Source organism: Marmota flaviventris, chromosome X, assembly GCF_047511675.1.
Source record: "Marmota flaviventris isolate mMarFla1 chromosome X, mMarFla1.hap1, whole genome shotgun sequence".
Classification (NCBI taxonomy): domain Eukaryota; kingdom Metazoa; phylum Chordata; class Mammalia; order Rodentia; family Sciuridae; genus Marmota; species Marmota flaviventris.
The window spans coordinates 64,920,707-64,992,795 of record NC_092518.1 but is presented as its reverse complement, the minus strand read 5'-3'; the positions used below and the strand labels follow the sequence as shown (position 1 = coordinate 64,992,795).

Below are 72,089 nucleotides of genomic sequence, written 5' to 3'. Positions count from 1 at the left end.
ATCTTTAAAAACGGTTATTCAACCCATATTTGCCAAGACCCTATTTAATGTTAGACACTGTACTACATATTTCATTGAGCATAAATGGTCATTGGTAAGAGTATACAACTTGGATTTCCAAGTCAGATTCTACTCCTAACTCTGTATTTTGTTATATAATTTTTCCACTATGAACCTTAGGTTTTTAACTGAAAAATCAGGGGTTTGATAAAACCGAACTAAATTGCATCAAAATGATTCAGGGCACTTGGTAAAGTACAAATTCTTTGGCTCAACTCAGGAGATTATGATTCATTGATTTGGGGAAGGGAAATCTTTAATATTTATATTGCAATGTTGGGGATCAAACCTAGGACTTTGCTTGTGGTAGGCAAACATTCTACCACTGAACTACACCCCCAGCCTAAGATTAATGTTAAATAAGTATCCCTAGATGATTAAGGTGTGGGCTGCAGGCTATACTTCCAGAAATACTCTACCAGAAAATTCCAGGATTCCTTTAACACTGAAATCATTTGAATCAATTCTATCCACTGTCAGTCCATAGTTTCTGAAATTTCCACATCAACCATTTCTTTTCCTTAGAATTCTGTTTGTTTTGCACTCTGTTACCACCATTTATATGTTAATATCTACTAGCAGATATTATTCTATCAGATTAAAGGCACTGGAGACATTCAACAGAGAGATAATGAGGAAGTTCTGTAGTATACATGGCAGTACTAGGCAAAGGCCATCTGGAAACAGAAAAGAAAGGGAAAATGGGAAGGCACAGGTTATAATAAAAATTGATTAAGCCTTTCCCCCTCCACCCCACCCTGGATGTGAGAACTATGAAAAGTTACTGAAAACCCAACTCATTTGATATTCTTCTCTTGAAAAAAAAACTTTAAAAATAATGTATGTACATGACACTGTAAAACAGTCTATGAATTAAGTGCAGAATTGAATTTTTAGGGAACCAGAAATAGGAATATTTTGGAAGATCACAATTCTAATCTAGTTTCCAATACAATGAGATTCATGGGAGTTTTCCACAAGATTTTTAATTATAATGTTGAATAATCTGTATTAACTATACATATTAATGGGGCTCAGTTTGACATTTTAGTACACACATATAGCACACACTGATCAAACCCAGCCTTCCTTTTTCACCTTCCCCCACTTTCCAACCTCTAGTAATCACTATTCTACATTTAGTTCATTTTTTTTTAAATTCACATATGAGGGAGAATATCTGGTACTTGTCTATAGGTCTGGCTTATTTCACTTAACATAATGTCCTCTGATTCCATGCATTTTGCTGAAAATGACAAAATTTCATTCATCTTTATGGCTGAATAATATTCCATTGTGTGTGTGTGTGTGTGTGTGTGTATATCTTTTTCTCTATAAGTTCATCTGTTGATGGAAGCCTAGGTTGATTCCATATCCTAGCTATTATAAATAATGCCTCAGTAAACATGGGCATCTGTCTCTCTCTTTGACATGCTGATTTCACTTCCTTTGGATATATACCTAGAAGTGGCATTTCTGGATCATATGGTAGATCTATTTTTTTTTATTGTTCTTTGAGGAACATCTGTAGTGTTCTCCAGAATGGCTGAATTAATTTACATTCCCATCCATCAACAATGTATGAGAATTCTTTTTTCTCCAAATCCTCACCACCATTTGTTATTTGTTGTTTTGTTGTTTGTTTGTTTTATAATAGCCATTCTTACTGTGGTAAAACAGTGTCATGTTGTTTTGGTTTGCATTTCCCTGATGGCTAATGATAATGAGCATTTTTTTTAACGTATATGTTGATCATTTGTACCTTTTCTTTTAGGAAATGCCTCTTGAAATCATTTGCCCATTGTAAAAATGCCTTTGTTGAGTTAGCTAAGCCAAGAAAGTCTGGCTCTTATTTAGATAAATGACTATTAATATTTTAACTTAAATAAGAGTTAATAGTGTTAATAGCTTTGACATGTGTTAATTTTTTTTTCTCTATATTTGCAGGGTCACTCTGCTCCTCTTCAAACAATGTCACCTAATTTTCTTTCTCATAGTGCTGGTTGGCTAGGAATATGAATGTGTGGGTGTGGGGGAATTGAATGAAAGAAAAAGAAGGAAAGAAGGAAGCAAGCAAGCAACAGAAAAAATTTAATGGTAACAGGGCTAAAAGTGTGGTTGTTTTAATTAATGTGAATTCCTCTATTTCTCAGTTGGAAGGTAATTGCTATTTACTTGCCAGGCATATCAGAGAAATAACTTTATCTACTTTAAGAGGAACTGATATACAAGAAGGGGAGGGGTGATAGGCAAGGTTTTGTTAGAGTTTGAAAATTTGTGGAAGGAAATGAGGTAGGCTGCATCTGTTAGTAACAGAGGAATGAAAGGAGGTGGGGTGAGATTTGGGTGTGCTTCAGTTTAGTAAGCCTTTGTGGATGGAGGTGATGAACTTTAACCCTCTCCTTAGAGAATTATTACTATTCTCATTTGATGAATGAGGCTTCTAAAGACTGCTAATAAGTGCCAGCGATAAGATTCAAACTTACTTCAGTCTTACTCCAAAAGCATTGCTCTTTTGTTTTTATAACATGTTTTTTTAATTCTTTTTAATTTGAGCTTAAACATCCTTGGAAAAAATATTTGGGGCACAGAGCCTAGATTTGTGGCTTTATAATAATTTTTAAGAGCTACAAGTCAGCCATGAATTCTATCACTACTCCACTTCAGACCTGAAAATGGATTCACTACATTACAACCTGTAGAACATTGATTCATAAATATCAATCCACAAAACAATTCACATACGCACACACACACACACACACATGCACACACACACAATATAGATATAGATATATCCAGTACAGCTAGTTTTTCTACAAGGCTAATGTATTCCATTTTAAAACTATCTTTTTTATTTGCTCTTTTTAGATATACATGACAGTAGAGGATATTTTGACATATGTACATGGAGTATAATGGTATGGAGTTTCATTGGTTGAATATTCATACATAAACATAGGAAAGGTTTTCTTCTTGGGAGGTTGGGAGATTAAAATATTCATTTTAAAAATGAAATAATGGTGATAGATGGAGTAATTGTTTGGTGATTTGCTTTAATGTATTTTGCAAAATATAACCTTATGTAAGCCACTCCTGCATTTTCTGGAATGTGAAATCCAAGTTTGGGATATTCTTGCTGTGATGACCTACTCTAATTTGCCTGAGTATATTCTAAGAATATAAGAACACTTAATTGATAAGGAAACCAAAAGCAAACATGATACCACTTTCATTTCCTCTCCATAAACTGTTAAGGGTAGTTACACATTGCATATGAAGGTGCCAATTATGGTAGAAAACATTAAACTGTGAAATGCATGCCCTGCAAGTTTTGATTGCACTGCCTAACTACACTGTTACTTTAACATCTGAAATAATTATGTGCTTTTCCAATCGGTGAAGCCTTAGAGGATAGGAATATCTTTACCTCTACACATTATAGTATAGAAAAGAACTTCAGCAACATTCCTGACTATACAGATGTTAAAGTTAATTTTATATAACCACAGACCTTTAAAACTAGGAAGGTCCTTAGAAATCATAATCTTGTAACCTGAGTTTACACTTGTATAAATTAAGGCCCCAAAGACAAGTATTTGGGTTTTCTAAAGAAAAATAATAAACCTTGTGTTTGTTTTAATAACTGTTCCCTGTGAAAAGGAGTTTTTTGTTTGTTTTGGTGGTGCTGGGGATTGAACCCAAGGACTTGTGTATGTTAGGCAAGCACTCTACCAACTGAGCCATATCTCCAGACCTAAAGAGTAACTTTTTTTTTAAAGGAAGTACTTTCACCTGATTTATCCAGATAAATATGTTTTATAATACTGTATTCCATAAAACTGATGAAAGTGTCCATGTTAACCTAGATACACACAGGCCTAGGAAAATAGATAGAATGGGACCTAAGGAAATGTAACTCCAGGATCAGAAATTCAATAACCCACTTCAGTGACATCTATCTTAATTTTATTTTAACCCATGTCCCTTTAATAAACAGAAGTAAGCAATCTCACATTCTTTAATAGAATTTAATCTTTAAAAATCAAGTAACTATGACTACTGAAAATAAATTAAAAAATAGAAATTTTAGAAAAATATTTTAAAATTGAAAGTAAAATTAAATGAACATATAAATATAAATATAGCTAATTTTGAATATGTATTATCAATATGGTAACTTCTTAGCACATAGCTAATACCTGGCACTCATTGGTGCTCAAAATATTTATTTATGGATGAATGAATAATAAATAAAACAGCAACAGAAAAACTAGATTAGAAAGGGCTGAGAAATAAATAGGGAAGTAAAGAAGTGGTGACAGTCTTATTAAGCTAATTCTGTAGTTATTATCTTTGCATTCCTAGGGCCTAACATAAAGCATATTACATTATACTTATTCAATATTAATTAAATTTATTAATGTAATTATTAAGACTAGTGAATTTCTACAACTTCTTCTATCCTAACTAATGTTAGAGCAAAATTATGTAACTCTAATATGAAGTCTAATGCTTTGCCTACTTTTCATATCCAGAAAGAGAAAAAAAAAAACAGCTTTAAAAAGAGTGCTTGCCTAGCATGTGTGATGCACTGGGTTCGATCCTCAGCACTATATGAAGTAAAATAAAGACATTGTGTCCACCTATAGCTAAAAAATAAATATTTTTTTTAAATCCTATGCAGTATGCTATGGTTTAAAACTTATACATATTCAGCTTTTTCTAAATACTTTTCTAAAATGCTTACACTTTTCTTTTTCTTTTTTAAAATTTATTTCTTACATACATGACAATAGTGGAGTGCATTACATTCACGATTATCCATTCACATCACAATTTTTGTAACTCTGTATATAAAGTATGTTCACACCAAATTATGCCATTATACATGAGCTCTCTTATTTTTTGCATATAATTCTTAATACACCTTTATACCACCATTTATCATATCTCTGTTTGTATATAAGGTATGTTGATACCAAATTCACATCTTCATACATGTATTTTGTATAATAATGACCCTCTCCTTCCACCATCCTAGCTATTCTCCTTCTCCCTCCCTTCCCCTCCCACCCGTTTCCTATCTAGAGGTCATTTTCCTCCCATGCTCTCCCTCCCTACCCCACTTTGAGTCACCCCCCTTATATCAGAGAAAACATTCGGCATTTGTTTTTATGGGATTGGCTAACTTCACTTAGCATAATCTTCTCTAATGCCATCCATTTCCCTGCAAATGCCATGATCTTATTCTTTTTTAGTGCTGAGTAATATTCCATTGTGTATATATACCACATTTTTTTTTATCCATTCATCTATTAAAGGACATCTAGGTTGCCTCCACAGTTTAGCTATTGTGAATTGTGCTGCTATAAACATTGATGTGGTTGTGTCCCTGTAGTATGCTGTTTTTAGGTCCTTTGGGTATAGTCCAAGAAGAGGAATAGATGGGTCAAACGGAGGTTCCATTCCCAGTTTTCCAAGGAATCTCCATACTGCTTTCCAAATTGGCTGCAACAATTTGCAGTCCCACCAGTAGTCCCCGCATCCTCGCCAACACTTGTTGTTGTTTGTTTTCATAATGGCTGCCATTCTTACTGGGGTGAGATGGTATCTTAGAGTAGTTTTGATTTGTAAAAAATGCTTACACTTTTCTAAATGCGTTGTAAAAATACTTTTTCTTGCTAGGTGCAGTGACACACACCTTTAACCCAAGTGGCTCCTGAAGCTGAGGCAGGAGGATCACAACTTTAAAGCTAGCTTCAGCAATTTAGCTAGGCTCTGAGCAACCTAGGGAGAACCTGTCTTAAAATTAAAAAAAATAATAATAATAATAATAATAAGGGCCGGGGATATGGCTCAGTGATTAACAGCCCCTGGTTCAATCCCTGATGCCAAACTAAAAGTCAATCAATTAATCAATCTTCCTCTTTTTTCAACAGTTCTAATGATTTTCACTACCTCCCAGCTTCTTAAACACACATTTCTTCTCTCATGTCTTTATGACCACCTTTTTAGAGGAATTGGTCTTTTCAATGGAAATCAAAAAACAATCAATGATACAGGTTGCAATGAGGTTAATCAGCATATAAGAATATTTTAAAGGGCTTAAGGCTTGGGTTCACCCTCCTCTGACTATATTTGTTGTCCAAAATCTGTCTTTAAGTGAGAACTAATTCATCATCTCTACTTAGTAAAATCCAAATATACTTTCAGGGCTATGGTCTACATGTTACTACTTTGAACTAAACTATTTCATTAGATTGTTTGTTAGTAAATGATTGTCTCACAACTCATAGCCTGTAATGAAGTATTGGAAATCTCAATTGTCAATCGGACATAAAGAGATGAGGGAAGAGAAAAGTGTGTTTAAGAAGCTGGTAGGGGCTGGGGATGTGGCTCAAGCGGTAGCGCGCTCGCCTGGCATGCGTGCGGCCCGGGTTCGATCCTCAGCACCACATACAAACAAAGATGTTGTGTCCGCCAATAACTAAAAAATAAGTATTAAAATTCTCTGTCTCTCTCTCCCTCTTTCACTCTCTCTTTAAAAAAAAAGAAGCTGGTAGGGAGTGAAAATCATTTATGGCAGAAGTAGTGGTGGGAATTTCTCTGCCCATACCTTGCCAGATGCCCTCCTCAAGTCCTGAATGAAACGTTTATTGTAGGATAGAGGAAGAGAAAAACAGGTAGTATTTTGTGCCCATTCCGACGATACTCAGAAAAAAAACAGGAGCTAAAATATTCCTTGATCCCCAACTTAGGTCCAGCATTTATTGATTTTTTAGTGGCTTTTAGAAGTCTCTGGCTAGGTCCCATGGGAGCAATAATTAAACTTGATAGATTGACAAAGAGTTGGTGAATTTCTGTTTTGGGATATACCTTTGAGAAAGTACATTCTTTCCTTCTATTTGGATTTATGTTTAATATTGGTAGATATGATTATGATGCTCTTTCTGGCCTAATGCCCCAGAACACATTTTCTCTCAGGTGTGGGCTTCAGTGAAACCATGCTTAGACAGATTTGCAATATAACTAAATATGACAACTTAAAGCCAAGGCAAGGGGCTCATTAGGTATACAAAAATCAAGTATAACCTATTGAGATACTATTTTTTCTTCATCCAGAGGTATGCCTATTTCAAGTAACCAAGTTTTTTAAAAAATTTTGTTCTTAGTGTTAGAAGGACTATTTAAGAAAGAATATATCAGTTACTCTATAATAAGTCCTGTGCTACCTTTCACAGACAGGTTAATGAGGATGCTGTTATACCAAAGTCTTATTTGACTGAAAGTAAAAAATGTTGTGATAATTGAGATTTCCAATACCACTATGGTATCAGTTATATAACATCAACTGGATGTAACTACAATACAACTGAATTTTGAATTCGGACACTGACTATCAAGAGTTAATGTAAAGCTGGGCTTGGTGGCTCATGCCTGTAATTTCAGCAGCTCAGGAGCCTGAGGCAGGAGGATTGCAAATTCAAATCCAGCCTCGGCAACTTAGGCCCTAAGGAACTCAACAAAACCCTGCATCTAAATAAAATATATGAAAAGACCTGGGGATGTGGCTCAGTGGTTAAGTGCCCCTGGGTTCAATTCCCAGTACGCCAAAAAAAAAAAGGAGTTAATGTAGATCCCCCAAGGCAAGACTTTCACAGGGATGCCAATACTTCAGATGTCAGCTGCAACTTTCAGATGCCTGGTTACAAATTCAGGACTTTTCATAACATCATCAGGTTAGAAATTTGCTGGAATAACTTCCAGAGCTCATGAAACTGTTATGATTCCCATTTTATCATAAAGGATACAGATGAACAGTCAGATGAAAAGATACATGGCGTGAGGTCTGGGAGTGCCCTGAGTACAGAAGCTTCTCTCCTAGCAGAATCAGAGTGTGCCAATCTCCCACTGTTGTAATATCTTCAAAAACTCGAAAGCTACTTTGAGTCTCCATGTTCAAGGTTTTAGCCACCTGTCCTTCTGCAGGCATGATTGATTAAACCATTGTCCACGTGATTGAACTCAAGCTCTAGCCTCTCTTCTGTTGGGAGGTGCAATTGACCCTCACTCAATCACTTGGGTATACCAGCCCCAAATTTTTAAAATTTTGGTACCAGGGATTGAACCCAAGTGTGATCAACCACTGAGCTATACCCCCATTTATTTTTTGAGACCGGGTCTTGCTAAGTTGCTTAGGACCTTGCTAAATTGCTGAGGCTAGCTTTGAATTTATAATTCTCCTGCCTCAACCTCCTGAGCCACTGGGATTATAAGTATGTGCCACTGTGCCTAGCAAATCACTTCTTCAACATAAATGCATTTAAATCACTGAAGAAATTCCAAGGGTTTCAGAGTTCTCTACAAGGAGTCCAGGAGCAAAGACAAAATATGTTCTTTAGTATACCACATAATACAATGAGGGACACATAAAGGAAAAAAAGTCAAATATATTTCTTCTTAGATGATTTTGATAGCACCTAAAAATCAGGTAAGGCCTAGTTCAATACCATCAATCTGAACTGTTATTGTGTACTATAAATCATAAGATATCAATTTATATAGTATTCCATGAAGAAAATGCTGGATAACAGATTTCAACTTATTTACACCCATTTTCTCTTCATTCATTCAACATACATTTTTTGAGTATTTACTGTGTTGTGGGTTGTGGACTAACCATCACAGACACAAAATTGAACAAATCTAGTATTCAAATTGAGGCAGACATACAATAAATAAACAAAAATTTATAAATTATAAGTACTCAGGGAAAAATTCAAGGAGAACTTGCATCTGTAGTGGTGGAGAGTTCTTTTTAGCTAGAGTGATCAACATTGAGAACTGAACGACTTTGAAAATTGAAGGAAGAGACAAGATAGCTGTTGAGGTGGAAGGAAGAGATATTCTAAAGACATTTTAAAGCAATTTAATTTCTTAAAGTAATTAAATTTGAGGCCAGTGCTGCACCTGAGCTGATTCATTGATGTGTTGTCAGAAAAGGGAGTGTTGCTTTCTCTCTGGAAACAGTATGAAGAAAGTATAGGCACCTCTGATATCCACCTCTTTGGTTCTCCATCTTGCTGACATTAACCCTTGTCCATACAGTGCCAGGACACCTTTGCCATGACTTTTAAGATGCTGTTCCATTTGCTTGTAGATGTTTGTGTCATTGGGTGTGTTAAATAACCCAAGGTGGAAGAGAAGGTGCTGCACCATTTCAGGGAAGTAGAGATTGTACAAAATGAGATGAGTATACAAAGGACGGCTGGGGTTTGTGGTATAGATGAAATGTTTCGGACAAATGACATCCCTATAACCCTTGAATCCCTAGAAAAAAAGAGAATACACATTGTTCCTCCATATGTATTTTCCACTTCTTCAATAAAAAAAAAAAAAAAGATTGTTCAATTCTTAATTTAACAAGTGCCCACCTGGAATAATGACTGCAAATTCTTTACTTCCTGGCAGCTTGGTGGGGCCATGTCATCAATTTCAAGCCAGTGAGTTGCATGCAGGAGGATATTACCAATATCCAGTCATCAACTTTAGGGAAGATACATACCTGCACTCCCCCATTTCAATAACATTAATGTGATAAGATATCACTAAAAGAAAAATTTAGACAAGTTAAATTTAAATTTAATTGAGCAAAGGATGGTTCATAAATTGGGTCACCCTCAGAACAAGAATAAGAAGAGATTTAGAAACCTCTTCCAAGCTGTGTGAGAATCAAGGTTTTATAGGTTACATGCAGAATCAAATTAAGAAATCATTTGATTGCCTGCTTGCAACTTAAACTAAGGCATTTGCCTTATTTGGGTGAAACGTCCCTAGTTGGTTGTTAGTTGTCAGTTTCTAATCATTAAGTTTCATTTTGCTATTTCCATTGGCCTTCAGTTGCTTATGTAAGAACTAAGAATCCAATATGCTGGAGTTATGTGAACCTACTGACCTTACAATTAAACTTTTTCAAAACAATATCTTGTACCATTTAGGTGCAAAGAAAGCAACCAAGGAAAAAGGTACACTCATACATTGCTGGTGAGACTGCAAATTGGTGCAGCCAATATGGAAAGCAGTTTGGAGATTCCTCAGAAAACCTGGAACAGAACTACCATTTGACCCAGCTATCCCACTCCTTGATATATACCCAAAGGACTTAAAATCAACATACTACAATGATGTGGCCACATCAATGTTTATAGCAGCTCAGTTCACAATAACTAAACAATGGAACCAATGTAGGTGCCCTTCAACAGATGAATGGAGAAAGAAACTGTGGTATTTATACACAATGGAATATTTCTCAACCATAAAGTAAAATGAAATTATGTCATTTGCTGGTAAATGGGTAGGACTGGAAAATATAATGCTAAGTGAAATAAGCCAATTCCCAAACACCAAAGGCCAAATGTTTTCTCTGATATGCAGATGCTAATTCACAATAAGGGGAGGGTAGGAAAGAACAGAAGTATTTTGGATTAGACAAAGAGAAATGAAGGAAAGGAAGGGAGGGGTGTGGGGATATGAAGGATAGTAGAATGAATTGGGCATTACTATCCTATGTGCATATATGATTACACATTGGTTGTACATCATGTAAAATTCCACATCATGTCCAACCGGAAGAATGAGAAGTTATACTCTATATATGTATAATATGTCGAAATACATTCTACTATCACATAAAACTAATTAGAATAAAAATACATATTTAAAAAATATTGGTGTTATAAGACAAGAGCCTGGATCTTTTAACATCATGAAAAATAAAAGCTACCATACTGGCTTAGACTTCTACATGAAAAAGAAAAAAATGTGTTTCTATATAGTTTAAGTCACAATTCTATTAACAACAGCTGAACTCATAGTCTAACTATTCTTTTCTTATCAGGACAGATACAAAATATGAATATGTGCTGTGCCTGAGGGAGGTAAAATTTAGAGAACTTTAGCCACCTAACTCTAAGTAATAGTCACAGAGTTCACATAACTATGGCATAGATTTCAAAAATATTAAAGGATATACATTTACATAGACACATTCTAATACTATTCTCAGTATTGTTTTGTGAATAAAATTTTTAACTAAAATGAAAAGGCAGTTTGTCACCATTGATATTTTTACATTTAGTGGAACTGAATTTATTAGAGTCAATTCCTTCCCATAAAAATCTATAATAAATTTGGACCCAGTAATCACTGAACAGAATTCAGTGCTAGTCTCCATCACTCCTGTGAAGTAGAAAAGGGTTCACCTAAAGGAAATAGAGTCATGTTAATGAATATTTGTATCTGAGTTGGAACTTGTTCAGATTGATCAAAAGGGAATTTTACTTGTTGGAATTTAGTGTTTGACATCATTGTAGAGCATTTAAAATCAGTTTTTTATTTCTCATTACCTTTTGACCATACACTGAATGGTTCATAGAAATAGCACTATAACTTACTAAAATATTTACAAATAAAATTAGATAATGTTTGAATATATTTTAATCTAGGATACAGGAGTCAAAGCTTGCATACAACAGAGAAAGTTTGTCATGCACTGATATTGTCTGGAGTTGAATACTAGGACTTTATTATATTAATTGCTCCTCTTTGAATATGTTTGAACTTTTCCATAGTAGAATGTACTGTGTATCATTTTTCTTTAAATATGTGTCAGTGAAAAAGTTAAACTTGTGAGATTAGACAATTTTAAAGTCAGTATTAAATGTTTTACTTTATGCAAAGGTGGTGTGGTCAGTTTTTAGTAAGACTACGTCCTTTATGCTTTCAATCCTTGAGTACATAACTTGTACTATCATTTCTTTGAACTATTTTTATTTTTGTCTTCTTATTTTATTAGCACATGAATAGTATGAATGCTATCAGTCTTCTTATAATTTTCAGATATTCAATATGTTTTAGAAAAGCTCCCCCAAATCTCATCATTATAGGCCGGAATCAAATTTTAGGAGTTCCGCTGGGTGGGGTGGTGCATGCCTGTAATCCCAGCAGCTTGGGAGGCTGAGATGGGAGGATCACGAGTTCCAAGCCAGCCTCAGCAACAGCAAGGTGCTATGCAACTTAGTGATATCCTGTCTCTAAATAAAATACAAAATAGGGCTGGGGATGTGGTTCAGTGGTTGAGTGCCCCTGAGTTCAATCCCAGGTTTTCAAAAATCAAAAACAAAAATTTAGAAGTTCCTATAAAAGAAGACACTGGAGGTGGGCCTAATGACCATCCTTTCCATGGAACAGTTGCATTATTTTCTTTGAAGAGATAAAAGAAGGCATATGTAAGGCTAAGGATGCATCAGAAGATGTGCATAGAGAGTTAGATGAAGAGAATTTTATCAATAATATAAGTGGTGGTGGTAAAATCAAGTAGTGGATATGGCTGAAAAGTTCTGTTGAGGACATTTTTTGTAAAGTTCATTCTTCTCCCACCCTCTGCTACACACACACACACACACACACACACACACACACACTCACTTCATTCTTTACAAATTAAGGAATAAGTAAGTTAAAACAGCTACATTTACTCAAAAGTTTATCTCTCACTTCCTCTCCACAACCACCACCACTCCATTGAAAGCAATGGAGTTATTTGTGAGCTGGCTTCAAGGGGCACAGAAGAGTTCTCTATATGACTTGAGGCCATTTGAAGCATGGGGGAAATTATACATTTATAATTTTATTATTTTATTCAGGTCTACCAGAACATCAGAAATTCCTCATTTGGAAAAACTTTACCATTTCCAGGGAAAGACTTTCTGAGAGAGCCAAAATGTGTATTTTCTAATAACTTGGTTATAACAGAATATAACTCAACTTCCTAAAAGCACTAGGGACATAGATGAGATGAGTAAGGAACTGCTCAAGGAGGAAAAAAGAGCTAGGCTGAGAAGAAGACTAAAGGTTTTTCCTGACTTGATTTTGTTGTTGTTGTTGTTGTTGTTGTTTAAGTATATCTTCTTTAAGAAGGGCAGAGGGGGGAAATAGAGGATGGATTTTTCCTTGCCATTCCACAAGAACAAACAGAGACTGCCATGTCATATAAACCTTAAGAATAAAAAGAAAACATTCCCTCTGCCCTCTTATTGAAAAGAAAGGGTTTTAAGTAGCCCACGGATAGGGTGAGAAATAATTTAGATAGTAAAATGTCTATCTGTGGGAGAAGAGGGGAACAGAATATAATAGGGTGAAGGAAGTGGCTCACCTTTCTCTTTGAGAACTGGATATACCTCTACAACAGAGGAAAAAAGAAAAGGAGAGTCTCAGTCTCTTTTATTCATGTGTATCCACATGCGTGAGAACACTAATACACTCAAGTCTATTGGTTTACTAAAAAAAGAGGCTAAATTGAATACACAATGACTTCTAGAGGCAGAAAATATAACCACATAAACAATCTTTATTATTAAAAGGTGTATTATAAATTATAGCTGCAAATAAACTCCAAGTGCAACATTTCACAGTATCTTGGGAGTCAAAACAAAAAGTGAGATAAAAATTAGGTTGCACAAGAGTCCACCAATGCACCCTTTCAGGCCAAGAGGGTCTGGTCTGTTGTTCCTGGGGCAGATGGCTCTTCTTCATGAAATTGCCCATTGAAGGAATTTTCTGCTTAATGAGGGACAATGAAAACACATAACCCATTTGAGTATAATAATAACAATAACAATAAAGACAATAGTAATAACATTAAAATCACTTCATATTGAAAAGTATTGGAATCATTATGCTTGCATTTTGAAATTATACTTTAAACAATTTTACATAGGAAATGTGAGACCATTTACCTTGAATTGTATGTTACCATAGGTGAGTGTTTACTATTTGTACCCCCATTACATAAAATCCAGAGAGCTAAGTGAGAGAACTGAAGGGAAGATTCTCCAAAGAATGGGGAATCTCCAGGAGGAGACAACTACCTGCATAATAGCCACATCAAGACTTCTTTCCTAGTTTGGATTTTCCCCTGGAAATTGGGTCCACAGTTGGGAGGGAACGAGGCAAAAAGAAAAAAAAACAGAGATCTGAGAAACTGATAGCCACATTTATGAATATGTTTCTTAGAATTTAGCAGCCCCCTAATGGTCAGCAATGTAGTTGGTCACTTACTATATGTAATCTGAAAAGCACTGCTATATGACCCACTTTCATTCCAGTCTGTCTGCTTCAGTGTTTGCAATCCCTCCACTGAAATTCACCACTTTATAATAATGCCTAGTCATACAGTCTGGAATTCTTATATCCATGGACAAATATTAAGCTAACATTAGTCATTAGCACCATAGTATGAATGAGTTGATCAGATTATTGCCTAGAAGAGCATGGGAATGGGGCAGAAGATAAAATGTATTGATGAGGTGTGTATGTATGTGTGGGGTGAACAAAGGAAATCAGAGAACTGATGCAAACCTAGATGAGTAGGCCTTATAGAAGAGGTGGTCTTCATTAAGTAACCTAAGAACACTGGGCACTTGTCTTCTATTTAATGATATAAATGGGCTGCCTAACAAATGGATTCTGCCTTCAATCAAACCTCCAAGAATGTCAATAAACTCCTAGAAATGTTTCTTCTCCCCTTCAAGAGAAAATGTTTAAAATGAAATCAATGTTAATAAAATTAAATCAATAGTATCCCCATGTGATCCTAAGAAGTGTAATTCATGTAAATCTAGGAAATAGTAAGCACAGAATTTAGACAGAATCCTCCCATCACAAGTACCTACAGTTGTTTCACAATTCCACATAATGATTACTTGGAATCTTATTACAACATTAAATTATACTCAAACACAAATCACTTTGAAGCAAACATACACCAGTTACAGTTACTCTTCTTAAATTTTAACACTCATTTAATACATCAAAACATGTACCTTATGATGAATTATTAGAAGATACACAGATACACTATTACTAGCAGCACAGAGTCATCTTTCTAATATGGTATTATTTTTATATCAAAGTACAAGTCAAATAAACAATTGCCCAGAGGAAAACTTTATAAAATGTCCTGTTAATCTTAGCTTTTAGAATTCATTTCGATTTCACCAGCTTTTCCCATAAACATATTAGTATCATAACTATGTGCCTAAAACTAAACCTTCCTCTATATATGTTAAAACCATTGCTTGGATTCTGCATCCTTTCTTGATGAAAAGTAGAATGTGTCTTCATTACAGGACACCAATTTTAGATAGAACATTTTTTTAAAGTTAGAGCTTTTTGCTAAATCATGTTGTAAAACATGCTAATATTTATGACCTCAGGTTTAATTACTACTCATATCCTAGGTTTGTCCTCCATAATAGTACCAAACAGGTAACAGACAAAGCAATTGTAAGGTGTGTCCAAAGATGCCAAAATTATCTTCCACACTTTTTTCAACAGATGAAAGAATTGCCTTCCCCATTTGCTGGGATGTGAGCTGTGCAGGCTTTCAGATTGATATGGCTGGGGCAAAGCTGAACAAGAAAAATGATCCACATGACTGCCTCCAAACTCTACTCTGGCTTGTGTAGATGGATTTACAGATAACACCTAGCCTGGAATAAAAAACATAATGTGATGATGTTTTTAAGAGGCATAGTTAACTTTGTTTCATCTTTCCATTCTAGCCTAAACTTAGTGATTAATTAGTGCCCTATTTCTTCCATATGATCAGTAAGTGCAGTTAACTATCAGAGTTACCTCAATGTAACTCTAGAAACATGATGAAGATTCCCTCTATTGTGCATCTTCATACATTTCCAGAGATGTTCATTGGAAATAGTTTGAGAGACGGAACTGTGATTAGTTCCTTTCTGCTTTCTCCTGGGCCTATAGGTCATTTGGGTCACCTTGGATTGTCTTTGGCAAACTATCTGCCCTGGATAGATTCAAGGTGGCATCATATACAATCACAAAGAGTTATTTTATGTAGATGTGGTTGTTATTAGTTAAAACATACCAGAGTCCTGAGTTCAGATTTTGATTCACTGAAGAGATGTAACAAATGATGTTTCAAGTTGACATTGAATGAAGAAAATAGCTATTTGTGTCTTTAAACCTTGGAATCCAATCACACACATGGAAGATAAAAGCGAGTCAATGTTTATAAAATTTTGTTTACACAGAGTAATATATCCACCCTATTTAAAATACAACCAAAATTATGTTGTTGGAATGTAAAATGTGATTACTATTATAAATAGATAACTGCACTTCCTCTGAATATAGAGACTCAATATTTGTAGTAATAATCTCAGGTGTTTAAGGTAGCCCCAAGCTAGTAATCTCATTGCAACTTAGGTTCACAGATAAAGTCATTGACTCTAGATGAGAGCATATATGTACAGAATGTCATTAAAATTTTATAGTTTAGTTTCAGTCTTAAAAGACCTGATGAGAAATTACTACATGGACAGGTCAACATCAATGATTGTGGAACGTAATGCTGCAAATAGTTACTACCATGAAAATGTGAATTCCCCATACAGGTAAGAGAATACAACTGAAAAGTTATGAATGCTTCCTGTGAGTACTTCCCTGTAGCTTGGGGAATTGCAAATGTATTCTGATGTACTTGCTCTCCAGGCCTCATTCCATTTGTTATTTAGCATAATTCAGTTGCTATGGTAGAATTGGTATGGTTACTCACAAAGGATTTTGTATGGAGTTGGATGCTATCATGTAAATCTTGTCTTGAAAGACGTCTTCTGAACTCATTAGTGGTGAAATAGTATATGACTGGGTCAAGGCAGGAATTTAGACTAGCAAGACACAAAGCCACAGAATGAAAAATTAAAATCACTCTTCTGGCTAGGCAGCTTTTAATTTCATTGGACTTGACCAGGAAATCTAAAGGAAAACTGAAGTGATAAGGTGCAAAGCAAATTAGAAATACCCCTGCACAAGTTAGAATCATCTTCAAGGCTTTCTTTTTCTCTCCAAGGTCTTGAGCAACAGGATACTTATCTTGCAGTGATAAAGCTGTCTTCCAGGAACAATACAGGACAATCAGAAGAGGAGTAATAAACCCAACCAATTCTCCAACAGTCATCATGGCAACAGACTGGGCCAGATTGACATTCCTGGTAGGAAGGTCCACGAAACATTTGGTTCTGTTGCCTGGGGTGTCATCACTGGTTCTGAGGAGTGGGAATAGTAGACAGGCAAGGCAGATGATCAGCCAGCCAGCAATACTGATATATAAGTCATATTTCTGTTTGCAGTCATTAAAGCGAAATGGGTACATGAGAAACCAAAATCTTCGCACACTGATGCAAACCAAGAAGTAGATGCTCGCATACATATTGACATACTTTAGGTAGAAACAGAACATACAGAGGCCAGGTCCAAATGGCCAGTCATGGTTCAAGTAATAAAATATCCTCAGTGGTAGGGAAAGAACTTGTAATAGGTCAGCAATGGCTAAGTTTATCATAAATATTACAGCCCGTTTTGTTTCTTTCATATAACCATAAAATACCCACAAGGCTAATATGTTCCCTATAAGACCTGGCACAAGAATGACAGTGTATGTCACTGCATAGATGAAGTACCGAAAATCTGTGTTGTCTCCATTTGTCCTGTTACATGTGTCATTAGCAAGCATGATTCTTTCTGGAGAAACTGTTTTGTTTGATGGTGATTTAAAACCTAAATTCACAATTGATTAAATCCTGTTCTTTCTAAAATATGGATTGTAAATGGGTTGAAGAAACAGCATAAAATAATTTTCTTTTTGCCACATATGTTAGCCTCTATGTATGATTTGGGGACTTTTCAAAGAATTATCTGCACAATTTCCTTGGATTTATCTGGAGTAACTACATGGAAGTCTAGTTTGCAAGCACAGATGGAAAACCGTTATAATTTTCTTCTGTTGTTTATTGTAAAGCCTCCTAGGACATCATGACAGTTGTTTTTTTTCCCATTTGGATCATGACTGTGCCATATAACAGATCTTCAAATTCCCATATGATGATAGCCATCTTTTTACAGGTGTTTGGCAGGCTGCTTTTCTTTTTTGGCTCACGCAGAAGAAAGGTTCGCATTTGTGTACAATGGGTCACCCACTTTCCACGATGATTAACTTGGACAATTAGTTTTCTGGGACATTTTCAGATATGTGTTGAAAGCTAAGTGAGAAACAGGCAGAGCTGCAAGTGAAAGAAAACAAGTTAATTATTGTCTGGCACATTTTTATAAAAAAGAAAAATCCTATACAAAGAATATATATATATATATATATATATATATATATATATATATATATTTAAACTATATATATATATATTTAAACTATATATATATATTTAAACTATATATATATTTATTTAAACTATATATATATATAACATATATATATATTTATTTAAACTATATATATATATATATATATATATATATATATATATATATATAACATATTTATATATGTTGGTCAAAGGGTATAAATTTTCAATTACAAAATTAATATGTTTGTGGATGTATTGTATAACATGGAGACTATAGTTAACAATACTTTGTGTATATATATCTGTTTAAATGGAAAGTTTTTTATGTGAGTGAGGGTAATATGCTACAGATTCTACAAGGCACTTTCTTTCTACAGGAAAGTATAGGTAGAAGGAACCTCAGAAATAATCTAGCCCCTTGTTCTTCCAAATCTATGAATCAATATCACATGGGAGCTTGTTAGAGATTCAGAAGAGTCTCAGGTTCCTCCTTTGATCTTCAGAATCAGAATCTGCATTTTTAACGAGTACCCCCAGGTGATTCTTCTGCACATTAACATTTGAGAATCTCTAATATAGACTATAATTTCACAAACTTCACATATCCTCAGACTAATGTGGGGAAGATTTTTTTAATTATAGTTTTCCTGGTGTTTCCTCCAGAGATTCTGATTCAGTATGTTTGGGGTAGGGCCCAAAACTCATTTTTTAAAAGCTCCCCATATGATTCTGATATAGCCAGCCCAGCATTTGTCCTTGAACCATCATTTGGGGGCCACTGATTTGATCCAAATACATCCCAGATGTCTGAAAATCAGTGGGCAACAAGCCTCTCTTTAAATACTTCCATTTACATGGGTCATTTAGTCACCTCTTAATGATCCAAGACAATAGACCATAGCACCAGAACAGAGAATGAAAATCCCCAGAAAGTTGACTCAGCTGGGTCCATGACCCTTGTTCTGAGGTAAACAAATTTTAGCTTAGGGACTTGGAGAGTTGCCTCAAGGCTGCTGAAATCTAGGAGGACTTAACTGACTTTAAAGATACGTGGGAAGAACAAAATGAAATGGGAATTATGAAACATCCTGCTTTGGATTATCAAATCCATGTGGCTTGAAGCATGCATGATCCAGCCTCTGAAGAAATTGTTATTGTTATTATTTTGCCTCAATTGCCTGCTAAGTAAAATAGCACGTTGTTCAAAGATAGGGTGCTCACTTCATTTAAAAGGCATGATGAGTAACATGAACAATTATGTATGCATTCAAGTTCAAGAGGTTAAACATTGAGATTTTTTAGATAAAGATGATGCAAAATAATCTAGCTCCTTTATATCACCATAAAGGAAATAAGTGTGAAGTGAAATAAGTCAGGCAAGGAAAGACAATGGTGATACAACACACAGCTCAGAACAACCGTAAAGGATAAAGAGTTGTCATACTCAAGGTCGTTCAGCTCCCAAACTGAAGTATATGTTTGAAATATTTTCACAGGTAGTGATTTTGATTAGGTGACAGAAAATTAGCCGGCAAACAACAAGTATATAAAAAGGTGCTAAAGGTCACTAATCATCAGGGAAAGGCAAATCAAAGCACAATATCACTTCACTCCTTTAAGAATATTTATTGTTTAAGAGGCAAAAGATAACAAGTTGGGATGAGAATGGGGAGAAAAGGAAATCCTTCTACACTGTTGGTGGTAAATTGGTGTGGCCATTATGGAAAATAATGGTATCTCATATCTGGATATGTATCCAAAGGAAATGATATGTTGAAGAGATTTTTGTCTGTAGTACTAGGAATTGAACCCAGGTCCTTGTGCATGCAAGGTAAGCACTCTTCCAACTGAGCTATTTCCTTAGCCTTGTGCATGCAAGGTAAGCACTCTTCCAACTGAGCTATTTCCTTAGCCTTGAGATTTCTCTTTTTGCACGTTTATTTCTGTGTTCAATGTGGAATCAAGCTAACTAAACTTTAAAGGATGAATAAAAAAATGTGGTACATATACAGGATGAAAAGTTCTTTACCAATTTTTTTTCTTTTTGATCTGCAGTTTTCTTTAAATTTCTTTTTATTAGTGCATTAATATTATATATTATAGTGGGATTCATATACCACATTTGAACATACATATAAAACAGTCTTAGCAATCACATATGCCCAGTAACTATCCTTTCACTACCCTCCTCCCTCCCCCTGATACACTTGCTTTACTCTACTGATCTCCCTTCTATTATCATCATTATTTTAATTAGCACATTATACATGTATAAATACATATAAAAATCAGGATTCATTGCAGTATATTCATACATGAACATAGCATAATTTGGTAGATTCCATACCCCAGTACTTTCCCATGGCCTCCTGCTGTTTAAACAATAAAAAGGGGAAATTCAATTATTTACAACAATATAGATGAGCCTGGAGAGCATTATGTGAAGTGAAATAAGTCAGGCAAAGAAAGGCAAATACTGCATGAGCACACATATATATGGAATATAAAAAGCCAAACTCATAAAAGCAGAGGGTAGAATAGGGGTTGTGAGAGGTTAGGGATGGAATGGGAGATGGGGCAATGTTGGTCAAAGGGTATAAATTTTCAATTACAAAATTAATATGTTTGTGGATGTATTGTATAACATGGAGACTATAGTTAACAATACTGTATCACTTACTTGAAAGTTGATAAGAACTGATGTTAAGTGCCCTTACTATGTACTAACCCAACCATGCTTACTCATACTCACACATTGTTACCTTTCAATGAGGCTTTCCTTGATCTTCCTATTTAAAATTGAAACTCTCTCCTAGCCCTTCCCAACTGACCTCTGAAATTATTTTATCCATATCAATCATCAATGACCTACTTGATCATTATTACTAATTTATTTTATTTATATTTCCCTACTAGAATGCAAAGTCCATGAGGAAAATATTCTTGCATGTTTTAATTATTTGCTATATACCCAGAGCCAAGAACTGTGCAAGACAAAGAGTAAGTGCTCAGTGTTTACTAAATTCAACAATTTTTGTAAATGTGTATTAACTGACAAAAAAAATCAACATATCCCAAACAAAAAGGATCACCTCTCCAAATTCAAACAAGATTCTATTCCAGACATACTTATTATTTTGGTACCAGGGTTTGAACTCAGGGGAACTCAAGCACTGAACCACATCCCCAGCCCTATTTTATTTAGAGACAGGGTCTCACTGAGTTGCTTAGTGCCTCACCATTGCTGAGGCTGGCTTTGGACTCACGATCCTCCTGCCTCAGCCTCCTGAGCTGCTAGGATTACTGGCATGCGCCACAGCACCCAGCTAGACTTAATTATTATTTTTAAGATAATAAATATTTCCCAGGCAGCCTGTATCAAGTTTTGGAGATATGGAGAATTTCTCACTTATTTTCCATTTTTAAATATATTCCTGGGGCTGGGGCTAGGGCTCAGCGGTAGAGTGCTCATCTCCCATGTGTGAGTCCCTGGGTTTGATCCTCAGCACCACACAAATAAAATAAAGGTATTGTGTCCACCTACAACTAATATATATATATATATATATATATATATATATATATATATATATATATTTTTTTTTTTTTTTTTTTTAAATTTATTTTCCTAAAGGAGCAATACCATACCATGAGAGAAATAATCTGTTTAGAAGTCATAAAAAGCTGGATTTAAATTCTTGATCCTAAATGAATTACAGTAGATGGGGTAGAGAGAGAAGATGGGAGGGGAGGGGAGGGGGGATAGTAGAGGATAGGAAAGGTAGCAGAATACAACAGTTACTAATATGGCATTATGTAAAAATGTGGATGTGTAACCGATGTGATTCCGCAATCTGTATTTGGGGTAAAAATGGGAGTTCATAACCCACTTGAATCTAATGTATGAAATATGATATGTCAAGAGCTTTGTAATGTTTTGAACAACCAATAAAAAAATTACTTTCCTAAATAAATAAATAAATTCTTGATCCTTCATTTAATAGCTGTATGACCTTTAGTACCACACTAAACCTTTATGGTCCTTAATTTTTTCCTTGGCAAAATGAGAATAATCATATTACCAACCTACAGAATCAGTATGAGAATTGAGTTAAAAAATATATAATGCACTTAGTATATTGCTGGGTTAATAATAAGTGTTCAAGAAATATTAATAATCACAACTGGTTATTTTATGTAAGTGAATTAATTTTCATATCAATTTAAAAATTTGTATTGTTTCTACTCTAGTTTAGGCTTTTATTACTTAATTGGTTTCTGTATTTCCTCTTTTTTTCCCTACTCCATTCTACACCAGGCTATTATGAGTTCTTTTCTAAGAAAACTTCCTAAAAAATATTCACGTCTCCCTATTTCCCACAAATCACAAACCACAGAGTCTGACATTCAAAGGCTTCCTTAATAAAGTACCATTTATCTTTAGGTTTTTGTCTCCTACTACTCTATGCTTAGCATTCCAGCTCAATTGAGCTCCCACTCATCAAACCGACTTTTTTCTTTGCATAAACATTTTCTTTGCACATTTTGCTACCTTAGCCTTTTTTTTTTTTTTTTTTTTTTTGATCCTGGAGATTGAACCCAGAGATACTCTAATACTGACCTATGTCCCAGCCCTTTTTATTTTATTTTGAGACAGGGTCTCACTTAGTAGTTCACGTTGATCTGAAACTTGCAATACTCCTGAGTCACTTGGAGTATCTTCTTTTTTGCCCATCAATTTTACCTATTAGCAAAGTCCTTTCTCAAATTTCTTGTTTTTCATGAAATATTTTATAGTTAATGCCACTATGCTAGGCCATTTCTCTGAATCTCATTTTTAAATCTGTTAAAGTATCTAACTCCCTTTTCTTTAAGTATGATAATTTTGGGGGCGGTACCAGAGCCAAGGGCACATAACCAATGAGCAACATCCCCAGCCCCTTTTAAGTTCTTCTTTGAGACAGGGTCTTCCTCAGTTGCTTAGGACCTTGTTAAGTTGCTGAGGCTGGCTTTGAATTCACAATCCTCCTGCCTCAGCCTCTCAAGTCAAGTACTGTAATTTTTGTCTTTGTCATATTTATGCCATTGTCTTCCTGCCCAGCCCACCCCATTCCAACTAGTCAAGAAACTTTTTAAAGTCATGGACTGAAACTTGTGCACCTGTGTAGCCCCTAAGTTCCTAGTACCAAACTTGGAACATGGAGATTCATCAAATATTTACTCAGCAAATATTTATCCAGCAAGTATAGTGTGCCAGGCACCATACTTGGTTCTTCAAATAAAGACCTTAGAAAAAGGCACATGATACATGTCTTATTGAACCTTATAATTGAGAGAGAGAGAGAATGATAATTACTGTAGAGTCTGAAAACTGTGATCATAGGCAAAACACATTGTACTCTATAAGCACTAAAAGAAGGGAATGATCTAAATTGTTAAGAACACCAATGTGATTCTGCAACCTGTACAATCAGAAAAATGAGATATTATACCCCATTTGATTCAAGTGTATGAATTGTCAAGATCATTGTACTGTCATGTGTAACTAATAAAAAAAAGAACACCTCTTGAACTGAAGTGAACTTAAAGTCAATGCTACCATCTGGGAGTCTATACTTCCTTTGGTCATTCCCTTGTTGTCCACACATTAATGAATTTCCAACTTTATATTTTAGCTTAATGAATAGAGAGCATCTCCATTAAGATTCTTCTGGCTTCCTCCCTGGAAAGCTGATGATTCATTCCCTTTGTTTATGTAACATTATTTTCAAGTAGAAAAAGTTGCTTGGGATGATGAAAAAGACTTCTAACCATGGGAAAACCCTAAATCAACTGTGAGTATAAATATTTCTTTATCTAGGGATTTTGAGAATAAAAAAGAAAGGATTATTTTTTCAGAGTATATCACTATTCTTTTGAGATTGTTTTTGCATAAGATGGAATCCATATTGGAACAGGCACTGAACAGACTCCAATTTTAAATGAGAGATTTATTTGAAGCAATATACCAGATTTCTTGAGCAAAATTTTTCCTAACTTCAGGATCCTAACCTTCCTCAATTGAGAATGGGGGTGGGAGGAAGAAAGAAAGAAGGAACTAATGGTCCAAATTTAGTATGATCAGTTTCTGGTGTCTGGAACTTATAGGGATTTCTTAGGGAATTATTGTGGGAAGTTATTGTATTTGTTTATGAATATATATGTGTTCCTCTAAACCTGAGCTTCAGTGAATATTATTTTTATTTCAAGAGCATCTTTCAGTTATAGTAGATCTTTATTTGCTTTATCCAAGTACAATCTGGTTCAAACGAATATCAGGGATAACCTTGTCATTTTGGTTAAACTTAATCTGACTAAGCTTTTATAATGTTAGCTGATAAAATACCCATCAAAATATGTATCTTTTTTAGGCTGGGGATAGAGCTCAGTTGGTAGAGTGTTTGCCTCTCATGCAGAAAACCATGGGTTCGATCTCCCACACCACAAAATAAATGTATCTGTTTTAATAAAGTAAAGGAAATGATCAAAATACTAGACCATCAAATTACCTAGTCCCTAATGGTTGTCTCTGAGACATAATAGCAGCAAGTGGGGTGTGGAGTCCTGCCCAGAAACTACTTAATCCCACATTATAGCCAACAAGTTGCTCAAAAAATCAACTTTATTTTAGAGTTAGGGTTAGGTGTACATTTTAGTAAGCCAAGAAAAAAGAAGACCTAGTACCACAAGTGACCGAAAAGGATACAAGGCTGACCAGGTGTGTGCATATGTGTGGGAGGCAACTGTACCATTATTACACATGAATAATCACAAATATTGGATAGAAGAGAGCAGAACAATTTCTTCCTGATTCTGATAAGCACACATGGCTAATTTCAAGGCTTCCCCTTTTCATTTTATTTTAGATCTTCAAAGTCAAAAAACTTACTATCTTTCTGGGAAACCTGCCCAGGAACTGCATGTAATTGAAAGCTGACTATATGGCACTAAGCACATATTTTAGAAAATATGAGCTTGGTAAATTCTTCCAGGGAATTTGCTAGTTCTGCCCTAGTGGATGTTCCACTGGATTTGTTTTTTAATCTGAAAGAGGTATATTCTATCTAGATGTCACCCTCCAATGAGGTTCCTTCCCAAATCACTTTAGCTTTGACACCTTTTTTGAGTCTCCTATAGGTCAAAATCATGAAGGAAAGAAACACACATATATAGACAATACAGTTATTGTGAACATTGCCACTTTGCCAGGAAGTTATTTCACTTAGCTAAGTCTAAACATCTCTGCTGAGTTCTGAAACCCATTTTGTTTTCAGCAAACAGTATCTTTTCCTCTGCTCTGAGAAGTACTCTTTTAATTAACTGGAGACAGCAAGAAGGTCATCACCCAGCTTCACATCACTAGTTGATAATGCCCAGTCACATTGCCTTTCCTTAGATATTATAGTTTGCAATTATTTTATATTCTAGAGAGCAGTACACACCAATTGGTAGTGGGGATGGACATATTCAAACCTGTACTAAGAATTAACAAGTACTCTGCCCACATCCGTGTCCCTATAGTCCATTAAAAAATGTTAGGCTGGGGGCTGAGGTTGAGGTTAAATGGTAGAGTGCTTGCCTAGCACATGTGAGGCCTGGGTTGATCCTCAGCACCACATTAAAAAAAATAAATCAAATAAAGTTATTATGAAAAAAAAGTTAGGCTGCTCTTATGCAGCTTCCACCTCCCAGGGCCTTGTTTTAGCCACATGGTATGCGGGTGTCCATTTTTATTATTTCCCTTTTTCGAAAACTGGATCTTTCAAAATGTGGTTCCTAGGCTAATGTCAATGCTTTTTAAACTGCATATTCCTGGATGTACTGCATCTTAATTGCCAAAGGGTGGAGCTAAGGCATCTACATTTTAACAAGCTCACAAAAACCAAATCTGGGAGCCTTCAAATTGAAGAATCTTCCTTCAGTTAAAAAGAACAATACCATAGTTTCCAAAGTTAAGCTAGAGTCCTTGCAGGCATTTACTGTGCTTTCCTATCTCCATTACCTATATTCTTGATTGTTCCTCAACTTAAATTGTTATATTTTACTTGAATCCATCAAAATCTTACTTATCCTTGAAGGCCACTGTCAAAAAATTCTACCTTTTCTATGAAGGCTTTCACTTTCCCTGCCTGGTTATGATCATACCCACCTGTGAACTCCAAGACTACTTTATTTATATCTGAAATATGCTTCTTTTTAGAATCTTATATGCTACATTCTTTGGCCAACAATGTAAATGATGCTCCACTTTGTTCATTGCTGTTTTTCTTGTGATTCATAGTGGATCTCAAAACGTATTTATCTATACAAGCTTAAAACACTAGTGAAAGTATTAAATCACTTTTGATGGGTACTTTAAAACACTGAGCAGCCAGTTTAGAATTACATGTACCCAAATATCTGGCTATCAGTGTCTTCTGTTTTTATTACTCTGGGAGCATTATCCTAACTGTCTTTTTAGAAGGCAAGTCACTATTTCACAAAGTTCCGTTTTACACATTAAATTTCAAATATTTTCACTTTTTAGAAATGATCAGAAGATCACAAGTTATGTTACAGTGGGAAAACTGTAAGTATTTCCTGTTCTTAGTGCTGACACGGCTGTGGGGATTTTCCTCAGCTTTTCTGAATGTTCACCTTGTGTCTCAGACCAGACATGAGCATTTGGACAAGAAGAAGGTTTTTTTTAAAGGAAAGTTATGAGCTTCCAAGCTTACATAAAATAAACTAAGGTCCAAGATAATCAGATCCTTCTGGCCATTTTCACTTTTTTGCAGGCCTTCTTGCAATTTTCTCTTTGACAGTGTGCCCTATCCACTGCTCCACAGGATTAATAGCCTGTGAAAGTGGAGGAGTAAACCAACCTTATGGGGTCTGATAGAGAGAGCAAGGGTGGAGTAGAAAATAAAACCAGTCCCCAGGGCCTCAATCCAGGACTGGCCATGGTTTTGGGTGTAGGTGGCTACCTAATGTGGTGTGATTTTAAGGCATCAAAATACCTTCCTTTAAGAAAAAAAAAGACAGAAAAAATATCCCACTTGTCTGGGAACCAATCTCCTTTTGCCCATATGAAGAGTTTAGGCTGGGAATACCAGACTCCCACCTTTAAAGATCAGGCCCAGGGAATGCCTTATGAAGGAGTAGGAATGTCAGTACCCCACACAAATACAATTTCTGGAACATGTGTAATCAATCACAGAGCTTTTGCATCCTTTGATTTTCAGCTCACTGACCATATTAACTTTTTTCTGTTCTTTGTGCCTAGTAGCTTTTTCCTCCACAGTTACTTGTGTTTTATTTATATTTTGGGGTCATTTTCTCCATGCTTTATTATCCAAAATCTATAGCATTTTGTTTTAAAGAACAAAAGGGTAATGTAGAATCTTCTAAGTAGACACTAAGGTCTTCAGAAACCTATTGGAAAATTATTTAAAGTTTAAGATTTTAAATATTAAAATTCAAGTGGCAAAAGTTAGTTATTTACTTCTCAGTAATTAGTCTAAAATGTGTATATCAAGCCTTCAGCAACGACCCTTAAAAATGCCTATGGAAAAGTTTATATCATAAGAGCTAGGCAATTCAATTAAAACATGCAGATCTTATTTCTGTATTTTAAATGACAGATAATTGATCATGTCCTGATATTAGGCTTTGAGGGAAGTATGGCATATTTAACACTCTGTTTCAGAAGATTGATATAAGCCTCTTGTAGTGACATGGTTTTGTTAGTTTTTTGTTTGTTTGTTTGTTTGTTTTTGATACTAGGGATTGAAACCAGGAGTGCTTTACCACTAAGCCACATCCTCAGCTCTTTTTTTAAAATATTTTGTCTAGAGATAGGGTCTAGTTACTTAGTTCCTCACGAACTTGCTGAGGCTGGCTTTGTACCTGCGATTCTCCTGCCTCAGCCTCCTAAGCCATTGGGATTATAGGTGTGCATCACTGTACCACAGCTTTAGTCTTGTGCTGGACCTGTATTGGTGGCATGTCTTTCCATACTCAAACTGAACAAGTATCTAGAAGATTACACCTCAATTTTCTACCATATTTTCTATGCTTTGAGAATGAATCCTATCAATGAAACAAGATTCTGGATGAATTATTTTGACCTCACTTTAGAAAATAACCCTTTAAAATCCTTGAGCAGTGACCACATGTCAGAAACCAATATGAGTGATCCCACATTTCTCCTTGGCAGCATAGCAATCCTCATTTGTAGAAGCAAATCAAGTATTTTAGAAATGTCTGATTCTCAGAGGCATCTGTCTTGTTTCTGACACTGAGGTGTCATTAAAATGAAAATGGACAGACTCCTTGAGTGATCTTCGAACAGTAATAGCAACCCTATGCACCATGACTTAGGAGGAAGCAGAGAGGATGGTAGCACAACATTGCTGATGTATTGCCTGCTTAGCCTTGTATTCCTACTCCTTCATAAGGCACCACACTAAAGAAGAGAGCTGTAGATATCCATTGCCTTAAGCCATCTCTAATGAAGGCTACAGGAGTAAGGCAAGGAGAATTCTTGATTAAACTCAAGGATTCCTGTGGCAAATCTATTGCACCACGCTCCAAGAACCTAGGTAGTTACATACTCACTTTGAGGTCACTGTATTCTGATTCTGGAAGAAATATGCCTTAAATATGAATATCAGTATTATTTAATAATAAGTCTTTATTTAATAATAATACTATATATCCTCATCAGAACTATTGTTACATTTGTTTGTGATGGCATTGTATATACTGATTGAAAGGAGGTGGTGAAAATTGAGTCATATGGAACTCTTTCACCTTCTTCCTCCCACAACAGTCTTGTAGTTACTAGATTCACAATGACTTGGGAAATTTGCTCTCCTCTAAGAAAGGGATGAAGTGTCCTAAAGGAAAACAGACCTCATCCTGAGTCTGTACTGGGATCAGGCCAGTCCCTGGAGCTTGATACATAGGCAATATGTGATTAGAATTTTGCATATTTGTCTTCACTGAATAATGTTCTGTTACTAATCTTTTTTTTCATCCAGTGGTGTTATTTGCAACATTTTATTCAATTTTGATGGCTCTTTATTTCACTGAAATAAAAACTAAGATAACTCAATTTGGGATCCAAAGAAGGAGAACTTACAGGCCAAGGTTGTGTGCTACTGATTTTGGTCTTTAAAAACAAATGCAGAGGACTGGGGCTGTAGCTCAGCAGCAGAGCACTTGCCTAGCATGTGTGAAGTGCTGGGTTTCATCCTCAGCACAACATAAAAATAAACAAATAAAATAAATGCTATCTATAACTACAACAAAATAAAATAAAGAAACAAAAGCAGCATCTATCTTTTTGTATTTTGTAGTTTAAGTTAAAAAAGTATCTAAGAAACCTAGAAAATCCCTTCTTCTCAATATTTTATAGATGATTAAAAAAAAATAGAGCTTGTATTCTGGATTAAGTGAAACACCAGAGAGGCATCACCTACTTAAAGTAATCAGGCAAGAAAATAAGGACATCTCCACTGACAAATGCAAGCATTTTGTACCTTTCCAGCATAATATAAGCAATATTCAGCAATATTTTGGAAGGATGAACAAAGATTCATATTTTATCTCTGCTTGCAACATTTTGATATGAGCAACAGCCCTACTTCCCAGAGTTTAAACCCAAGAGAGTCTAACCACTAAGCCACATCCTCAGTCCTTTTAATTTTTTATTTTGAGATAGGGGCTCACTAAGTTGCTTAGGGCTTCACTAAGTTGCTGAGGCTGGCTTTGAACTTGTGATCCTAATTCCTTTGCCACCCAAACCACTGGAATTACAGTCATGCACCACCATGCCCGGCCTATGAGAAAGTTCTTTAAAGGAGAATTTTTATAATCTCATTTCCTCCTCAAGGTTTTCATGCCATCCCAATTAGAATTAGCCTTCCTTTTTTTTTAATTCCCACAGTATGTTTCTTTTACTTCTATTTGCCTGATACGTTTCATCCTGTCCAATGGTATAATGCGTTGTCTGTACAACTACTAGACCATAAACTCTCTAAAAGTGAGAACACTTTCCTATACATCTGTGTATTTCCCTCAGCAGTTACAATAATTTTTTATTAAAGCCCCTTAGCAGACTTTTAGAAATTGTCTGTTAAATGAACAATACAAATGTCTTTATATTTGTAGAAGCACTGTTTTCAATATCCAGTTCTGAATGATGTTCACAGTATGACATTTAAAGGTCACTTAAGTTATAAAATCTAAAAAAAGGTAAATTTTTAGCTATCAGGTTAATCACTTATATTGGCCACTGAAAGCATTTAGAGATCACAAATTTTACCTTCTTGAGAACTTTTCTTTTTCATTTACTGAGAATGACATTAAGATTTTTTTTCTTTTTAAGACTTATACCTTGCCCCTCATTTCCCCATTAGAGAAAATTGCTCTCCTTATTGGTCCCTTGCCAATGAATAAGTACTCTAGACACTATCCCACTGAACTAATTAGGATTTCCTACAAAAAAAATCACAATGTGTGTGTTTAAGTATTTGGTAAGCATATTGAATAATCTTTGGTAACAAACAAAAAGAAAGCACCTCCTTCAGAACAATAATAGGCCCTAAAGCTTCATGTTCATATAACCTTATAAAAATCATACAACTAGAAATTTACCATCTTAATCTGCTAGTCATTAGCTAAGGCAGAGTATACAACTCATTGCTTTTTTAAAAGATCCCAACTCTTGAGAATATACATTTAAGCAGCCATACTGTATTATGATCAAAGAAAGCAAAAATGAAAGCAAATCAGGCTTAAAAAAATCACTTCCTCTCCATTCACATGCACCAAAATGGAGTAGAGCACACTTCTCTGTGGCAATGTGGTGTTATTTTTACTTTCTCTAGCATAGCCTGCTGCCTTCACATGGCAGGAAATGAAAAATCCCTCCCCCACCATAGCCAGGGGACTCACCAAGCACCTAAAATGGGTTGAACAGGCTCTGGTCCCAAAACCTGGAGTCGGGAAATAATGATATATAATTAAATTTATCAGCTTACAAATTTATTTGCTTACTTTTATTTCTGCTATAGATAAATTGCTTCTTCCACTCTATTGTTATCAACTCAGAGTATAAGGCTGGATTCCTGGATACCAGTAACCCTATGAAATTAATTTGTGTTAGGATGAGTTTAAAAGCAATGTGTACATTTGTTTGCTGTTATTTATTTCTAATTTCCTTCCATTACATGAATGTTGTGAAAAGCTGAAAAGGGTGTTTTCAAACCAAAACTGGTGACAATAAATAAAAGGAGTTTTTTCCAGGAATGGCATTACTTACAATATATGGTTGGTTTTCACTAGTTCATTGGAGTGAAAACTAAGCAACCAGCCACATTTTGAGATTCATTTTGATAGAGTTTATTGAATTTTTCCACCTGTTTTCTTTATAACATTATAACAAGTGTTGAAATAATGACATTTACCTCTAAGCCATGAAAAATAACTTGAGTTCAGATGCCCTTGTTGTACTTATCAACTTAAGTATATGTTAAGTTTAAAGAGCTGGAAATACAACTCTGACAGTGTGGACAGTGTGGAGAGCAATTGGTTGTTTTAGTGATTATATCAGTGACAGTGTAATTACAAATATGAAAAGTCTGTGTACTTTTATTTTAAGATGGCCATCAAATGATCATGTACTATCATTGTTTGGGCTGCAATTGGTCTTTAATCTATTTACGTATCTATCTACACATCAGTCATTTACACAAGCTTTCACAGATGGGATCAAAGGAAGGTTAAAACAAACAGATAGTAATTTGAAAGGATAAATTTATGTAAAATTGAGACCCTTTTCTTTTCCCATTCTTAAGTCACTGATACCACTAAGAGCTCAATGTTTCAACTTTAAAATCTTTCATAATCTTTCCCTCTCTCTTTGTTAATGGGTTCAACTGACCCTCCTTGCAAAATAAAATTGTTTTGATCTTCCTTCTTCTGCCTTTTCTGAGCTCTGTCAACCTGACTTCCTTAACTCTTACATCTCTGAAGTATGCCATGGATATATCATTTATAGCATACCAAGATATCTGTATCCTAGAAATATCCTTTTCCTTGGAGGGTAAGTAGCATTCTCCATTTGCAATTTTTTTTATATCTTAGAAAAAATCACCCAAGAAACAACACAAACACACACACACACACACACACACACACACACACGTGCACATCAACCCTGCCCACAGACACACTACTTTCTGTACTCCATTAAAAGCTTGGTACAAACATGGAATTCCCCACAATGATAATATTTTCTCTTTTTAAATTTCTTTTAGTTATAGATGGACACAATATCTTTTTATTTTATTTATTTATTTGTATGTGATGCTGAGGATTGAACCCAGTACCTCACATGTGCTAGGCAAGTGCTCCACCACTGAGACACAACACCAACCCAATATTTTCTTTAAATAAACTATCACAAATCAAGAATCTAAGTAAACTTTACTCTCCTAAATTGTCACTTTGAAAGGCTATGTGCTTATTCCAATTATACTCTTACTGCCCAGAATATTTTTGGAAGTATTTTTTAGAATTACACTCAAACTATGCATCATGTTCTCTAGAATAATACAAGGAGTGACAATTTTTTTGCCTTTTAAAAGTACAATCGAAAGCCATTCATAGCAAAGTCTAAACAATTAAATTAGAGATCCAACAGAAAATGGTATTTTGGTCAAAAGCAAGTTGTGACATTTTCCTTAATTGGCTAAAGCCAGTTGTAAAAGGAATTTCAAAGGAAAATTATGAGAGTATTAGGTGAACAACAGCATCATTAGAATAAGCAATGAATGTCTGTAAAGTGACATTCAAAATATAAAATGTGATACATTTTATTTATATTAGTCATAACAAAGCAATTGGTATAATGAAGAGTGCTAGATTGAGAGGGATAAATATTGCACTCTTATTCCATTTCTACTATTGAATATACATGTGACATTGGAGGAGTCACATAATTTCTTTTTTTTTTTTTTTTGAGAGTGAGAGAGAGAGAGATTTTTTTTTAATATTTATTTTTTAGTTATTGGCAGACACAACATCTGTGTTTGTATGTGGTGCTGAGGATTGAACCTGGGCTGCACGCATGAGCTACATCCCCAGCCTGGAGTCACATAATTTCTCTGAGCAATAATAGGTAGGTTAACTCAGATAACATTTAAGGACAATTCTAGCTCTGATATTTTATGATTTTAGGTTTTTAAATAGCCTTGACATTCCATGTCATAAATATTTGTTCATATGTATGAATATGTAATTATTACCTAATATTTTATAAATAATAAGGAATCACTGGTAGGCAAGAGTATGGACTCTGGAGGCAATCTTCCTGGATTCAAAGCCTGGCTCTGCCACTTTCTGTCAGTGTGACTTTGGATAAGATAGTCATTTCTATGTCTAAATTACCTGATCTTATAAATGAGGTGATTTAGTAACTACTTCTAGGAGTAGTTAATGAGTTAATATTTATAAAGTTCTATTGTAAGTAATATATAAATATATCAAATAAAATAAATTGTTAGCATCTTAAACACTATAAAATAACTGTACACATAGATAAATGCCATGGCAAAAGACTGAATACTGGTTAATGTTTCCAGGAGGAAATAATTTAAGCAATTTATGTGGATATATTTACACACCTATTAATAAAAAGTTTTTTTGGGTTTTTATGTTTTGCTTTTTGTTTGCTAGTACTACTGGCTGAGTATTTTATTCCTGTCTATCTCTTAAGCCAGAGGGTATAACTTTATTAGTATTTTTCATGACTACCAATAAATGAAAATTAATTTCCTCCAGTTAATTTAAATTTCATATCAGAATAATAATGAAAACATCACCCAGCATATCTGTTAATACCTTCAACAGAGGCATAGTACTTCATTTGAGCCAACAGATGACCACTTTTGATAAAAGAGGTATGCCACTGGGTGTGTAGGCTATTACACCTGTCATGAATCACTAGTTAATGAATATTACCAAAATAATGTGCTTCAGGGAGTTGCCTGATTTTTTTTCTCTGTTTCACTGAGCTCTTAACTGTCATCCTGACTATAACAGTAGAAGAGGCTCAAATGGTCTTGAGTAAAAGATCTTTCCTTTTTAAGAGAAAATGCAACTAGAAAGAAAGGAACAATTGACTTCAATATATGTTTCATATGCTTATAAACACATATTTTAAATAATTAGGGTAAACATGAATATATTCACATAGAGGATATGTGTACTTCAGTAGTTGTAGTACTTACTAAAATTCTGACCTCCCAGTTAGAGATATAAACTAATGTTATTATGGTTAAGGCCTGTTTCCCCTCATGTTCAAGTGAACTACACTATCATTTTGCTCTAGTTTTTAAACTAGACTTAAGCATTAGACATATCCCTAACAATGATTAGATATTTAGGCTACTGCTTGGGTAACACTACTAAAAACAGGCATCCAGACAAAGAATTCAAAAACAAACATTCCAAATGCTTCCTACTCTGAAGTCTGTATCTTCCAAAGCATTCCCTAACATGAGACTTACCAATCAAGGAACAAACACTTGCCTAATATTCACTTGATTCACCAACATCTATTATAATTTTCCTCCTCAGTAAATGGCATTCCCTTCTTTAACACACAAGTATTACTGTACTGTATGTATACAGAGTGGTAATATACACTGAATGAGATATTAATATTTTAAATGATTAAAATTGAAATCATTTATGTGACCTGTATGTAGGTTCATTTTCAAAATGGGAATAAAGGCTGGGCACCCTGGTTTTCTAGTTTCCTTTTTAAGTCTAAGAAAAAGGTCAAACAGCTCATAAAATACAGGATCAAAACTAGGGTGAGATAAAGGAGGCATTCTTTTTGACACAAAATTTAAGGGGTTTCCACAAACTTCAGTAATAAAGGTAAATATTATTAAAATGCAATGTTTGTTACAAAATCAAAATGAATGCAAATATCCATGATGAACACAATATCAAAATAGTAAATAAACAGAGGGTCAGTATGAACAAATTTTGTGGGGGAGTTTAGATCCAATGTGACACAGTAAAGATACATTTTACCAATACTCCAGAAACCAAAGCCTCCCCTGTTTTTTTTTTTTTTTTAAGGCTGCATATCTTGACTACTAGAACTTTGCTATTATTTGGTAATCTACAAAGTAGACCAGCACATGTGTAACAGGTGGCTAGTGGGGCTCTCAGTATCTGTCCAGGGAGCACAGGGTGGAAAATATCATTTTGGGAAAGGTGCCAAAACAGAAGTTAAGATCATATTTGAATACCTTATTGTTTTCTCCAGTGCTGATGAACTCCTTAATCAGATCAAGAGGGTCTCCTGAGGAAGTAGTGATAGGTCTGGCTTGATTAATTCATTCCTGAAAGAACATAGAAAAGCAGTAATCAAGTGCAGCATGGAGAAGATGCTCACAGAGGACTAGAAAATCTCAGCAGGTAGAGACTGAAATGGATTATCATGGGCAAGTGAGAGTATCAAGACAGTTATACTTGGCCCTTAGTGATAGCCAAGTACAGTAAGTGGGAATTCTTTTACCATCTGACATCTCTTTTTGACCTGGCAGCGTTTAGGAAGGGTGAATGAAGGTAGGAATGTCAGTGGCAGGGCTTACAAATCACTCCCTGGTCACAAGACATTCTTTTTTTTTTTTCCTATAATTTTATTTTTTTTTTAATTTTTTATTGTTGGTTGTTCAAAACATTACAAATTTCTTGACATATCATATTCTACACTTTGATTCAAGTGGGTTATGAACTCCCATCTTCACCCCATACACAGATTGCAGAATCACATCAGTTACACATCCATTGATTTACATATTGCCATACTAGTGTCTGTTGTGCTCCGCTGCCTTTCCCATCCTCCACCCTCCCCCCTCCCCACCTCTCCCCTCCCCTCCCCTCCTCTCTCTCTACCCCCTCCACTGTATAACCCTGAGGGTCTCCTTCCATTTCCATGCAATTTCCCTTCTCTCTCCCTTTCCCTCCCACCTCTCATCCCTGTTAAATGTTAATCTTCTTCTCCTGCTCTTCATCCCTACTCTGATCTTAGTTACTCTCCTTATATCAAAGAAGACATTTGGCATTTGTTTTTTTAACTATGATGAGCTATCCTAGAAAAATCCCACAACCTCTAGTCAAACTCATAACACAGTTGGAGAGTAGGAGCTTTCTTTATCTCAGTCAGCAATCTTTTATAAGGAGTTCTTATCACCACAATCCTTTCATCGATTCATTGATTAGTAAATACATATGACCAGAGACCCAGCTAACCATTGGCTGTCAGTACTGCTATTTCTGGGAGGCAAATTAAATTTTACATAAATCTGCCTTCCATGTACCCTAGCAATGCGTGTAGGTAGCTTCCTATGTGAGATGACATCGGGGCACCAAAAACTACAAACCCACCTCTCTTTGCTCCACTTTACCTATGATTTCTTACCCAGGATGGTTACCTTGCCTGAAATGTCTCATTATAGATTCAGTCCTTTAAGGCACTATGTCTGCAGTAATCTCCTGAAAACACTACAAGGAGTGGTCACACATTAAATTAGTATATTAACTGCAGTCAACTAGATGAGCTAAAATTCACTTCAGAAAGTCAAGATTATGAAATACAAAGAGTTACATTTTACTTGGTATAAAGAAGAGTAAAGGAACATAAAGGGAGGCAGTCTTAGGTATGAAATACAGTAGGATTACCTGGGAAGTCATATTGCTTCATAAATGTTGAGAAGGGATCCTACAAAGGAGAGAAGAGGGCCCAAAAGATAGAGGGAAGGCAAACAATGAAATAGCTCCTAAGTTTGCATGTGGGCATCAAGTTAGTCCTTTTAATGAGGACTAATAAACATAATAGGTTCTCAATAAACAGTATTCATCCTATACTTCCTGCATCTAGCACCTGATAAATAGGATACTTGGCACATAGGAACTTCTCAATATTAAAAATACTTGAGAAAGAAAAATAGTGGCCAGAATAAAATTTATTATAATTCTTTTATTTTTTTTTTGTCTTCAAATAAGGGTAACAAAGTAGGAGAAACAGACCAGAGAAGAGATGAATAACCAAAATACATTCCCAGAGACCCAGAATCTGAAGTGGTTTCTCTGTCTGTCATGGGGGTTACGAAAGAAAGCCCAGGCAGGAAATTGCAAACTGACCAAGTTCTTATCACTGTTGATAGTTTATTATGTGTTAGATCTGCCCAAACACTACCTCGTTGAACAAATATATGAATATTTGTTAGAATAATATTGTACAAGGACAGAGTACAGTGACTGAGCAGAGTTTCAGTTTAATCATGAACACTAGGAAAAATCTAGCTTGTTAGAAGATTCTATTGAAATGGTGAATATTCTTAGGTACTTTTTAATTTTAATCATTTCACTTATTATATTTCACGGATCAGAGGAGTTAGGCAAAATATCAAAAAATGGACTCTGGTTTTCTGGATCACTTTAATTTTTGTAGAATAGCCATATACCCTAAAACCATTCTATTTTGTTTGCTATCTTTTTCAACTCCTAACATAGGTTACTTAAGCTAAGGGAAAATAGTAAAATAAAGAGCACTAGTCAGAGATATTGGACACCTGGCTTTTGTCTTGGCCCTATCACCAATTAATAGTGGTGTGACCTTGGGAATGTCCCCTTCTATTTCTGGACCTTAATCTTTTATCTGTAAGATGAGGAAGTTGTACTAGATTGTCCCTATGGTCACTTTGAGCTCTGATAGTCTAAGCCTAGTAGAAAGATTGCTTTGTCAGATGGATTCAATTCTAGATAAGAGTTGGAGAAGACACAAAGAAAGCCTGTGTCCTTCCTTCTCAGTGCTTCACCACATCAGGCCTGACTGAGAATCTTCACACCACAACTCTTACTGCCTGCACTCCAGATTTAACCCAAGACCCATAGTTTTAAACAGACTTTTCTAGTTGGCACAGACTTGTTCCTGTCATGAACAGCTCCCAATCAAAGCATCCCTTCGAGACAGTGTCTACTTTTAAGCTCAAAACCTTGTAATTTGATAAGTGGACTTAAGGTAATGAACTAACAATAGATCTAGAAGATACATTAAGGATCTTCACAGGGAACATGCAGGTATTTTCCTAGTAACCTTCTTCAAATAACTCACTGGGACAGCTGCAGATCCATGCTAAAAAAGAACATATCACCATGGGAGGGGAGTAGGGGAGAGGTTATAGACAGTTTGAATTCCTCATATCATAAACTGAATCCTCTTTATCAGCCTAAACATAGAGTAATTCAGCCAACACATATACACTGAGCACCAGGAACAACATGCTGTTTTTACTGATAAGCCTGTTGGTGACATGGATAATGATTCAATGAGTTTTATAATAATTTCTCATTTGTTAGCAGAACGGATTCAGCATTTTAACAATCAGACTTTGTTAATCTTTTATTAAAGCTTTGTTAATAATCTTTTTTATTGTTGGTATTAATGATTGAACCCAGGGATGCTTTACCACTGAGTTACATCTCTAGCCCTTTGCATTTTTTTATTTTGAGACAGATCCTTGCTAAATTGCTGCGACTTGTCTCCAACTTGTAATTCTCATGCCTTAACCTCTCAACTCACTGGGATTATAGGTGTGTGACACCAGCCTGACTGTTAATAATGTATGAACCTCCATTGATTCTTTAGGTTTGGCAAACAAGATAACTGAAACGCAGCAAAAGTCAGAGAATCAGAATTACATAATATGTTAATGGCAGAGCCAGGACTAGAACATGAGCTTTAATTCAAAGGCATTGTATTCCTTTACACACATCACATTTTCTTCCCACTGCACATTCTCAAATATGTATATGGATATTTCTCTTTCCTTCAGATAGTTAAACCATTTAAATGTAAGTTTCATATTTTTAAGAGCTATCAATTTTCTAAATCACACACCAGTGTACAAATCAGAAATAAGCATTCTTTCTATTTTATGTCTGCAATGGAAACCAATATTCTTTATTATGAGCAGAAGAAACTATCACATATTCCTCTCTCTTTCTCATTCTTTTCTCTCACTCAACCTCCCCCATACAGAAACACGAATGTGCAGGCCCTCTTTAAGTTGGTTCCATCCATTTATACTGGCATTCAAAGATGAAAGAAAGTAACTAAAATGGGGCAAATTATCTTTTTCTTCTTTGGACTCTTTCCTGCTGCTAAAGTTTACTAAACTACCAAGCTGGAAGGAATGGAGTGGAGAGAAGAGGAATAATTTGTTATAAATCAAATCACCATGCTAGATGTTACAGGAAATAAAAAGAAAGGAGACACAGTCCCTGTCCTCTAAAACCTGTAGACTGGCAGCAGTGACCCAACAGACAAAACAAGAGATGTATAAAATAAATTGTTAAATTGTGCAGGTCAAATGCTAATTTTTATAGAAAGTGTCCCTATACTTAAGGCACAAACCCACAGTAAACCTTAAGGTAGTTAGGCTATTCCATAAGGCATTTATAAAAGCAATGATTTCAGTGTAAATCAAACTCACGTTTCTCTTTCTCATTTATTAAGCTGCAGGCAGGCCTTATGACTATTTTACTCCTCATAAGCATTTCAAATTGAAAATTTGATCAAGCATAATGCTGCCATGTGCTAAAGGAAATTTCTCAGGGGACAGGAAGGTGCCGCTTAATTTTTGCAGTGTGATTTCGATCTCATAGCACATGGTACTTTGCAAATTGTAGAGCAGCCCTTACCAAAGAAATGCAAAGTATCTGTTTGACATAAGCATGGTGATCCATACTCGTGAAAAATAAGTGCCCTCTATCATGCTATTTTCACAGATAGAGAAACTGAAAAATAAGGAAGCTTAGTTGTTTTATTTTTTTCAGGTTTATACTCTTAGTCGGCCTAAAAGAGCATGACTTAAAAACTGAAGCTTATGATTGGCACCTGCTAACAGCATGGTTTATAACAGAGTACATGAATGGATGTTCCAAGGTACTTTCTCTATTTCATCTTGGTAAGGAAACACTGTCATGAGGGCATGTGTGTACAGAGAGCAGGAGCACATGGCCAAGAACAATCAACATTTTCAGGAGATGAACTGACCTAAAACCTTGTACTTGTGTTTTGTTTTCTTTAATTCCAAGTTTTGAGCTGATTAAGATAATAGTTACTACATTACATTTCCAGTTAATTCCATCTGTAATGTAATCATAGTTTTTGCTATATACTTGGGACAGGTATCCTGTAATTCCAAGTCCTTAGTGCTAAGGAAAAGGTTTACTCATAAATACAAAGATACTAAATCTTCTCATGGTTGATGTGTAGCACTGATGTATATATGAAATATCCCATAATTTTCCTTTCAATTCTAATGTCCCTTAGCACATGGAGAGTACAGTAGGATGTCAGCAAGTAAGTACACATAAATAAAATATTCCCTTCGACCTGTTTAGGAGAGCCTCTTTATATATTTCTTTCTCTGAGCCTTTTACTTGTGTTGATTTTAACTTATATCTAAAACCACATATTTTGTTTAATCTCTGACTGAGACTTGTATCTGCAATTCAAGCTCTTTGCTCTTAACCTCTAACATGACATAGATTAGATTAGGAATAAGAAAGCAAACTCTCTAAAAAAGTTCTAATATGATCTCTTTTTCACATCACACCAGCTTAATTATAAGTGGGGTGGTGACTCTCTAATTAAAGTAAAAATTGTCAAGCAGTTACATACTTTCTTCCTAAATCCCTTTCATGCTATCATATTTAATATGTGGTAGCTTATCCTCCCTGAGTAAATAAGCTCCATGAATTCAAAGTTTGTATCTTATATGTTTCCTGTGGTTACCCATATCATAACAGAAAAATAGTAAACGCACCATAAAGATTGGTTGGAGAGAATTAAAGTGTTTCAGCTATAGTTTTTATAATCCCTCAATTTGTATTCATTTCATTTTGTATTTTGTATGTTTTATTCAATCCCCCTCCTACTTCCAGATTCTTCTAGATTATATCTAGTAAAATAACAGATTATTTTGAAGTTAGTACATTTTGACTCCCACTATTATAAATCTCCTTGATTCTCAAGTGGAAAAAGATAATTGTCTTTGTTGTGAGATGTGACTTTTTCATACAGGGACAGCACAGCATAATGGAAAGAGCTTTTACAACCAACAGAACTGGGTTTGAAATTAAATATATACTGCTTTTTGTATGTCAATGATAGTTTAACAATGTAGTATTTTTGATAAAGAAACTGAGCAAGGGATGCCTATAATTCCAGCTAATGGGGAGGCTACAGCAGAATTATACCAAGTTCAAGGCCTGCCTTGGCAAATTAATGAGACCCTGTCTCAAAATAAAAAATAAAAAGGGCTGGAGATGTAGCATACTGGTAATGTGCCCCTAGGTTCAATCCCTAGTACAAAAAAAAAAATGGAAACTGATCAAGGCAGTGGGCAAGTTCTTAGAATTTTAGTATGATTTTCCTCATCTGGAAAATAGGGGAAATAATAGATCTGTCATACTGTAAAACATCTTGCCCAATGCTCAGTACATTTTAAGTGTAAAATATGTAAGAATCACAAGCTTGTTTGATGACTTAGCACCCAAGATCAAATTTAGAGCCAGGAGTAGATAGGATCCAAAATCCTAGATTCTGGATAGCTACAATGATATTTAATAATTTCTTCTGGAGTCATTACAAAGAAGATGCTTGATTTAGAATAGAGCATAATTTTAACAGGAAGAAAACAGCAGCTCAGAGATGGTCTGAATTTGATGTTGACTCTTCGTTGATGTCAAGGAGTTGGCCTTGTATTGAAGCTCACATCTAGAACTGTGAAGAGTTTCTGAGAATTCCTAAATGTACTTCCAAAACCTTAAAAAAACTTTGAAAAAACTCTGTTTTTTTCTTTTTAAATAAACCAAATTGATCTCCCAGAGCTGTGGGAGTAAAACAAATTCAAAGACTCAGAATTCTCTATGAAGAAAATGAAGTCAGTATGTTTAGGAGTGAGACTGAGGAAATCAAACCTCATTTACATTGCAAAATTAATTTTTCAAAATTAAATATAATTTCCCACCCAGTCTAAATTTCCTGAGTGATTTTTCTCCTTGAAAAGACCTAGCTATGTTAAATGAAAACCTTACTTTGAAAACAAATTTTGAGATATGAAAATGTATTAATTTCATCTTTATAATTGAGGTGTTGGAATTATTCAGAAAGATAATGAACTGATCACCACATCTTTGAAGTGGTTCAAATTCCTAGGTCTAACATCACAAGTGGGTTAATGGGGACAAATAGATTAGGCTTAAAATTTCTAAAGCAATGTGATAAAAATCTCTAGAGGGGAATGTACTGGATGATTCACCATCAATTTCCATCTTAATATGTATACAAAATATTTCCAAGTTCTCAGGTGCCACAAAATAAAAAGGAATGGGGAAAAGATTGTATCTATACCCAGTGTATTTAAGCAGCTCACATAATGAAGGTATCACAGCACTTTAGGAGAAAAGCATGATTAGCCATCATGTCCATATTTTTCAGATACTGGTTTTACTCTGGCTATATATGTTTGGCACCAGTCCCAGTCAGAGAGTAACTTATAATCTAAGGAAATCAACCTTAATATCTCTTCCTTATTGGACTATGTCACAGAGATTTTCAAATTTAACAATTTCCCAAGATCAAACAGTCTAAACTTCTTGAGTGATTTTTCCCCTTGAAAAGACCTAGACACACAGATGATATTTTTCAAGGCGCTATTCTTACAACTGTAATTTAGAACTAAAATGTTTATTAACAAGAAATTCTACATCAAATATGATCCAGATCATACCCTGTGTTCTGAAAAACAACCCTGTTTTCCTTCAAATTGTAAAATATCCTTGTAATATTTTGCTTAATCAAATTTCATGGTTCAAAAATGAGGGAAGTTTACTGTATCCTCCATGACCAAAGGGACCTTTCAGCAAGGTAGCTAGAGCAAAGTCCAATGTATGATCAACCATTCAGGACAACCTGGGCTCCAAAACTACTTTTCCTAATTAATCCATATTGATTGTCTAGGCTGGCCACCTCACAATATATTCTGTCATATTCATACTCTGCTTCAGCTGGGTAGATTTTTCTTTTTAGTCCTCATAAGATTTTGGAAATTCTGAGGAGAGTTCCCTCAGAATGTGTCAGATGCCTTAATATGGATTATGTCTGCTTTTGGTAACAAAATGAGCTTATCTACCATTAATGGTTCTTCCTCAAAAAGGCTAATGGTATGTAAAGTGACTGAACTTTATTTTATTAGAAATACTGAATAGTTTTATGAGTATTAAAAAAATAAGTACCAACCATTTAAACCCTAGCTTCCTTAGAGAAGACAGAAGGCTGTGGTACCTCCAGAATAAGAAGATGTCAGAGGGGCCTGGGGTTGTGGCTCAGTGGTAGAGTGCTCACCTAGCATGTGTTAAGACCTGGGTTTGATCCTCAGAACCACATAAAAATAAATAAAGGTATTGTGTCCAACTACAACTAAAAAATAAATATTTTTTTAAAAAAGATGATGTCAGAGGTCAGACAGAACAAGATTTTTAAAAAAAGATTCCAATTAAAAATAGTCCCAAGAATGTATTCCCTATTAAAAATAGTCCCAAGAATGTATTCCCTATGATAATAGGGAATACATTCTTGGGACTATTTGACTTTGAGCAAAAGTCAAATAAGTACATCTTTAGAGGGTTAAATGAATAATACCACTGATATAAGAATTAATAGATGTCATTTGAATATCTCTCTGCATCCCCTTCCCACTACTCTTCCCCATCTCTAATGACCACTCTTCCATTATGTTAGTCTACAAATTTGACTTAATGTTTTTTTTACAAACAAGAACATGTATTTTCATGTATTTTTCTTTCTGTGTCTAACCTGTTTCATTTACCAAAATGATTTCCGGTTCCATCCATGTTGCTGCAAATGACATGATTTCATTATTTTTATGGCTGAGTAGTATTCCATCCTATAAATATACCACATTTGCTTTATCCATCCACCCATTCAATAGTATCTGGGTTGATTTCATATTTTGGCTATTGCAAATAGTGCTTCAATAAACATGTGCAAGTATCTTTTTGGTTAAAAGATTAAATTTCTTATAGGTATATAGCTAGTAATGGAATTGCCAAATCACATAGCAGATTTATTTTTGGTTTTCTGAGGATTCACCTCACTGTTTTCTGTGATGGCTATCCCAGTTTCATAAGGGGCACCAGAAAACACAGTGTGGAATCATCACTGCTAGGTGTTCCTTAGAACAATAGCATAACTATAGGGCAAAACAACCTATAATATATTTCAAAAGGACTAGAAGAGTATGAAATTCCCAACACATAAAAATTATTAATGGTTAAATAAATAGAAATGTTTATTAGCCAGATTTGATTGTATACTTGCATTAAAATACCATACTGTACCCCTTTAATATGTATGAATAAAAATAAGTAAATGTGAAAATAAAAATATCAATAAATACAAATAAAAATTAAAAATAAGAAGAATTAATGGGGAATCAGGAAAATATAGATTAAAATGAAATACAGACTTTAAAAATTCCCCTCTGTGGGCTTTTAAAAATTATAATTTAGTGACAATATTTAATTAAAAATATCTCTGATAAATAATAAATCAGTCTTTATCAACATGCCATTCACTTTTCAGTATATGATTTTTTTAAAAATATTTGTTTGTTTTAGTTGTCAATAGACCTTTATTTTATTTATTTATATGTGGTGCTGAGAATTGAACCCACAGCCTCACACATTCTAGGTAAGTGCTCTACCACTGAGCCATAACCCCTGCCCTCAGTATATGATTTGACACAACAGTTTAAATAGACTAGACACTCAGAATAATATACTTTTAGTTTTAAATAAACAACTTATGTCATCTAAAAAAGATCCTATACTACAAATAGTAAACCACTATCCTTTTATCCTATACTGAAGTTGTAAGAATTACTTTATCACATAAAAATAAATCATTAGCTTATAAGAAATACTTGAATCTGATATGTCAAATAAAGCTTAGAAGAATTTTAACTATATATAGCAATATTAAAAATCATATGCTGATGAGAATGTGGAGAAACTTATTGTTTAGTATAGTGCAACATTAAGCAGAAGATTTTAGAGGAAACAAATATATTGTCAGGAAGTAAGAAAAACTTGAGGGACTTTTGACTTGATGGCATATATTTGCATATATTTTAAGTCCCCACTGAGATAGTAATCATGCTGTCTGAGATGCATCCAAGCCTGAATTGGCAGCCTGGGTTCCTGCTCTAAGCACAAGTCATGCTTCTACATATCCCACATAACTGATCATGGCAATCATTTAAAATTCGGTTTCCTCACTAGATAAAGTTGTAAAAGTTCCTACCCATACACAACTTTTCAGGGTCTGTACAGACTTGATTTGGGTTAATATCATGTATTTCCAATTTTTTTTCAGGAACTCTGTCTGCATTTTGATTCCTGGCTGATGCAAATGATTGTTGCAATGAAAATGATGTCTCTGTATCATGCACTCTTCTCCCAATATTTGTCTTTGTCTTTGGAAGGCTAACCCAAGAAAACCCACTTTAATTTTCTAATCTCAGATAGTACCTGATATATGGTAATTAGTAATAGTGAAGCCACTAACTAGTATATCCTCTTTTGGAGTCAAACACCACCAATTACTATAATGATTTAGCTTCATCACGCTGTATCCTTAGCTGATTGGCACATATTTGTTTTTGTTAGGCAAATATCCCGAAGTCTTAACTTTGTTGTTGTTGTTGTTGTTTTGGGGTACAGGGGATTGAACTCAGGGGTATTCGACAACTGAGCCACATCCCCAACCCTATTTTGTGTTTTATTTAGAGACAGGGTCTCATTGAGTTGCTTAGTACCTCACTTTTGCTGAGGCTGGCTTTGAACTCACAACCCTCCTGCCTTAGCCTCCAGAGCCACTGGGATTACCAGCGTGTGCCACTGAGCCCAGGCACAAATATCCTGAAATCTTGATTCATCTTCTCAAACCTCAAGACTTCCCCAATACTCTCTCTTATCGTCTATATTGGACAAATTGTTTCCCTGGCACTAAACATAGCACATAGTATAAAGTACATGGCTAAGTATGTGTTAATGTTGTATTATAACACTTAGCATTAATTTGCATCCTGGGATTTTTTCATATGGGCAGAATAGGAACAATTCTTTCTTATTCTTACAAGGAAATAGTAGAGTGGTAAAGCCCAGCAAATCAAGGTCTGATACAATATTGGAGCTCTTGGGATAAGACTTAAGTATGCCCTGGTATTGAGAGGTTCTTGAGTGATTTCAAAATGACATCTTTTAACATTTCCAAATGAATAATGCATATCTCAATTTACAAGCTTTGTTGGGCAGCAGGAAGAAGGGAAATGAGCACTGGATGAGGTGTCAAGAGACCTAGATTCTAACTTTTTCTCTGGCAAAGACTCACAGAGGTACTTGGCCTAGTCACTTCAAAAGCTAAGCCTCGGTTTTTCCAATGGTATGATGTAAACTGGCAATCTCTTTCACTTTTCAAAGCACAAAAGAATCTCAGATATTTGCCATTGTTACAGTGAATGACAGGATTAGAATTTTGTGTTTGATACGTTTTTATTCTTTCACTGGGTATCTGAGACAGCTTCTTGAGAGATCAGCCCTAAGAAGGTTTGGAGCAGGTCATTTTGATGCGTAAGAGTAATGGTACCATCTGTGGCCCCTTCTCTCAGGCTCAGGTGGGGGGGTCAAGAAATGGAATTAAATTCCATTTCTGGTTTGGGGTATCTGACAAAAGTATCTATGAGAGGAAGACAGAAGGCATGCTTCTTTCTCCTGTCCATTTTACTAAGTACAAAGAGGAATAATCAAGTTCATCTATTCCTAACGGTCTTCAGGTGAAAGCCTATGAGCTGTTTTCAGCAACATCCCATTTTGTGTTTGCTTACTTTTATAATAGTCAGTACCATAATGCCCTGGCCCCAAATGAGTAGATATACTAGACATATTTCCCACAGAAATATTACTACAAATACATTGTAAGGCATATCTGTACATGTGTTCATAAGTACAAAGCTCATATTTTGCAATTAAACTTTTTCCCCTCTTGGACACAAAGTTCATGGAGGATGGATTTTATGTGATTCAAATATTTGCCAGTGTTACTCAAGGAATCTTCCCCTGTGCTAATGAAGTTGAAGTTCATCAATAAGATTGATACTATTGCCTATATACCAGAGATTTAAAGCAGCTAGAGGAAAGAAATACTTTTTGCTGAATGACCCAAGCTCTGCCAAAATAGTTAGTTCTACTTATTTAGTCAAATTATAACTTTGTCTTTCCTGGAATATTAGAGCAATATAAAAGTAAACTCCACACACATCATTGTTGACAGCAAAGGAGCAGGAAACTTACTTGAGTTTTAATCTTTATTTATGTTATATCCCTCCCTATTCCTCCCCTTATCTCAAATGGAGATCAATTTTTCCTCTATTTTTATCTCTGGATGTAGCTCCTAATAATTATATGTCATTGATAGCCTTATATTTACTATAAAGTGAGAAGGCATCTTTCTAAATGTTTTCTCTTTGTATCCAATCAATAATCAAAATGCAAATCATAAAACAACTTAACTTACATTTTGTCAAAAATATGTTCAGTCAGTTATGAATATCTGAAATGAAAATTTAATCCAAAATAATTTTTAGTGTACTGATTACTTACTCTGATAATATGGTTTATCTATGAGAAACAGCAACTGTGTCTGTTGTCTTTCTTATTTCCCCTCTGTCATTATAAACATGTTTTTTTTTTTCTTACTGCCTTCTTTGAAAGCAGAATGGCCACAGCTACCATTAATTACAAAAATCCACTTTTATAGTGAAAATATGTAATTTATACAAGCCCAGAGGATGATTCATTCATATTGCTGAAGGTCCTGAAATATTCTAGTTCTCATTTTTAAAATCATAGCTCATTTTAAAAAGGAAACAAAGTTAACCATTTTAATTATTTGGTTGATTAAAAAAATCATCCCCCAAATGTTATAGCAAAAATCAAATAAAAATCACTAAAAATCACCCTGAATGTTGATGCAAGAAACTTTTCTTAGTATTGAATAGGTTAAATTACAAATGTTCACAGGGCTATTTATTTAATATAAATTGAGCTAAACACATTGTGAAAAATTTCTCCATGCCAAATTTACATTTCCCCAAGTTCAAAATTATCTCCCCCCTCCCACTGCAGGAATTCAACCATAAAATTATTTTTATTTGTGAATATACCAAGGAAATGACATGTAAGGATGGTCCAGGCTCATTTTATCCATAACTACCCTCAGATTTCACAGGTTATCCAGAACCTGCTGTGGAGAGTCCAATTCTAGATATCAAGAGTGAAAGGCACAGATGAAAGCTAATTATGCATTAAAAATTTGGATCCTACCGTTTCAGTTTCTTTCTCTTTCCTCCAGAGATCTCCAAAGAATTCATGCGACAGCCACTTCAATAAGGATGCCAGTGATCTTTGCATCAATTCTCCCTGTTCTGAGAACAATCAATCCAATCCTCCTTTACCATCAAAAAAATCAGGAAAGAAAAAGAAAAGGATGAAAGTAAGAAAGAAAAATGAAAGAAAGAAGGGAGGAGGGAAGAAAAATGAGTAAAAAAGGGAAAAGAAATCCAAAAGAAAAATGATGAAGGCAAAAGAAAAACAAAGAAATAAAATTCTCAGGATTACCTAACCACTACCATGTTGAAAAACATGGTACTGAGATGTCAGAGTGAAATATGCAAGCTACTCTGTGCACACTGAACATTTCCGTTTTCCAGGGGGCAGCGTGCTCACTCGCTCGCTCTCTCTCTCTGATTAATGATGCAGGGCTACGCTACAGGCTGTACATAGAGCCTGCAAAGCTTCACACTTAGCAGAAGAAACCCTCCTTTCTATTTATAGGGCCATAATGCATTGTCTTCCAATTCTGTGGTTGCACTCAGCATTGAGTTTGTGATAACACACAGACTATTTGTTTATGGAGCCCTTTGGGGAAGCTAGGTGCCCTCTGGTCCCTTCCATAGACCACTGCAATATTCAGTATGATCCTTTATCATAGCTTCTCAGTTATGTTCCAATACCAAATAGGATATTTCTCTATCTAAGGATGTCCCCTAGGTCTTTCCCATTAGAAGAGGGCAGGGTGGGGATTACCTCTGTCTAAGGCATTTGTGCATATGTTTGAAAGGAGCATCCTGACAATGAAATGAATATCCCACTTCTTAAGAGGAATTTGGAACTATAACCCACCTTTCATTTCCTGTCCACCCACTCTTTGTTGTACTCAGGATCTCTATGATCAGGAAGTGCATGTAAGCCCCCATTTCCTCCCAGTGGTTAGGGAGGATTGGGTGAACAGCAACTAGGTTCCTGTAACCCAGACCCTAGCCTCAAGCTCTTGTAGATTGTGTCCCAAGGAACCCCTAAGCCCAGAAGGCCCAGAGCCCAGTGCCATGCTATATCAGACACTTTACACCCATCAGCCCCATCCACCACAAGGGGGATAAACAGAAGGTAATCCCTAGGATTGGAGTATTACCTCCAGATCAGAACAAGGGAACTTTCATATAGGTCATGGGAGAAATAAGTATTTTAGTACAGGTCCAACCTCGTGAGTTCAGAAATGTGTGGTATATTATAGTGAGTACTGGGAGGGGCCTATGCCTCAAAATATCTCTTGATTTTGTTTGAGGCACCAGTGATTTTGATTATAAAATCCTGACATTTCTAGAAATGCACTTATTCAAAAACCTTTGAAGTTTTGTCAGTTATAGAAAGAGTGGATAATGAGAATGGGATATAAAGAAAACTGAATTGCAAAAAAAGCAAGCTTTAATGATTTTGTCCTAGGCTAGCGAGAGAGTGAAATGTTCTGACACAAGTGAAGAAAAGTATAAAGAGACACAGGGTAAATTAATCTAAATTTGCATTAGGTCAGTTTGTTGACAATAGATTAGATTATATTACACCTATTTTGTCATTTTATTCCATACTCTAGGGCCTGGATAATACTTTATTTAAGTTTTTCTACTTTGCTTTTTGGTATATCTATAGTTTATTGTGATACTGTCTCCTCTCAAATAGCCTTAGCAACACTCATCAAACATCTTTTGAATACCTGCTAAATGCAGATCAATGGATCAAATACAGCCAGGGAGGGGAGAATGGGGGACAAAGAATGGGAGGGGACTGATAAGAAAGGAAAGGGTGCCATCTTGTTAAGCTTTTTAGAATACAGTTAAGCAGATAATATATTGTGCAATTTTCTCAAATACAAGGCAATGTATATGTGACAAGAGCCTTAAAACATCATACCTAGTGCTGTGAGCTTTCAAAAAGCAAGTCAGGGCTCCTGCAGAACTAGAGTTAAGGGATAGAATTTCAGTATGGAAGTCAGGCAAGTCTTCCAGTAGGAGCCGGGTTTGGGCTGGACCTAGTAAGAATGGCAGGATTAATAAAGAAAGAATAAAAAAAGATATTTGGGTTGCTTAAAATTCATAAACCTTGTTACTTCATACCAACTTACCTCTTAGTATCCTCATTTTCCTCCTGCCTGCTCTAACTAAATAAGCTTTGAGTGCACACATATTGGTCTTCTCAAGTAGAACATGTCTTTTGAATTCTCAGCCCATTATATCAGATAGAACTCATAGAAGCCAATTTTCATGGATTTTGAAATAAAACTCCAGTGGTGAAATTCCTGAGCTAGAGTACACTTATCTTTCCTATTTAGGTGAAAGAATTTTTGACTGATTAGAAGGAAAGAAATGACCCTATAATAACCTCTTAAATTTCACTCCAAATTGATCAAATACTACCCTATAAGAACTGAGAGATGGTTTAGTCTAAACTCACATTTTAAAGATGAAGAAAGTGGGAAAGAAACAACACAGTTCAAGTATCATGAATGAGTTAATGATAAAACTGAAGACTAAACTCAGTTTTCTGACTCTTAAACAATATCCTCACCAAAGTCATTTCCATCTGGCCAATGCCTTATGGAATCTATGAAAGGGGTGATTTAATTGCAGCTGTATTATCTGTGGCAAACTCTTGTCTTTCTTAGTTACAGAGGAAATGTCAAATAACAAATGGATTCAAAAACTGAGCTCTGTGAGTTTGCCTCTATATATAAAAGGGAAGACATTTTGACTCACTTAGATCTACTTAGAGAATAAAAATGTCAAGCCCCACTCAAATTAAGAATAGATAAAGATCTTTCTTTTATCGTTTCTCTATAGCGAAATTCTGAAATGTACAATATTTTAAAGTGAAAATAAAGGAGAAGTTTGAGCTTTTATTATTGGCTCGAAGATAAATTTTTCTTATTAATAAATGTTTCATTATCACCTAATATTTACCTCATGATTGTAAAGTTACTAAATTTCAACTTAGCTTATTTGTCATCCTTCACATGGAATAGTACACTGTGCAGTATAGATCATGATTAATGTAAATTCCTACACATATTCATACCATCAGGCCTGTAATTTAAAATATCAGGGAGGGATTCTCCCATTCCAAGAATTTTAAATATTTTAAACATTTTTTGGTTAAAAAATCTGGTCATGATTTTATTTGTTTAGCAACTCAGCAATATGCCAAGTGCTGTATGTTTTGCCATGCAAGTGAACAGAATTGACGAATCATCAACAACAAAACATGAGAGTACTGTGATTAACAGATTAAAATAAATCTTTAAAAATCAGTTATACAAATTATATTGGGGAGTTACCAATTAATGTACTCATTATATTAATTCCTTGTTTATGTAAAATACTTTTTTCGTATATGTGGAAGGAAATGTATTTTACAGACTAAGTTTGGCCACATGCCAGGGACTGTACTAAGTATTTTACATTCATTGTTTGTTCCTTTATCAAAACAACCTGTATTTTAGGTACTCTTTTGTCCCCATTGTATAGCTGAAAAAGCAGGCCTAGAAATGTTAGGTAACTTTCCCCAAACTAGGCAGTTTGATAGTCAAGAAACACTGAATATTGATTTGGAATATTGAAATAAAGGAGATTTCAAGCCAAAGAATATCACTGCTCATCCTGAGGCTATAGTAGAACCTAGTAAAGCACAATACTGCAACTAAATTCCATTAGTAATTATAAATTAATGAAAAATAAAGAAGAAATTGATAAATATAGACTCAAGAGATGCACAGGGCTTGGAGAAAAATCACCAGTCTTGAGATAATGAAGTTATGTTGGCATCAGGGAGTTCTCATATTTAGGAAACTACTGTGTAGTCCTAAATGGACTGCAAAATATTTCTCAAACAGGTACACCTGCTCACCACCATTCTTCCATGTCCAAGTTTTCAGTTCTGCTGATACCTATATGTTTTATATTTTCTTGGTGGAGACTCACTGAATTAATTATGGAAGATAGTGGGGAAAAAAAGAGTTAACCTCACAGAAAGAAATTGGAGATTTGTATGAAGAGTTGTTTCTATCACAGACAAATGGCTTAATGGCCAAATTCAAGATGCCAGTTTATTCAAGACCATTCTCATCTGCAAAGGCAATGAAGTAAAATTTAATTTGGTAACTGAATTTAATTTTTTATCCAGAAAATAACAAAAAAAGATAAATGGTCTAGAACACAGTGTTCAAAATAAGAAGTAATGATGTCATTATGTATTAGGGCATGAAAAGAACCCAATTTGTTATTCAAAAAATGTGCAGAGAGTATTATATTAAAAATCACAGTTTAAGCTTAGCAAATAGGTACTGCATTTCCCAATCAAAAATAATGCTCAAGGAAATACAGAAAACAGATGTTTGAATCTACATGCTCAGAACAGTATATGATACAGAACAGGCTATATTGTTATTGATTTTAAATGTTTATAATTAACTATAAGCAGTTAGAGAGTATGTATGTACATTAGATGACAGAGGATTCAGCTGGAGCCCACAAAAGTCACTTTATATAACCTTTTCTCATGTATGTACATATGGACAAGGTCCTAAAGAGAAAGTAACACCCTTATCCACAGACATTTCACATAATACAATACTCAGTGCAAGTTGTCATATACACATCCCCAAAAGTCCTCTCATATACCTACCATCAGTTGGAAATGCCAGTATTGCAGGTGTATTCCTTTGGCTCTTCTCCTTCTGTACTCATTTCATACAAACAAACTCTAAATGTATAGCCTCAAATTCCTTATATAGTGTGAACATATAAGGTAAATCATATATCAGGTATATCAACAGAGACACTGAAAGTTTTAGGAAAATTAATAGGAAAGGAATGCTGAAAAGGGATGAAATGTGTTATGGGTAAGTAATCATCATGCAATTCTGCCTTGGGCCAAACCTGCTAAACATATCACAGATTCATGGAGTGCTGGAAGTAAAAGTATCTTAGAAATCTTCCTGGGCATGAGTCTTTGCTGGTGGGCTATAAATTTATTTCAGCAGGTCATTGAATTTCTGAAAGCATTTATGAAATTGTGTGTATTCACGTATATTTTACTTGCGAGAAGATTTATAATTTTAATCAGATTATTAATGGGTTTAAAGACCAAAAATGTTAGGAACTGCAGGACTAACAACCATTGCCACCATGGAGTGCCTGCTACCAGGAAGTGCAACCTGGCAGGAAGAGCCCAGCAGTGAAGGTTTTCAGATAGTAATCCCCCAAATGGTTACAAACGGCTGATCTATCTGACTTCCTCATTTTACAAGTGATGAAATTGAAGTTCCGAGAGCTACAAATCTTGTCCAATATGGCATAGTTAATCAAGGTGAGCTCAGTAGATATTATTTTGAGTGATGGTCTCCCTTCTGTTTGTCTTGATGTTTACTTCTAAATGTCACTATCAATGATAAAATGGGTGCTCAGTGTGTTGGATACAGGCTTATGCTGGCATTTTCAGATCTGAGTAAAAGGCAGGAAAGGACAGGTAATAAAAATGGAAAGAAACTTTTTTTGTGGTGCTGGGAATTGAACTCAGGGCTTTGTGCATATGAGGCAAGCACTCTACCAATTGAGCTATAACCCCAGCTCTAAAAATGGAAAGAAAATATTGACTACCAGGGCCATGATATTTGCTATGATTTAAAAGCATCTTTAGCTTAAAGAATCTCTGAAATTTTATAATTTTTACATGTGTGCATGTTTGTGATTTGATGAGTGTATTTTACTAGAAAAAGTTTCCTTTTCTATCATAAGCTTCTTCAGAATCCAAGATCCACAAAAGATTAAAAATCACTTACCTCATTTTTTTCAGTTAAGGAAACTAAGGCTCTAAAAGGACAAGAGACTTGCTCATTTCTAGTAGCCAAAAAGTGGAATAGCCAAGACTAGAACCTAACCTGTCCATTTTAGTTCAGTGCTATTTGCATTGCTCCAACAGTCTTTTTCTCAACATCTTATTTCTCTAAATAAGTGCATTGTGCTCTTTTCCCAATTTAATATTTGTGGAAAGGATCTGATCAGATTTACTTAAGACCAGAAACACTAGACTAAATGCAGTAAGGACTTTTTAAATGTGTGCACATCTTCTGAATTCTAAATCATTCCACTGGTGCGATTTCAAAAGACTCTAGCCACAGTGACTTAGGTAACTGTTTAAAGTTACAAGTTAGGCTTTTACACACCCTCTAAAATTGATTATACTTATCTATTTATTTATTTATTTTTGGTAGTGGGGATTGAACTCAGGATCACTTAAACACATCTCATCACTTTCTTTTTTTTTTTTTTTTTTTTTTTTTTTTTTTGAGACAGGGTCTCACTAAGTTACTTGGGGCCTTGCTAATTGCTTTGAATTTGTGTTCCTCCTGCCCCAACCACTGAGCTGCTGGGATTACAGGCTACCCTGTCCCAATAATTATACTTTATTTTGACAGAAAGGGATTAATTGAACATAATTAGATAAATCCCACCAAATCTCCATGAGAGACAAAGAACCAGGCCAATTCAGCTAAGAACAAAACTGAGTCATATCAGGGGAGTACTCCAGCAAAAATACTAATATGGTTAACATCTACTACTCAATACTTATGACATTAAGGACTGGATGTGATACTTTGTGGATTCTCTAAAAGAATCAGATGCCTTAGCCATAATCATTTCCAGAAGATCCAACCTTTCAATGTGGCTCCAGCCTCATGTTGTTTTCTTACACTTCCAAGTGTCGTGAAGATTTATCTGCTTGACCAAACCAGTGTCACATGCCTGTACACCAGCTGCAAAAACATAATACTAATAAATAAAAATGTGTATGTATCTCTCTGAGTGTATGCACATAATATAAATTTTATTTTCTCAGACTCAATAGTAGAAGAAGCCAACTTACTAAGCAGATAGAATGGGTGTTGGAGGACTCAAAAAAGAATATTTTCCATGGTAATTAAGATTGTTCAACTATTTTACACTGTAGCACCCAAAGGTAACTGGGATTGATGAGAGAATAAAAGAGTCACTCAAGGAAAAACTTAAAATAAAAATGGCTCATTGAGACCCTTTAGGACACTCCAAAACTATCTAACTTCATAAAGAATTGGCCTGGCTCAAAACTCTTCAGAATTTTATCTTAAACCAAATAGGATAAAAAAATTAATATTAAAAAGATGAGATACCCTAAAAGCCATGTCTGCAGTCCTCAAATTTGAATTCCTGATGTTTTAGGGATTGTTTCTTCTTCTTCATGCCCCATAAAGAACTGAATACATAGTGAGTTTGGGGGAGCTATGAAGTGGGACCTTGCCAATTCAAGGATGCCTGGTCCTAGTTCAAGAGCACAGTGAGGTAAAAATAAATTAACAGGGGAAATGATATAGGGATAGTTAATTGGGTGTTAAGAATAAAGGGAATACAAAGAGGTTGATAGTTGAGAAAGGAAGAGAACAAATGGATTAATAGTGAAAAGGTCCTTTTCAAACAGAGTGAAAAATAAAAGGTTCATAAACAACATTCTCTGTGTGCAGAACTCTGAAAGTAAACAGATACTTCGGGGAGAATGAGAATGTAGGGTTGGTTGTAGACTACCATGTGTTAATTTTTCTGATCCATTCCCCAGCTCTGACTTAAAAGGGCAGAGGTCAGTTTATTATGAAGTTGTTTTTTTCTGTTCTGAGACATATGTAAGTGAATTAATTTATATGTAGTCTATATATATATTACTCATATACAGTAAAAAAGTCAAGAATAATAAGTAGAAATGATTATTTCTAAGCTTGGAGAAATGAGCTAAATTGGTTGTATTGTTCCCTTCTAATCTCAAGAGCTTGTTGAAACTCCTTTGCACTGAGAAACAGGAAATAAATTTCAAACCATCTACCAAAGCAGATTACCTACACTCAAGTCAGCTATTTGTATTTTTTTCTTACTTAGGCTCTGAAGGTTTCATATTCTATACTGCCTGTGTCGATCTTTAAAATCTGGGACATGGCTACATGTTTTGAGCCATTTCTCAGTTGTTTTTCTTTGGTAATTATATTCAGTAATAAACGCTGTATTTGATATCCGGCTACTTTCTAATTACATAATGTCAATGCTCCTCGAAAGCACTTTTGACCAATTGCCTTTTCAAATTTTCTTGCCATCATCCATTAAAACAAGTTCATGTCTCCAGCTTATCAGAATCATCAATTGAACTGTTCAGATTTACAGCACCAACTCAGTTCTCTGTAAACTTAACAAGATGCACGTGGCATAGTGGTGACTAAGATGCTTCCTTTTTCCCTATGGAGGGAGTAGATAAGTCTGTGATTTCCCATTCTAAAAGGCCATGCTCTCATGTAATTAATCAAATATCCCAAAAACGAGTTCCAATCCATCCCCCGCCCTTCCGGAGCTTACGCCTGTGTCGTGTCTCATTATTATTCTTTCCCCTTAGTCTTCTGGATGTGGAAAGGAAACATAGGCACTCTATTTCTCAAGGATTATCACCACACTTACCAATAATCCTTAGCTCTACCCTAAATGTTTTAGTCAGGATTTTTTCATATTAAAGTGATTGAAACCCAAATCAAACTTGATTTAAAAGCAAAACATATTGGCTCATGTTACTGAAAATTTCAAGACTTCAAGCATTGCTGGATCTAAGTGCTCAAACGTGGAAGCATAAAAATGTTTCTTTTCATATCTTATCTCTTATTTCCTCTGGCTTGGCTTCATTCTTAAGTAATTTTTTTACAAGTACTGATAAGATATACTTCCAATACTCTTGCAAAATAAGTAGAGCAGATTACTATATTCTTTGAGTGAGGAAAATTAGGTACATTCATATACTTGAGGAGATTGCTTAATATTACATAGCTAGTATGCTAGGTGACTATATCAAATAACACATATCCTTTCAGACCTACATTTTATTCCAATTGTTGTTGAAGCAATCATCTGAGAGCAGATATAACCTGATAGTACCATGCCTAAATTACATAATGTGTCTCTAACATTTTTTTTTTTTTTGGCCTCAGAAATTTTCTGTTCTGCATGAGGTACCAACAGCAAACCTGGAAATGTGATGGTAATTTGGATAGACTTATCATTGTAGACCCAAGAGGTATTAATGAGGACTGGCTATAGTAATTGGATTTAAAAAAATAGTTGTAGATGGACAGGATAACTTTATTTTATTTATTTTTATTATTATGTAGTGTTGAGAATTGAACCCAGGGCCTCACATATGCTAAGCAAGCACTCTACCACTGAGCCACATCCCAGCCCTAGTAATTGGATTTCAAATAGGCAAAATGTCTTGAGGGATGGGGTTGTAGCTCAGTGGTAGGGCACTTGCCTTGTACATGTGAGGCACTGGGTTGGATCCTCAGCACCATATAAAAATAAATAAATAAAATAAAGATATTGTGTCCATCTACAACTAAAACCTAAAACAAATTTTTTTAATGTCTTGCTTTACTCTTACATTTAAAGAAATGTAACCAAGCACTTAGAAGGCAGGAGAGACATGGCTAAGTAGCAGTTCACACAGAAAAAAACAACACAGGAATTTTTCAGATTTAGTGAAAAATGGTCAATAGTCATGATAATCAACAAAAACGGTAAATGTTACCTCAGTATTAATGGAAATTAACTATTTATAATAATGGTAGTCATATTGTACTCTGAGACCACTCCTAAAATAATTTGTGCATTTCAGACATCCCCGATTCAAAAAAGAAACTATCATGCTAATTGAAATAAGCCAATCCCCCCAAAACAAAGGTTGAATGTTCTCCCTGATATGTGGAAGCTAACCCATGATAAGGGGGTGGGGAAAATAGAAGTTCCATGGAATAGAAAAAAAGGAATAAAGGGAAAGGACGTAGATAGGAAAAGGAAAGACAGTGGAATTAATCTGACATAACTTTCCTACATTCATATATGAATATACCACATTGAATCTCACCATCATGTATATGCACAAGAAATTAATTTTAAAAATAGCTATTGGTAAATGATAGAAAGATCAATGGAAGGAAAGGAGCAGTGGGTGGGGAGAGGAAAGAGGAAAGAGAAGTACTAGGGTCTGAATTAAAACAAGCTATATTCCATGCTGGTATAATTATGTCAAAATGGATTGTGTCATGTACAACTAAAATGAACCAATAACAAAGAAGAGAACATCAGAGATGGTAATAAGCATATCCATTTACCTTAAACATATATCACTTCTTTATGGTAAGAAAAATTTTTTAAAGATCCTAAAAATATATTTATAAGATAAATCATCACAGTTTAGTATGCAGAAGAATCAAGGAATTTGAATGGAGCAGAACCCTTCTATCTTTAAATAACTCAGTGATTGTTAGACAAAGTAATAGTAGTATCTTATTTAGTGATTACTGTGCCCCAGCTATAGAGCCAAACTCTTTATATGAACAGACTGATGAACAAAGTCCTAAAGGGAAGAACTGAGAACAGTGGATATAAACTCCCAAAAGACAGGCTTGATGAATATAATAAAGACCAAACAACTATTTGTGTTAAAAGGAGAGTCTAGGTAAGCAAATGAGTAAATGAGTTCCTGTCTAAAGTTTGGAAGGAAGAAATTTGAGTATTCATGACTGGAATTTTTATGGACTGACTGCATTGCATCCCTCACTTCTCAAATTCATATTTTGAAGCACTAACCTCCAATGTGACTTGTATTTGTAGATGAGACCTGAGAGGAGGTGATAAGGTTAAATGAGGTCATAAGGGTGGAGCCCTAATTTGATAGAGCTGGTGGCCTTATAAGCAGAGGAAGAGACAGACATCAGAGCTCACTTGTTTTCTCTGACTTGGTCTCTCCTGTGTGAGAACATAGCAAGAGGACAGTCATCTGCTAGTCACAAGAAAATCAAAGCCCTCCCAAGAAAATGAATCCTACCAGAACCTTGGTCTTGCACTTTTCAGCCTCTAGAACTATGAGAAAATAAATGTCTGTGGTTTATGCTACCGAGTCTATGGTATTGTTTTATGGCAGCCTAAGAACACTAAGACAGAAATATTGTAGAGGAGATTTAAGCGAAGGAAGAAAGCTTAGGCTACAGCCAAGATTCTCAAATTGTTTGAAAATGCCCTAGGGATTCTGCCAAGGCAGGACTTCAGGCCCACAATTCAGAGTTCTATGTTAAAAATATTTTATATACACAATTTTTATGTAAAACATAATTTGAATGAAATATTTGAATTATCTATAAATATTTGGAGAAAAGTGTTGGACATATTCATCTTTAGAAATGTCCAAGCTTGGGATAATATATCCATATAGCAACATGGAGAAAATCAAGGTCTGTAGAATTCCATATGGATTACAAACTTGGGTCTACCTCACTAGCTCTTTAAACTTGGACAGGTAATTTATCATCTCAATGCCTCAATTTCTTCATTTGTAAAATGATGTCATGAGGTATAGAAAGACACTTAGCAAGTTTCCAATATATTACCTACTATAACATTACTATGTGAAAATCCTCCATGCTTAATTTCAAATTCACAGAGTATGGCTACAGATTTTTCATTCTTCAGATATCCAATACTAATGTAATCTCTTTGCTACCATATACAAATATCTCATCGCCTTTGCTCAGACAAGGATAGGATTAGTAGTCTAGTAGCTCAGGACTGTGAAGGAACTAAAAAAAACCTGGTAATTCTAATTAACTTAAATATGTGTTTGTTGGGGAAAAGAAAGAAAATTTATCTGCTTTTACTCCCTTTCTGGGCTTGTATAGTTTCACCTATGTGATGCAAAGGACTAAAGGATTGACCTCAGACTGCAGTCCTTTGCCTGCCTATAATTCTTTCCTGTCCCATAAATTGGAATTCTACCACTTAGATCAGGAATTGGTGAAGTATGAACTGCAGGCCAAATCTGGCCTTCAAATACCATAAACTTCACATGTTTATGATATACAATTTAATAATTTATGGTATTTTTTCCCAAGTCAGTCAGTAGTTTGGGTGTTTCTATTTTTTTTTTCATTTTATCTAATTTGTTAGCATAAAGTTTTTTGTATTTCTTTATAATCCTTTTTATTTTCTTAGTTGAATAGTGATGACCACTATTTAATTGCTGATATTAGTAATGTGAATCTTCTCTTTTCTTAATTAGCAAAGCTAAAAGTTTGTTATTTTTTATCTTTTCAAAGAATCAACTTTTGGTTTTATTTATTTTCTCTATTAATTTTCTATTATTTCCTTCATTGCTCTCCACTCTAATCCATATAATTTTCTTCTTCCTTCTTGCTGGGTGCTTAGATTAATCTTCTTTCATAGTATATTGTAGTGGAATGTTAGTCTCTTAATTTGTTATCTTTCTAATATAGGTATTATTCATGATAAGTGTCCCTATAAGAACTGACTTAGATGCATTTCATAAGCATTTGGTACGCTATTGGTGTTATTTTTTTCTTCAATCAATTTCAAGTATTTCTAACTCCTCTCACCTCTTTTTACTTGGACCCAGTGCTTAGTTATGAATATGTTCCTTAATTCATACATATTTGTGAATTTACATTTCCATGTTTTCCATTTATGATTTGATATTGTTGTGATCAAAGTACACACTTTGTATTGTTTCGATACTTTTAAATTTATCTGACTCTGGTTTCATGTACAAGTAGAGATTGACCCTGGAGAATATTACATGTTCATCTGAAAGAAATGTATATTCCAGTACAGTTTGTAGGAATTTTCTATAAATGATCATTATAGCTTGGTTTACTGACCTTTTGCCTAAATATTGTATCCATTATTGAAAGTGGAGTACTGCATTTCTCTAGTTGAGGATATATGGCAGAAACTTCAGTAAAGTAGAGGGAAGGACCAGGGTTTGGGGGGGAGGGTTAGGGAAGGGTAGGTACTGGAGACGGAATTAGAACAAGTTATATTCTGTGCTTTTATAATTATGTCAAAATGGATTCTACTGTCATGTATAAACTAAAAAGAACCAATAAAAATAATTTAAAAAGAAAGGAGGGTACTGAACTCGCCAATTATTATTGCTGTCTATTTTTATCTCCAGTTCTGCCAGTTTGTGTTATGTATATTTTGGAACTCTCATTAGGGGAAAATACACTTATAATGGCTATATTTTATGGGAGAGTTAACAGTTTTATTATAATACATATTCCTGTTTACTTCGGAAAACAATATTTGTCTTGCTGTCTATTTTTTCTGATCATATCTGCCTTTTGGTTATTATTCCCATAGTATATCTTATTTCATCCCTTCACTTTCAACCTATTTTTATCTTTGAATCTAAAGTGGTTTTCCCATAGACTTACATGCAGTTGGATATTCTTCTCATTCAATTTAATGAGCCAACCTGTGCCTTTTGATTAGATTATTAAACCTATTTAATATTTTTCCATACTTTTAGTGCATTATAATTATCCATAATAATGGGATTTCTTATTACATGTTTTTACATGCACACAATGTAACAATATAATTTAGCCAACATTACTCCCCACCATTTCCCGCCTCCCTCCCTACCTTCCACCCCCTGGTCCCTTTCCTCTACTGATCTCCCTTTCATTTTTAAGAGAAACACCCCCACCTTTCTTTTCCTTTTTCCTTGACAACTTCCACATATGAGAGAAAACATGAGTCTTAATCTTCTGAGTTTGACTTATTTTTTAAATATTTGTTTTTTAGTTGTAAGTGGACAAAATAACCTTTATTTTAATTTTTTATGTGGTGCTGAGGATCAAACCCAGTGCCTCATTCGTGCTAGGCGAGTACTCTACCACTGAGCTACAACCCCCAACCTGAGTTTGACTTATTTTGCTTAAAATGATGATCTTTAGTTCCATTCATTTTCCTGCAAATATCATAATTTTATTTTTCTTTATGGCTCAATAAAACTTAATTGTGCATATCTACCACATTTTCTTTATTCATCCATTCATCGACACCAAGGTTGATTCCATAGTTTGGCTATTGTGAATTGTGCTGCATCTATAATTGCTAATGATGTTGAACTTTTTTCTTCTCCTTTATTTCCTCTCCTCCTACTATTTCCATTATGCACATGTTGCTTTTCTTCAACATGTCCTGCTTTTTTATGAGACTCTGTTCATTTTTTCTTTTTTAGTAATATGCATGTATTACTGTAGTAATGTGCCTTTAATTCTTTAGGATAAATACCAAGGAATGGTATAGTTGGGTCATATGGTGCTTCCATGCAGTCTTTTGAGGAACATCTATACTGATTTCAATAGTTGTACTAATTTACAATCACACCAACAATGTAAATGTGATGATTTTTCCCCACATCCTTTCCAGAATTTATTATTATTTGTATTATTGATGACTGCTATTCTGACTTGTGTGAGATAAAATGTCAGTGTAGTTTTGATTTGCATTTCTATAATTGCTAATGATGTTGATTTTTTTTCAGTATTTATTGGCCATTTGCATTTCTTCTTTTGAGAAGTGTCTGTTGAATTCATTTGCTCATTTATTACTTGGGTTATTTGATTTTTGATGTTAAGGTTTGATTTATTTATGTATTCTAGATATTAATCCTCTCAGAAGAATAGTGAGCAAAGATTTTCTCCAATTCTATAGCTTCTATGTTCACATTTCTAATTGTTTCCTTTGTTGTGCAGAAGACTTTTTAATTTGATGCCATCCATTTATTAACTCTTGACACTAATTCCTGAGTTTTAGGGATCCTACTGAGAAAGTCATTGTCTTTTGCTTTATGCTGCAGTGTTGAGCCTATATTTACTTCTAGGAGTTCCATAGTTTTTGGTCTAATTCTTAGGTGTTTGATCAATTTTGAGTTGTCTTTTGTGTAATGTAAGAGATAAAGGTCTAGTTTCATTCTTCTACACATGGACAACCAGTTTTTACTAACACCATTTGTAGCAAAATGCTATCTTTTTTTGAAAAGACTGTGTTTTTCCCAATGGGTGTTTCTAGCACCTTTGTTGAAAATCAGTTGGTTGAAGATGTGTTTACTTCTAGGCTTTCCATTCTCTTCCATTTGCCAGTTTTGTTTTTAATGACAAGACTATGTTCTTTGTATTACTATAGCTTTGTAGCATATTTTAAAGTCAGGTAGTATAACCTCTCCAGCCTTATTCCTTTAATAAAATATATCAACTTTCTTTTTTCATAATTTCTGATTCTCTTTATTGATTTCGATGGATTCAACTTACCACCTAGTATAATTTTCTTACTATAATACTGTATTGTTAGTATATTAAACAAATATGCTATAATCTGTATAATACAGTGCATATTGCTTTATGCACTTGGTTTTTAAATTAATTCAGAGAAGAAAATTATGGATATAGGTAATTCTAACATCTTTATCCTTACCTGCATAAGTATCTCCACTTGAGCATTTTAATTTTCCAGGTGCATTTAAATTATACTCCAATATTATTTTCTTTCAGAAGAACTTCATTTAATATTTCTTTTGGGGAAATATCTTCCAGAAAGAAAATTTCTGCTTCAGTTTACCTGGAAATGTCTTAATTTACCCTTTATTATTGAAGGATATTATTGGTTGATATTTGTTATTTTTTTCTGTCAGCATGTTGGCTATGTCATGTTACTGTCTTGTGGCTTCCATTGTTCCTGATGTGAAGTCCATTGGCAATCTCGTTATTCATTGCTTATTAATTGCTTTTCTCTTGCTGCTTTCCTTATTTTCTCTTTATTTTGGAATTTAACATTTTTACTGTGGAATGGCTGGTTGTAGGCTTCTTTCTGTTCATCTTATTGGGTGTTTATTAAATTTCTTGGATTTGAAGTTTAGTGACTTTCACCAAATTTCACATACATCATTTTTAAAATATTTTCTTTATTTCCTCTCCTCCTACTATTTCCATGATGCATATGTTACTTTTCTTCAACATGTCCTGCTTTTTTATGAGACATCATTTTTCTTTTTCTTTTTGTTCTTTAGATGGCATGATCTATACTGATTAATCTTTGAATTTGTTGATTCTTTAATTTGAAACTAAATGTACTCTTTTTTTGGTACTGGGGATTGAACCCAGGAGAATTTAACCACTGAGCCACATCCCCAGCCCTTTTTATATTTTATTTAGAGACAAAGTCTCACTAAGTTGCTTAGGGCTTTGCCAAGTTGCTGAGACTAACTTTGAACTCTCAATCCTCCTGCTTCAGCTTCCCAGCTGCTAGGATTACAGGCATGCCCCACTATTCCTGCATCTAAATGTATCTTGAGCTCCTCTAGTAAATGTTTCACTTTATTTTATTTTTAGCTGCCAGAATTTCCATTATATGTAATTTATATTTCTTTTTAAATATTATTTATTTAATGATATATCAGTTTCATAACTTCATTTAATTCATTAAACTATTTCCTTAGGTTCTTTGTCATATGTACAGGAGCTGCTTTGCCAGCTTTACCTGTAAAGTCCACAATCTGGGTCTTCTCAAAGTTCTTTTTAATATTTGTTTTATTTCCTGTGAATGGGTCCCATTTCTCTGTTTTGTTGTTGTTGTTGTTGAAAACTGAACCAATCATAATAGCAACTCTGTATACTAATCCTCCTCCTCCAGTTTCTAATGTTCCTTTTCATATTCCCCCTACCCTATTACATCATTGAATATGACTTAACTGATTCAGCATGAACTACTTGATAATCAAAGATTGTAATTAATCCCACTGAGCCTGTTGACCTTTAACTCTTCACCACTGGATGTACAGATTTGGCTTGGAGGCTGTTTCCACAATGCAAGAAATTTACAGTTGCTTCACTCTCATGCAGGAATTAGTAGCCTAGAAGATCCCTCCATGGCTACCATCAGGAGAAATTCCCTCTCTGTCATAACCCTGGGCATGTGCCATCTTCCAGACCACCAGAGTTGAATGTGATCTTATCTTTATGCCTATATTGTTAGTAGTCACCATGAAGTCAGAGAGTTTATTAGTTGGTTTTTGATCAGAGGTCATTCTTAAATCCCATGAGCTTTCCAATTTTTGCTGATTGATCTGTGTGTGACTAGAGAAGGTTTTCAAGCCTACTTATGGTCTGATTGTTCAGGAGTAACACCTGGACACATCCTTCTCAACCCCCAGAGTTTACTACAATTCCAAGAGGGCTCTTCTTGGCTGTATCTTTCCATAGCTATCTCTATTAAACTTCTGGCTGTTGTGCCCTTTTGCCTACATCAGGGATACCAGCTGCCTCTTAATTGTTCTTTGCCAAAATCTCCACTTTTTGACAAGGCCCTTTGGTATGGAATTTCTACCCTATCTCAACAAATCTCATCCCTTTAGTCAGACTCATCTTTATGACCTGCCAATTCCAGTGTGTGTACCCTGTGTGCCATTTCACAGGGATAAAGATAATAGCATATCTATCCTTCAAGGATATCTTTATTCTACAAGTGGGTGCTGAGTAGAAGAGTATGGTGGCTCCTGATTTTCTCAGCTTGTATCTCCCATCATGGAACCACTTCCCTGTGAACAAACTATGGTGGGATCAATCAGACTCTAGTGTTCTCTGTCATTGCCAGGGCAAAGTCCTAGCCCTGTGAATGGAAGTTGAGTGAAAGAAAGGACTTTCAGTTCTCCCAGCCATGTCAGCTAGGAATAGAGCCTATGCAACATGGATCTGGATGATGGCACGAGATTAGCATATCCTCTTCCCCTCTGAGGGTGAAACTATAGTGGAGAGCTGGAGAGAAAGGAAGTTCCTTCTTTTTTTTTTTTTTTGAGAGAGAGAGAGAGAGAGAGAGAGAGAATTTTTTTAATATTTATTTTTTAGTTTTCGGTGGACAAAACATTTTTGTATGTGGTGCTGAGGATCGAACCCAGGCCGCATACATGCCAGGCGAGCGCGCTACCGCTTGAGCCACATCCCCAGCCCAAGTTCCTTCTTTCTTGATCAGACCTGCCTAAGTAGAGTATCCAGAGTAAAGCCTCCACAACACACACCTGAAAAGGGAAGGAAATGTCACCAACTGACCTTTATTAATGACATTCAATAGATCTTCTTGGATAAATGTGTCACCATTTCAATGGTTGTTTTCTATAAATTTCTTCAGCTAAATGCTTATTTCTCTGGGAAAAGAGTCTTTAAGCTCCTCACACTGCCTGCCTGCTTCTATAAATAAAATTTTATTGTAATACAGCTACATATATTCACATATTATCTATGGCTTTTTTGTGCTCAGTGGCAGTATTACATAGTTGTGACAGAGATTATGCAGCCTGAAAACCAAATAATATTTACCATTTGGCTTTTACATAAACATTTTGCCAACTCCTAACTTAAAGAGCTATCCCTTTCACTTGCCTAGCCTTCTTGGGCCACTATTTTATACCATTTTAGTAATTTTAAGCAAAAATAAGCATAACTATTTTAAAGAAGATGCAAAAACACCTTAGTAGAATATAGGTCAACTAGTGATCTAAACCATGCCATAAATTAATTTCATCAGTTGCTCCAAGGGAATGGCAATTATGATTTAGGGGCTAGTAATGTTACCTGAGAAGTAACTAGGTACACTAGAGATTTGTGTGTGTGTGTGTGTGTGTGTGTAGTGTTGTTTTGTTTTTACAGGAGTACAGGCCTGGATTAACTGACAAAGGGAATTCGTGCTAGTGAAGGGGCAAGATAAATATATCAACTGTCAAGAATTGATGAAAGAAAGACTCACTGAAGTACTAAAAGAATGTTAAGAAATACCTTCACCCAGCCAGGCACAGTGGATCACACCTTCAATCCCAGGTAGTTGGGAGGCTGAGGAAGGAGGATCACTCATTCAAGGCCAGCCTCAGCAATTTAGTGACATCTTGTTTCAAAATAAAATACAAAGATATGGTAAAGAGAGGTAAAGTGCCTCTGTATTCAATCCTCAGTATCAAAGATAATAATAAAAATAATAGAGAAGTACCTGCACCCAGTTCCCTTGATGAAGTTTGAATCACTCTTGCTGGTTAACTTTCATATTGTTAACATTATGCTCCCTACCTTGAATCAATTTACAAAAAATTACACATTTTTTAATGATCTGACTGGTAAAATATCAAACACTACAGGAGCAGATATTTGTTTGCTTTTTGGATGGTATTTCCCTGCCAAGCCCCTAGCCTTCTCCACCTCAAAAGAAGGCACATAGGGGTATATGTTTCCCATACTCAGCTCAATTACAGGATGGGACGCAGCTTTAGCAAATTTGGTTTCAAAGCTGTGAAATTCCAAGCATGTTTTGTAACTCTTCTGTTATCCCACAGCTGTGCACTGCTGTTTTCCTTGTTATGGAAAGCTCTCTTATCCTACTCCTAGATATTTGTACTCTGCTCATGACTAAATCCCCTCTATGCACAGTCACACCCAAGTCATTTACTTTTCAGGGTCTCCGGACAAGTGAAGAGGTGGGAAGTATATATTTTAGATAGAATATGAAGCTGAAACCACAGTAGTGTTTTCTAATGATGTTTTGTTTTTTTTTTTTAACTGCATGGTCCCTCTGCTCAGACTGCTATTTTCTTGCTACAAGGATATAACAGTCTGTGAATCAGGGTGAAATGGAAAGAACTACAGACAAGGAGTGCCAGGCTGGGCTCTTGTCCCAAGTTTCCCACTAACTCACTGTGTATCCTATTTACCCTTGCCTCGACTCACTTAGGCCTGTTTCTTCCTCTATAAAAAAGAAGGTGTTAGATTAGATGATCTCTGAGGTCACTTCCAGCTCCACAAATTTCTGAAATCTACTAAGTATTTGTGGGTTTCTTTCCAGCTGCATCCTCTGGGTCAGTTTGGTTTGGAAGGGGTTCCTAACTGGGGGAGGTTTTTCCAGCAGCACATAGAGCCCAAGGCATACATTCCCCATGCTCCACTCCCATCACCCAGTTTGGGCTACAGCCTCTGCAAATTTGGCCCCAGAGCTGCGAAATTCCAAGGTTGATGCATAACCTTGCATTTCTCCCACAGCTGTGAACTGCTCTCTTTATTCACTCTTGTAAGTTCTCATAGGCCCTTCTGTTCCACTTCAGGATTTACACTCTTTGAGGCATGAAAGTCCCTCATATACCTCCAGATCAGCACCTCCCTCCTTCAACTGTACAGCAAGCATTTCTTTAAAGTATGACTTGGTGTATTCCCCACTGAGATATAAATTATAAAATATAGAAACTACTGAAGGTACATATAGTTAGTTCTAATACAAGTCTCATTTAAGAAAGTGAATAAAGATCTAAGTCATTGAGCTATGGGTAATGGTTTTACCATAGGGTATCCCCCTTAATATCTGAGGTTCAAGAAATATATGAGATTCTCTGGATAATGTTTCTCATCTGTCAAAACAGAGAGAACAAGACTTGCTCCACTCACATTATAGAATGGTTGTCTGTCCTCATGTTAATTAATGAGGTGAATGCAATTTGAAAAATCTTCAGTACTATGCCCTAAATATAGTTAATACTTTCAACCTGTTTGTCAATGGTAGTAAAATGTATTGTTGTTGTTTAAAAAATATTTAAAGAGACTGTCTAAACCCTTATTGTGCATGTAAAATAGCACATCTAATTCTGGTCATCATCACAAATTGGGATGACAGAAAGAAGAATTCTTTCAGCTGAAGAAGACAGCCAATTTATCAGCACAAAGGGCTTATTGGGATGCCAACACATTCTCACATGTAAAAGAGGAAAACCTTCATTCTCAGAATCACAGATTTTTTTTAACTTTTAATTTCTTCAGTGTAGACCACTTTCAGAACTACCAAGATTTGTTGATAAATAATAAATAATTATTTTGCCTGCCTTATTTGAAATATCACCAGGTAAGACTTCTATGCATATGAATTTGTATATGCATGAACACTCAGACACATACACCACACACACACACACACACACACACACACACACACACACATACACACTTCTGTGCTTTTCTTGAAAGTCTTCATTCCAGTTTAAATGAAGCAATAGATTGTATATATAACCAGGTTAAATAGAGATTTGTGGAGTGTGTTGAATTGACAGTCCTCTTTGGTGGTCACACTTTTCTTAGTTATTAGAATCTTGATGGAAAATGATGGAGATGTGGACAGAACAGCAGGACAATATTAGCCTAATGGGGAAAGAGGAGAATGTTTTAAAACCCCTAGATTGGGGGAGGGACATATTTTGCATGACTTTTCTAGGACTGGCCAGAACAAGCTTTCTGAAATTAGGCTTCTCATGACTGAGAAGGTACCTTTCACAAAATACCAGGTATTGTGCACTCATGTGAAAGTAAAGTTGATATAAATGCTTATTTTCTGAATTTCTTTATTCTATTCTCTTCTCTCCACCCACTGCCCCTGGCTTAGTAGGAGAGAGGAGCTTAGAAAATAAGGCCTTGATTTTATTTTCCTAAAATTTCCTTTCAGTCTCATGACAGATCATTGAGGGAAATGGAATTTCTATCAGGGTAACTCTAACCATTAGGATAATTTTTCTTGGATTTCTAAAACCCAATTTCAGGAATTTACAGAAAGTCCATTATCATGGAATTTACTTGGTTTCTCTTTATTACTGAGACATAAAATTTCCCTTTGAGATACTGTACTTGAAATTTCAAGGTTTTAAAACTGATATTTAAGGCACTTACTGGGTTTCATAGTCTGGCCTGACCTCTCATATTCTCTCTTAGAGAGCTCAGTTGGTTGATTGCTCAGAGTTCTCTAATTACAGGCTTAAACCTCTGGGAAACAGAGTTTGAAGCGTTATAGCTTCTCAAATGGCAATCAGGTCTCTCTGAGTGCTCAATCTATTGCTAATTTTAAAATTAAAGAGACGATTTTTTCTGCATTTAAACTGTCTGCCAAGGTTGAAGATCATTTAGTGGAGTGCCCCGGCTGTGCTTGAGGAAGATAGTTATATAAATGCAGGTGGTGATGAGTGCTATACAGAATTATTTTCAAGGGTTCCACATCAAGGATTAAAGCATAATAAGTTAAACTCATTGCTTTTGAGAAAGTGACCAGTTTCTTTGTTCAGGTTTTTTGTTTGTTTGTTTGTTTTGTATGTTTGGAGTTATATTTCAGCATAAGTTTAGTCAACAGACTTTCGTAGCTTACTAGGTAACATTGTTCATTTATTTATTAATCTTATTTCTTTAGATTAATGTAGTGAGTACAAGGTAAGGGAAAATGTGGGTAGGAAAAAAACAGATAATGTATATTCAGTGCAGTGGACAACAAACCTTAACAGGAACACCAAAATAATCTGTGAAATAGGGAAATATGTGTCCTTTATGGACTTTTAAATCATAACTGTCATTTACTTTTCAAAGGCCCTTTTAAAATTTCACTAGGTCTTAGGACTATTCATCCTCATTTACAATGTTTGTAGTAAGTAAGCTTCTAGAGAACCCACACAGTACTTGTTAAATCCACTGAGAAAAAAGCTGCTTAAGTCAATGGATAAACAAAACAATTTGGCCTTAGAAATGGACAAAAAGCAAAAAGGATAATCATTTTGGTAGGTGACAGAACCCAAAGAGTATGGTATATGTTTATCCCAAGGCTCCTCATGCCAATTTGCTTGTTATAGTTTGGATGTGTATGGCGAGGATTTGCTCTGCCCTCCCTGTTCACTTAACAACTTTATCAAAAGTTGGGTCAAAGTGTTACTTTGAATAGGGTGGGGTAGCCTTCTAGAAAAGTCTTGAGTGGTCTTAATTTTCTCTTCACATGTCATGGTTCTCTGGTAGATTTATTATCTGCAAATTCCCTAACCTATATTTTCCTTCATTAACAGCTCAATACCAATGAGCTTAAAGTATCGGATCACTCATATTCACTTTGATTTTACCAATTACTCTCATAGGGGATTTTTGTTTTAAACCTAAGGAAGTGATGTTATATCCTGTTTTTGCCAGTGGTTTATGAATAGCAACCAAAGTTCACTGCTCAGCCAAGTAATGAGTCTGTAACCTGAAATAAGTAAGATAATTGATTCAAAAATTCTATATAGTACCACTGCCTTAATTATGAGGAGTGCATAATAAAAATTACCCTAAAACCAAGAGGTTTGGAATAAGTAAAAGAAAACTCTTTTTGTCACTATTCATGAACATATTATCTAACAACTCTCCTAACAATAGCGTAATGTCAATGATTATTAATGTTCACACTGATAATGGTGCCAGAATATAAAATA

The 72,089-nt window shown here is 35.1% G+C and overlaps 1 protein-coding gene across 6 annotated transcripts; it reads right to left on the bottom strand.

Moving 5' to 3' along the window:
* Positions 1–13,451: 13,451 nt before the first annotated feature.
* On the bottom strand, positions 13,452–49,277 carry Gpr174 (G protein-coupled receptor 174). Of its 6 annotated transcripts, none has more exons than XM_027934079.2 (5): positions 49,170–49,277; positions 48,876–49,000; positions 35,645–35,737; positions 31,272–31,312; positions 13,452–18,212 (listed from the first exon to the last, which is right to left on the bottom strand). In XM_027934079.2, exon 5 carries the CDS (start codon positions 17,663–17,665, stop codon positions 16,664–16,666), a length of 1,002 nt encoding a protein of 333 aa, XP_027789880.1. In that variant the 5' UTR covers positions 17,666–18,212; positions 31,272–31,312; positions 35,645–35,737; positions 48,876–49,000; positions 49,170–49,277; the 3' UTR covers positions 13,452–16,663. The 6 variants fall into 6 exon arrangements, with proteins under 6 accessions (XP_027789880.1, XP_027789882.1, XP_027789890.1 ...); XM_027934081.2 differs by having other exon boundaries at positions 48,876–48,976; XM_027934089.2 differs by lacking the exon at positions 49,170–49,277 and having other exon boundaries at positions 13,452–16,117; positions 16,709–18,212; positions 48,876–49,163.
* Positions 49,278–72,089: the final 22,812 nt, after the last annotated feature.

What these genes read in the sequence shown, in the direction of transcription:
- Gpr174 (XM_027934079.2), bottom strand. Translation starts at nt 17,665, where the DNA reads ATGCTTGCTAATGACACATGTAACAGGACAAATGGAGACAACACAGAT.